We start from the raw sequence: 61,743 nt of genomic DNA, 5'->3' as shown, positions 1-61,743 counted from the left end.
GGAGACTCCACCTCCTGGCTCACCCAAGTGAACTGGCAGGAACTCATGCCTCTGGAGCCTGGAGTATCCAGACCAGGGGAGAGCAGGCCTTTCAACTGACCAGCTCGAAGGCTACAGTATGAGACTCCCAGGAAGGTCCTGGGTGGGAGGATACACATGCTCGAACAAACAGGCTTGCTGCTCCCTTTTGTTGAGCAGCTCCAAAATCTCTACACAGGCAGGGTCCCTGATTCAGATTTAGCAAGTTTGCAGGAAAAATCATACTGAGCTACCAAAATTTTATCGCACAGTCTCTATGTCAGGCATGTGTGTATTAACTCATTCAGTTCTCCCAGCAACCCAGTAAGGTAGGTTCTATTGTATGCCTGTTTTACAGATGAGGAAATGGAGGCAAAAGGGAGTTAAGTAATCTGTTTAAAATCACACATCTAGTAAGTGGTAGAGCCAGAATTTTTTCCTATAAAAAAAAAAACAGAAAAAACAAACCAAACACCAACTTCTGGTAGTTACTGAGAAAGTCCGGCAAAGATACAACACACATTATGTGCCTATGGTGTGAAAGGGCCCACTGTCCCACAAGTGTCAATATAACAGTGATGGGAATGGAATGTCTTCTTAGCAGCCAGCGCAGTTTGTGTGTAGGATTTGTATACAATTGCCTTTTTTCCCCAACCATTTATTATGACAAATTGCAAACATGTAGAAAAGTGATCATTCCTATACCCACATCTATAATCAACTGTTGTTCATTTTATCTATTATCTATCTGTATCTTTCTTCTGAACATTTGAAAATAAGTTGCAAACATCATGTCATGTCACCTCCAAGTATTTCATTCAGCCTTCAGCCCCTAAAAAGAAATATTCACGGGCGCCTGGGTGGCTCAGATGGTTAAGCGTCTGCCTTTGGCTCAGGTCATGATCCCAGGGTCCTGGGATCGAGTCCCACATCGGGCTCCCTGCTCCTTGGGAGCCTGCTTCTCTCTCTCTCTCTGTCTCTCATGAATAAAGAAATAAAATCTTAAAAAAAAAAAAAAAGAAATATTCACTTAATGGCCGAAAATTCCATTATCACACCTAAAAAAACAATAATTCCCAAATATCCTCTAATAATCTATCCAGATTCACATTTCCTCAGTTTCTCAAAAATACCGTTTGTAGCTTTTTTTTCCCAAACCAGAATCTTGTCAAGATTCACAAATTGCAGGGACGCCTGTGTGGCTCGGTCAGTGAAGTGTCTGCCTTTGGCTCAGGTCATGATCCCAGAGTTCTGGGATCGAATCCCTCACTGGACTCCTTGCTCAGTGGGGAGTCTGCTTCTTCCTCTGCCTCCCGCTCCCTCTGCTTGTGCCCCCTCTCTCTCATTCTCTCTCTCTGATAAATAAAATCTTTTTAAAAAAGATTCACAAATTGGGGCACCTGGGTGGCTCAGTTGGTTAAGCAACTGCCTTCGCCTCAGGTCATGATCCTGGAGTCCCTGGATCGAGTCCCTGGATCGAGTCCCGCATCGGGCTCCCTGCTCGGCAGGCAGTCTGCTTCTCCCTCTGACCCTTCCCCCTCTCATGTGCTTTCTCTCTCTCTCATTCTCTCTCTCTCAAATAAATAAATATTTAAAAAAAAAGATTCACAAATTATATCCGGTTATTACATTTCCTTAATCTTTTTTTAAAGATTTTTTTTTTTTTTTGTAATTCTACACCCAACTTGGGGCTCGAACTCACAACCCTGAGATCAAGAGTCCTACGTTCCACTGACTGAGCCAGCTGGTTCCCCTGCATGTCTTTCTTTCTTTTAAGATTAGTTAGGGCGCCTGGATGGCTCAGTTGTTAAACATCTGCCTTCGGCTCGGGTCATGGTCCCAGGGTCCTGGGATCGAGCCCCGCATCAGGCTCCCTGCTCATCGGGAAGCCTGCTTCTTCCTCTCCCACTTGCCGTGCTTATGTTCCCTCTCTCACTGTGTCTCTCTCTGTCAAATAAATAAAATCTTAAAAAAAAAAAAAAAGATTATTTATTTATTTATTTATTTGAGAGAGAGAGCAGAGCGAGCAAGAACATGAGTATGGGGAGAGAGAGAGAGGGAGCACAATTCCAGGACGCTGAGATCATGACCTAAGCGAAGGCAGACGCTTAACCAACTGAGCCACCTAGGCACCCCACCCCTACATTTCTTTAATCTTTTAAAATATAAAACCCTCTCACACACATATCTTTTTCATGGCATTGACCCTTTGATGGTAACAGTCACTGTCTTGCAGACTGTCCCTGGAATTTTTTATTTCCTCATGGTGTCATTTAACTTGTTCTTCTACCCCTCTAATTACTGTAAACTGGAACTTAGGTCTAAAGGTAGATTCAGATTAATGATTTTTTAGAAAAGATATTTCCTGGATGATGCCGAGTATTACACCCCATTAGGAAACATAATGTCAGGTTGTCCCACTGTTGGTGATACTAAAAGTTTGGTCACTTGGTAGTGACAGCAGTAAAGTGCCGTTCCCTCTTTGCCACCAGCAGGGACCCCTGGGATGATACTGCTGTGTGTGGATATCCTGTCGCCCTGCAACATTTCATCTCATGGTTTTGGCATCCATTGGTGGCCCTTGCCTGAACCAGCTATTACACTGTTATAAAAAGGTGATTTTCTAATTCTATATTTTCTTTTATGTTAGTTTTCTTGCATTCTTATGTAAAGAAGAATTTTTCTTTATCAACTGGGATTGAATTATAGTTTCTTCCAAAGAGGCAAGGTGAATTATTCTAATTGATTCTGGAATTGTCGCATATTTGGCTGGCAGGTGCCCATTCGAGTTGGATCCTGGATCCTTCTTCTTTTTTAAAGGAGTTCCATTTTAAAGATTTTATTTATTTAGAGAGAGAGCATGAGCATCAGGGAGGGGCAGAGAGGGAGGGAGAGAGAGAATCTCAAGCAGATTCTGCATTGAGTGTGGAGCCCGACTCAGGGCTCTCTCTATCTTACGACCCTGAGATCATGACCTGAGCTGAAATCAAGAGTCAGACTGTCAACTGACTGAGCCACCCAGTTGCCCCAGATCCTGGATCCTTCTGACAAATCCCAGTAGTCTGAGCATTTCTTTGTTTTCTGGAAAAAAAGATGTCTCCAACACACCTACCTGTACTTTCTTTTCCTCTACCCTGTGATCCAGCTTTTGGAACTTGGGTGTGAATACAGGAAGTCTGCCCCAGAGTTCTTTTGTTTAACTGCAGGGGCTAGTCTCAGCTCTGTGTGACCTTGCTGTGTGACCTTGGGTCAGTTCCTTTCCCCTTCTGAGCCAGACTTTCTCCATCTGAAAAATGGGGAGCTGAATCCTGCCTTAACCCTGTATCCCCCTAAGGATGGGTCACATACCAAGCCTTCCTACTTTCCATCACTTTGTCTCCTTCCCCATGCAAGGAGAGGGGTGGCACAGGACTCCTACACTGGGCAGTGGGGCCTATATGACAACTGACATACTACCCTACAATTAGAAAAGATGGAGGGAGCCCTCTCCCGCCAATCCTGGGGAAAGTCAGTCTTGGGGTATACCCTCCTGGCTGGAATTAGTCTACAGCCTCCTCTGGGCAAGGCCAGGTTGATCTTTGGGGACATCCTCAGCCTTGACCTAAAGTTGCTTCACAAGGGAAAGGGTTTGGGGGCACCTGGGTGGCTCAGTCGGTTAAGCGTCTGCCTTCGGCTCAGGTCGTGATCCCAGGGTCCTGGGATCAAGCCCGGTGATGGGCTCCCTGCTCAGTGGGGAGTCTGCTTCTCCCTCTGCCTGCCGCTCCCCCTGCTTGTGCTCTCTCTCTCTGTGTCAAATAAATAAATAAAACCTTTAAAAAAAAAACAAGGGAAAGGGTTTGCGCTGCCATTTTTATTTTCACAATCAGCCTAGAATCAACTGTTGCATTTTTTCTTTATTTTTAAATTTGGTTTTACTTTGTATCCAAGTTACAAATTTACATATTTAAAGAATCAAATACTCTATAAGGCTTGCTGTGAAAAATAGCATTTCCTCACCTTCCTCTTCATACTACTTTAAACTTTTTTAGCCGATTCTTTTGGTATTTAACTCTGTACCTCTGAATAGCTTCTGGTATTACTTCCTGATTTTTCAATTTTAAACATTATCTGGTTGGTTTTTCACAGTGGAAGATGAAGATTTAGCCCTCTTTCCTCCTCTGTCCCTCTCTGTCACTCCTTCTGTCCTTTCATCCTCCCTTATGCCTCTATTGTATGTTTGGTTATGTATGATCAGCATTTAATGTTCACCATATTATGACAGTGTGTACATCATTCAATTTGAGCTACACAGTATACTAGGATTACTAACATTTCCTAAATAACTTTTGTTTTCCCAAGACTTAATAGTTGTCTTGGTTTTTCATTTATTTAATATTCTTTCTTTTTTTTAATTAAATTTTTTATTTTAATTCCAGTAGAGTTAACATACAGTGTTGTATTAGTTCCAGCAGTACAATAGAGTGATTCAACAATTCTGTACATTACTCAGGGCTCATCATGATAAGTGTACTCTTCAGTCTCCATTACCTCTTTCACCCATCCCCTACCCACCTCCTCTCTCGTAACCATCAGTTTGTTGTCTATAGGTAAGAGTCTGTTTCTTGGGGCGCCTGGGTGGCTCAGTTGTTAAGCGTCTGCCTTCGGCCCAGGTCATGATCCCAGGGTCCTGGGATCGTGCCGCACATCCGGCTCCCTGCCCCACGGGAAGCCTGCTTCTCCCTCTCCTGCTCTCCCTGCTTGTGTTCCCTCTCTCACTGTGTCTCTGTCAAATAAATAAATAAAATCTTAAAAAAAAAAAGTCTGTTTCTTGGTTTGTCTCTCTTTTTTCTTTTCCTTTGCTCATTTTCTTTTGTTTCTTAAATTCTACATAAGAGTGAAATCATATATTTCTCTTTCTCTGACTTAGTTGCTTAGTATACTCTCTAGCTCCCTTCATGTTGTTGCAAATGGCAAGACTTCAATTTTTTATGGCTGAATAATATTCAGTTGTGTTTCATTCCATCTTCTTATCCATCATCTTTTGATGGACACTTGGGCTGCTTCAGTAGTTTGGCTGTTGTAAATAATGGTGCAATAAACATAGGGATGCATGTATCCCTTTGAATTCGTGTTTTTGCATTTTTTGGGTAAATACCTAGTAATGAGATTGCTGGATTGTAGGGTAGTTCTATTTTTAGCTTTTTGAGGAACCTCCATACAGTTTTCCAGGATGGCTGTACCAGTTCACGTTCCCACCAACGGTGCATGAGTGTTCCTCTATTTACTTAATTTTCTATGAAATTATAATTTAATCTCATATACTCCCAAAATTGCATCTCAGTACATCCAGGCGTATCAGATATCTATCAAGTTTGTCATGTTGAGGAGATGTCTTTCAGAGCTCTTGGGCCTGATCCAATGTAGATATTTTGTTTTACTCCTAGAATTTCTGTGTGCCACTCTCCTGGACATCCCCATTCCCTCTCACTAATTGAATTTCAGTTTCCTGTGTCCCAGGTCTTCTCTTATTTTTAGTGAACTTCATTTTGGTAGAGCATAACTTCCTGAAGCTTTCTGAGAAAGGAAAATTTTTGAGATATTGAGTGTCTGAGAATATCTTAATGACACCCTCACATATTTGATAATTTGGCTTAGTAGGGTGGAAATCATTTTCCCATAGACTTTTGAGGGCATTGCTCCAATATCTTCTGGTGTCCAGGGTCGCTGTTAAGAAGTCCAAAGTCATTGTGATTCCTGGGTTTTTATATGTGGGTTTTTTTTTTTTTTCCTTTTTGGAAATTTGGAATTTGTGGACTCTTCTTTGTCTTTATTTTTCTGAAACCTCCACCATGATGTCCCTTCGTTTGAAACTATTTTATGCCTTTTCCTTGGTACTCACTGGGCCCTTTCAGTTTGGAAATGTATGTCCTTGACTTCTGGAAATGGTACTGAGTTATTTCACTGATGGTTTCTTCCCCCTGATTTTCTCTGTTCTCTATTTCTTAAGCTCTGATATTTGGCTGTTGGGTTTCTCAGATTGGCTTTAATTCTCTTTTCTTTCTGATTTTTCTTTTTATCCTTGTGGGAAATTTATCTTTCTGAAACATTAAAAAAACTTCATCTTCCATCTACCAATTATTTAATATCTGCCCTTGTACTTTTAATCTTCAATAGCTGTATTTTTCTTCTAATAGCACCTATATCTTTATAGCATCCTATTCTTGTTTCATGGGTACAGTATCATCTTTTATGTCCCTAAGGCTATTCATGGCCATTTGTTTTCCTCCATGGTGCTTTTTTGGGGTTTGGTTATTTGTTTAGTTCATTCTCTTTTATGTTGGAGCCTTTCTTCAGATGTTCCATGATCCTTGATTGTCTAAAAAACCAAATGGAAGCCGTGATCCATGAGTAGGGCTTATCTGCTGAGGGCTTCCCTATAGCATTACCTGTTCATTGGGGAACCCCCAATGTTAGAATATTTAGATCATTCCTCCTGGTATGGTCATGTTCCCCAAAGAAGGATCTTTCCAAGTATTACTGAAGGGAGAGGCCTGCCTTCTAGCATTCTGGGAACTGGGAGGGGGAGACGGTTGGGACTCTCAGCTTTAGTACTGGCCCATGCTCTTTACTACGCCTGGGGATAAACTTCCAGTCTTCTCTCAGAGAGGGGGAGGGAGAGGAAGTGGGTATCCAACTGTTTCATAAACAGACTTCCAACCAGTCCTCTTCCTCTTAGCCCCACCTTTACTCCCACCCAGTTGCCTAACATCCCAATTCCTGAGCCTGTTCTGCCATGTAAATAGGTAGCTTCTCAGCTTTTCTAGCTGCAGGTTTAAGATTTAGCTTTCTGGAGTCTGCTACGAGATTTACCACTAGTCTATATGCTCTCCAGCTTCCAAAATTCTGCTGCTGTTTTCTCTTCTGTCCTCTTTGTCCTTAGAGTTTACATTAAAAAAAAAAAAAAAAAAAGTCATTTGTGAGAGGAAGCAAAGCTATATATGTGTTCTAGCCATCCTTACCAAGAAATCTTTTTTTAAGTTGAGGTATAATTCACATACCACAATATTCAAGCTTTTAAAATTGTACAACTCAGTGGTTTTCCATATATCCATAAAGTTGTGTAACCATCAACACTATCTAATTCCAGAATATTTTCATCACCCCAAAAGGAAACCCTGTACCCGTTAACAATCATCTTCTATACCCCCCCTCCTGCCCCCTCCCCACCCAGCCCCTGGCAGCCACTAATCTACCTTCTGTCTCTATGGATTTGCCTATTCTAGACATTTCGCAGAAATAGAATCATACAATATGTAGCCTTTTATGTCTGGTTTATTTCCTTTCGCATAATGTTTTCCAAATTCAAACATTTTGTGGCATGAATCAGTACTTCATTGTTTTTTAAAAACAACAATTCTGTTGAGATTTTAACTCCTCTTTATGGCTAAATAATATTCTATTGTGTGGATATGCCATGTTTTATTCACTCACTCATCAGTTGATGGCTATTTGGGTTGTTTTCACTTTTGGACTACTAGGAATAATGGCGCTATGAATATTGGTGTACAATTTTTTGTGGGGGGGGTATGTTTTCATTTCTCTTGTGTAGAGATCTAGGAGCAGAATTACTGGGTCACATGATAACTGTTTAATTTTTTGAGGAATTATCAAATTGTTTTTCAAAGTAGCTGTACCATTTTATTTTATTTTATTTTATTTTTTAAAGATTTTATTTATTTATTTGACAGAGACAGAGACAGCGAGAGCAGGAACACAAGCAGGGGGAGTGGGAGAGGGAGAAGCAGGCTTCCTGCTGAGCCGGGAGCCCGATGTGGGACTTGATCCCAGGACCCTGGGATCATGACCTGAGCCGAAGGCAGTCGCTTAACCAACTGAGCCACCCAGGCGCCCTCCATTTTATTTTTTTAAAGTAAACTCTGTCCCCAACGTGGTGCTCGAACTCACAACCCTGAGATCAAGAGTCACATGCTCTATGGACTGAGCCAGCCAGGCGCTCCAGCTGCACCATTTTACGTTCCCACCAGCAATAATGACAGTTCCACTTTTTCCACATCTTGACAACACTTGTTATCGTCTGTCTTTTTGTTGGTAGCCGTCAGAGTGGGTGTGAAGTGGCACCTTACGGTGGCTTTGATTTTGCATTTCCCCAATGACTAGTGATGGGGAGCATCTTTTCATGTGCTTATTGACCATTTGCACATCTTTGGAGAAAAATCTACTGAAATCCTTTGCCCAGTTGGAATCAGGTTGTCTTGTGACTATTGAGTTCTAATATCTCTTCATATATTCTGGACATTAGATCCTTATCAGATATATAATATGTAAATATTTTCTCCTATTTTATGGGCTGACTTTTCACTTTCTTAATAGTGACCTTTGAAATACACACACTATTTTTCTTTGTCACTTGTCTTTTAAGAAATGTTTTTCAAAAGTCTTATTTTAAAAATAGCTTTATTGAGATATAATTGACACATAATAAACTTTACGAATTTAAAGGGCACAATTTAAGCTTTGCGCAGTGGCAGTATCGTAGCCAATGAGGTTTATCCGAGGCGTGATTATTGCTAATTGAAAACTTTTCCCTAAAGGGCACAATTTGGCAAGCTTTGACAAATGCATACATCATGAAAATAGCTCTACAATCAAGATAATGCCCCCCACAGTTTCTTTGTATCCCTTTGTCATCCCTCCTTTTTGTCCCTTCTTGTACTGCCCCCCACCCCCATCCTCAGGTAACTACTCATCTCTTCTCTATCACTGTAAATTAGTTTGCATTTCCTAGAATTTTATCTAAATGGAATCATACAGTATATACTCTTTTTTTTTTAAAGATTATTTATTTATTTATTCATGAGAGATAGAGAGAGAGGCAGAGGCAGAGGGAGAAGCAGGCTCCCCGCGGAGCAGGGAGCCCCATGCGGGACTCGATCCCAGGACCCTTAACCGACTGAGGCAGACGCTTAACCGACTGAGCCACCCAGGCATCCCAGTATATACTCTTTTGTTCTGGCTTCTTTCATATAGCGTAATTATTTTGAGATTCATCCAGGTTGGTGTGAGTATCAACAGTTCATTCCTTTATATTGCTGAGTAGTATTCCATTGTATGAATGAACCACAGTTTGTTTATCTAGTCACCTGTTGATGGACATTTGGGTTGTTTCCAGTTTGGGGCTATTAGGAACATTTGTGCTCAAGTTTGTATGGATACATAATTTCATTTGCCTTGATTATCCAGAAAATATCTGGTAAATATTTGAGTAACAGTTTCATTTCTTGAGCATCTCCTATGGTACCAGGCTCTGTGCTAAATGCTTACTTAATCTTACATCGCTGCAAGTTTAGTGTTATTGTCCTTCCTTTCCAAAGAAGAAAACCAATTCAGAAAGGTCAGGGGGCTGGCTCAGGTCATGGGGCTAGGGTCTTTCTGACTTGGGATTTGAACTCGGGTCTGGTGCATCGAAGGCCATGTCTGCTTTTTCCCCTCCCCTCAAAATACATATACTATCTCCCTTGATTCTTGAAATCTAAGACTCATTGAATCTTCAAACCACAAAGTTTTTATTTTTATTTATTTATTTATTTTTAAAGATTTTATTTACTCATTCATGAGAGACAGAGAGAGAGGCAGAGGCAGAGGGAGAAGCAGACTCCCCTTGGAGCAGGGAGCCCGATGCGGGACTCAATCCCAGGACCCTGGGATCACCACCCAAACCAAAGGCAGATGCCCAACTGACTGAGCCACCCAGGTGCCAAGACCACAAAGTTTTTAAATTTAAAACTACTAAAATTACCAAAAAAAAATTAATGTAAATTTTGAAATACGCAGAAGACATAAAGATTAATAAAACAAATATGGTAGGTAAGCTACAAAATAGTAAGAAATAAAACCTTGCCAACATAGTTAAATCTCCCTTGGGTACCCTTTCCAGGCCCTCTGCAGAGACCCCCACTGTCCTGAATTTGAACCACATGGTTTGGACATCAGCATAACACAAGAGCAGTGATTAAAACCATGGATTCCCCACTTCTTGGATGCATGATCCTGCGCGAGCACATGGCCTCTCAAAGCCTCAGTGTCCCTACCTATAAAAGGAAATAATAAAATAAAACAGGCCTCAAAGGGTCACTCTAGAGATTCAATGAAACAAAGCATGTAAAACAATTAGCACGGTGCCTGGCACAAAGGAAGGCTTAGTAAGTGGCAGCAAATGTTAGTACCAGAGCCTTAGAACTGTGGACTCAGGCTCATAAAATGTTCAAGTTAGAAGGGAGCATGGGGAACCCTGAGCGGATCATTCCCCACCCCAGCCCCCACCTTCTACACCCACTTTTCAGTGGGGAAGCAGGGGAGACAAAGGTATTTGCTGTTTCAAAGTGATTTTCCATCTAGGGAGTGAATGTTTGCCTGTTTCTTGCAATATCCAAAGTGCCTTATGATTCCAAAGGTCTGCCCAGAAACAAGTGATGACGGCCCTGAGTAGCCAATTGGAAGTATGCTGGCCTTTCTACCTGCCTGGGGAGCCCCCGCCTCCCCATCCTGTCCTGTTAAAGGCAGCTTTGCCCAAGTGGGGTTATTTCCAGCTTTGTGGTTTTCACTTCCACTTTTACCAGGTGGGCGGAGTGGCCTCCGGTGGACAAATCAGATTCCTCCTCAGCTCCAGCTTCAAGAGGTAAGCCAGGGGCTCAGGGTTCTAGACACCCAGGCGGCGGCAGCAGCAGCAGAAGCAGCAAGTGTGGGGAAGACCAGAGGCCAGAACCATGGAAGACCAGCGCGACCTCATCTCCAACCATGAGCAGCTGCCCATGCTCGGCCAGCGCCCCAGCGCCCCAGAGAGGTATGTGGGAGCTGCAGGAGAGAGCACACAAGTCCTGGACCACACAGACGTGCCTGGGTGCCCTGGGAAGAGCACTAGACAGGGAGCCACGGGAGGGATGGCTTCAGGCCCTGCCTCTGGGTGATTTTGAGCAAGTCTCTGGCCTGCTCTGGGCTTCTGTCTTCCCTCCTTTAAAATGAGGGAGCTCCGGGGGCGCCTGGGTGGCTCAGTTGGTTGAGCGACTGCCTTCAGCTCAGGTCATGATCCTGGAGTCCCGGGATCGAGTCCCACATCGGGCTCTCTGCTCGGCAGGGAGTCTGCTTCTCCCTCTGACCCTCCCCCCTCTCATGTGCTCTCTCTCTCTCTCAAGTAAATAAATAAAATCTTAAAAAAACAAAAACAAAAACAAAAAACCTTTAAAATGAGGGAGCTTCTCCAGGGCAGGGGTCTTAAATTTCTTTGCATGATACACTTCCGTCCTCAAAATCATAAGAGAGCCCTGGATTCTCCCCCTAGACTTTCACATAATACCAGGGGATTCCCAGACCCCCTGAAGCTAGACTGTGAATCCTAGGTTAGAAACCTTGGACTAGATTTGGAAAATGTTATGGATCCTAGATGGAGAAACAGAGTTTCTCAGAGAGGATGGTAGAAACTGCTCATCACAGTGGACTTTCTCTCTAATTACCACGGATAGGTGTATGTGTTTGTATTAGGGAAGTGTGAGTAGATGGACGCATCCGCCATTACAGGAGGGATTGAGAGATGCCGGGAGGAGTCAGGAAAAGGCAAGGGTGGGGGCTCTGGCTAAATTTTTAGAAGGGATTGAAGGTTGATGTGGCATGCCCTGCCTGTGTCCCTCTCCCTTGCAGCAAGGGGCCAGCACAGCCATCCAGGAGGACCCCAGGACCTCTTTCCCAGGCCCAGGATTGTCTCATCCAGGTATTTCCCTGGAAAAAAAAGACAAGAAAAGAAACAGGGTTAGAATGCGGCTACCCCATGGCCCCACTCTTCCCAATCTTCAAAAAGTAATTTGCAAATTGGGGCGATTGGCTGGCTCAGTCAGTAGAGCATGAGACTCTTGATCTCAGGGTTGTGGGTTTGAGCCCCATGTTGGTTGTAGAGATGACTTAAAAAAAAAAGTAATTTGCAAATTATAGGGACTCAGAGCAGTGATGTCAGCTGTTGCCAGGCAGAAAGAGGTTTGGGAGAGACACTCAGAGATGTCATGAGGAACTGCATTCTGCAGAACCAGATACAGACCATCAGAGCATTCCTGTGAAAACCCTAAGGAATCCCAGGGCTAGGAGGGCTGACTCTCCTGTGAGGGCTAGATTCTGGTCCAGGTTCTGCTGCTGTCACATGTGACTTGGACAAATTGCTACTTCTCTCTGGGTCTCAGTAATAATAAAAACAATGAAGACACTAGTCGTGATAATAGTTCCCATTCACTGACTACCTGTCACCAGTCCTCAGCCAGGGTTAGTAATTCCTATGATTAGTTATGTGCTAAACCCAACCCTAACTCTCACAGTAGCCCTATAAGTCCGGTATTTTTATCATCCCCGTTTTTACATAAGAGAAAATTGAGGCTTTGTTAGTTAGCAGCTTACTGAAGTTATCACAGCTAGTGAGTATTGGAGTGAGCTAGTGAGAATTTGAATCCAGGACTAGCCTGACTTTGAAATATGAGCCCACTCTACCATCTGGCCTCCTTCTAGAGGCAGGATTTGCAGAGAGGGCAGGGAGGGCCACGCAGTGAGTCGCAGACCTAGCGCGAGCTCAGTGTACAGAGAGGGTGCCCCCTCCTCAAATCCTTGCCTGACTCTCCTTTTAGTTCAGGGACTGCTTCTAAAACTGGGCCTGGTCCTGTGTGCTCAGTCCATTCCAGCCTTGAGCCTGTTTCTCAGACCCCTTTGTGAACACTTCTGCTTCACAACATTTGTATCATGGTTCCTGCTAGTTCTGGTTGGCTCTTGACTTCAGCCAATTATTATTATTATTTTTCATTCAAGAAGGAGGCCATGGAAAGGAGGAAATGAAGAGAGAGAGGTGGCAAGAGTTGGCAGTCATCCAGAACCAGGGGACCCGCATTCAAGGGGCAGGAGGAGGAAGGAAACCAGATGCTAAAGTTAACTATTAACTCCCTTGAGAATAGTACTCAGTGCTAACTGTGTACCTAGGTGTGGAGCCAAGAGCTTTACCCTCATGATCTTATTTTATAAAGCAACCCTTTGAGTAGCTGTTCCTACTTCAAGTTACTCGGAGGGGTTGACTTACCCCAGCTCCCTGACCTAAGGGGGTGGCAGAGCCAGGATTCCACTCCAGGTCTCATCTCCAATACGACTGTAGATTCTTAGGTCTTATGAGAAACTGAGGTTCAGAGAAGGTATAGTGGAAGGTAGAACTGGGACCTGATTGGGGTTGCAGAGGGGTGAGCATGTAGATAATGAGCTGGAGAGCTTGAACCCAGGCAAGACCCAGGCTTGGGTGGATGTTCACAGAAGCCAGGCCACCCCTGTTCCTGGAGAAGGCCAAGAAGTGGTACTTGTTCTCTCCTCCTGTCTGGTCTCCTCCTTTTCCCCATGTGGGGTTTTTGCTTTCTCCTAACAGAACAACAACCTTTTGACCCGGACCTTGGCCCAGAACATGCAGAGGACTGGCAAGCAGAGAGCCAATGAGAATGAGCTATATGTGTGATGTCATGAGTTACTAGGCAGAAGGGTCTCCTAGAGTTTCCTAAACTGTCCTTGTTTGGTTCCTGGAGTAAGCAGAGTGTAGTCTCATGCTGACAGTTTCTAGTGGGGTTCTGGTAGCCCTACCGCTGGGGTGAGGTGGGAGAAAACAGGCCAGGAACTCTCAGGGTCCTGGGGCAGGATCCTTACCTTCCCTAAGCTGTGACATATTCATGTGCCCCCAAAACCATATCCAAGGCCACCCATTCCAAGAACTACCTGAGGTCTGGCCACCCCTCCCTGTGCAGCCAACTCGTTTAGAGAATGTGAGACATTCTCCCAGTCACACAGGCTCAGGCACCATACTCCTACTGAAATCCCCCCCGGGTGGGTAGTGCCATCTGAAATACTTGCGTGGTCACAGTCAGATCTTGCTTCAAAGAAGAAAACCACCAAATCCTAGAGTTGCTGAGGTGAGAGGCACCCACATGACAGGCCCGGAGAATGGCAGAGACTTGCTCAAAGACACGGAGAGTGTGGGGTGAGGATGTGTCCCCAGAGGGAGTGGTGCCCGACTCTGCTCCAGTCTGACATCATCCACTGCCCCCAGCCTGCTCCTAAAATGTCAAGGCCTCACTTCTCGTTTTCAGGTGGGCCACATGCTCTGCTGTGCAGGGCCCACTTCCTTCCCGTTTCTCTGATTTCACTGCAAGGATTGGGGAGGTAGGGAGGTGAAACCTGTTCCCCTTGAGGGCAGTCCTGATGCTCAGGAGACCCCGCTGGCAGAAAGAACCCGGGGAGACCCTCCATGTCAAGCCCTTGGAGCAGAGGTGGGACGAGGCCCAGGAAGGACAAGGCACTCGTCTCTGGCTCTTCCCCACTCACCCTAGGTCCAGGGGCAGCGCTAGGATTTCTGCTCAGGAGGACTGTAGGAGAAGCAGTGGTTAGAGTTGTGGGGCCGGGGGAACGTCTTTGAGCTGTGTGTCCATAGGCACTTGTATGTGTGTGTGTTCGGGGTAGCTGAGGGGGTGGAGGAGCTGACGGAAACGGGGGGCATCCCCCTGCTCTCAGCCCTTGGGGCAGCCACGTCTGTGGACCCTCCTCTGACCTACCTCCTGCCCCCCAACAGCAAGTGCAGCCGAGGAGCTATGTACACAGGCTTTTCTGTCCTGGTGGCTCTGCTCCTGGCTGGCCAGGCCACCACCGCCTACTTCCTGTACCAGCAGCAGGGCCGGCTGGACAAGCTGACGGTCACCTCCCAGAACCTGCAGCTGGAGAACCTGCGCATGAAGCTCCCCAAGTGTGCGTGCCCCACCTCCATCCCGACCTCCCCCACCCCACCATCCTTCCCTCGAGACCCCATCCCTGCACCCAGCTGGGCCCATTCTCTTCTCCCTCGGGTCTGGGATTCCAGCCCCTCCTCACTGGGTTGATCTTGGTCCCCAGTCCAGATGCTCTCTTCCCTGGGCACTGGGGCCACACTCATACTGTACCTCCTGTTCCCACAGCTCCCAAGCCTTTGAACAAGATGAGGGTTGCCACCCCCATGATGATGCAGGCGCTGCCCATGCCAGGCCTGCTCCAGGGGGTAAGGACAACCCGAGGGTGGTGGAACAGGGAGGTGTCATCTAGCCTGGATGGAGGGCAGGTGCTGAAGGCCAGGGGAGGATGGCTGAGCCAGGAAAAGCCCAGCCGGGGGCGGGGGGGGAGCTGTTGGGGGAGGACAGGGCCTGCCTTAGGAAGAAGAGGGCTCCCAGGGGTGGGGGAGGAAAGAGCCTCTTGGGGCCATCCCTGGGATGTTTACAAAATGCTTCTCGTTTCCCAGAGCATCTCACGGCCCCCTCCCTTCTCAAAGCCCTTGATGTCCTATATGGGTAATGTTTCTGTCCTGAAACAATCTGCTGTCCACAAAGCCCTGGGCAGGAAAGCTTATGCAGATTTGACCACTAAGGACGTTGACGCAGTAAGGGCAAGTGACTGGCTTGAGCTCTCCTACTTGGGCTCCTACTCCGAGGTGGCGGAGATGGGCCTGTTCCTGTTGAGCAGCTGAACTCCGGACTCCTACCCAGACCCGGAGCTGCTGGCTCTGTTGCAGGGCCCCTCCTCTGTGGGTTGGTACCGGTAACCCCCATTTCTTTCCTTCCACAGCCCATGCAGAACGCCACCAAGTACGGCAACATGACACAGGACTACGTGATGCACATGCTTCTGGTGAGTTGGGACCCCATGGGTGGCCCTGCCTGCCCACCCATGGTTCCCGCGACACCGCATTCCAAGGCCTGCACGATTCTGGCCTCACCAGATTAGCGAAAGAATGCCAATGTGGCCCTTAGCTGTCATATGTCGTCTAGCCCTGCCGTCCGCTTGAGTGTTTGAGATGGAGAACCTGAGGCCCAAAGCCCGGAAGTGGCTTGCTCAAGATGCCCATTTTCCCTTCCCGAGTTTCTGTGCAAGGCTCTGGGCTCACACTGGGAAGCAGTCAGACTCTGCTTCCAACCCCACAGGGGTCCCAGGCTGATGTGGGAGTTAGACAAGTGACCAGGTGATAAGGGACACGCAGAGGAAAGCAGCAGAGGACCCAGCGGGGGGGTGGGGGGTGGTGCAGGGGTGTTGATGAGGGGCGATCTGGAGGATGAGTAGGAGTCTGCAAGGAATAGAAGACTGGAGGTTATGGATAGAACCAGGCCTGGAACCTGGGTCTCTGAACTCTCAGCCCTAGGATCACATAGCCGTGCAACTGCAAGGCCCTTGCTGCCTCCCCACTCCTTGGCCCCATTATGGCAGAGGTGCAGGGGAACGCAGCTTGCACATTTCACCTTGCCTGCCAGAGAGCTCTTTTTACACCTTCCTTCCTGCCTTGCTACCCCACAGGAGACTGACCCCCTGAAGGTGTACCCGAAGCTCAAGGGGAACTTCCCAGAGAACCTGAAACACCTTAAGACCACCATGGGGCCGCTGGACTGGAAGGTCAGTGGCTTGCCCTGTGCTGCCCCCTCTCATCCCCAACGCCTGGGACCGGCTGGCTCGGGGAAGCTATCCCCAGGGAGCTGGGGGGTGGTGCACCAGCGCCTACAGAGCCACAGACATGAAGGCTCCGAGCTGAGGAACCACCTCGACCAAACCCTATGGGTCTCTAAGAGGGAACTTGGCTGCAGCTGGACTCTGGGGTGTTGGGTCCCTCTTGGACCCTCCATGTCTGTTCCCAGGGGCAAAGTCAGGCAGGGCTGGAGGGGGCTGTGGGGCCTGACCCCTTGCCTCTATCCCATTAGGTCTTCGAGAGCTGGATCTATCAGTGGCTCCTGTTTGAAATGAGCAAGAACTCCCTGGAGAATAAGCCCGAGGTTCCACTAAGAGGTATGGGGAGCAGGAGCCTTGGGATGCCAGGGCTTCTGGAAGCTCCCTCAGGGCTCTCTGGGAGCCGCAGTGGGACTCCCCCAGTCTTTCTCTCACTCCTGTCGCTCCCACCTGTTCCTTCTGGGCTTGGCTGCTCCCCCTCAGCACTCCCTTTAGAGGCTGACCTCCCTCGTGGAGGCTGGCACTGCACACGTGGGACCTGGAGATAAGGACCCGACACATCCCAGGTGTCATCAGTGACCACTCAACCCCACGCAGGTTCTAGTGAGGGGGCTGGGCAGGGCTCATGACCCCACCTGCCGAGGGGCCTCCCCGAGCTCACACAGCCAGTACACGCCAGATGAGAGGACCTTGGGGTTTTTCCGTCTTGGGGACAACGTATGATAGGATTTTCAGCCCTAAAGCCTCAAAGAGGGCCATGTCTTCCTCCTGGCACTAATTTGCCACACAACTTTGGGAAGTGTCTTCCCTCTAGGCTTCAGTTTGGGGAGTGGAAGATCAGGGGCCCAGCCCGTCCCACCAGAGGCCTCCAATTTTCCCAACATGGATTCATAGAAGGCACCTTCGATGCCATGGTGACCAACTGTCAGCTGATGTTTGAATCCCTCTACCACATCCTCAAAGTCCCATTTGTACCTGGATAACTCCAGTAACAGAGGCTCAGACTTACCAGGATGCCCATTGCTTTTCCCTAGAAATAAGAATCACAGGTGCAATTCCAAACTTTAATAGGCATTGAGTGTCCGAAGAAACCGAGTTCTGGGATAAGTCAGCCTCGTGGCTATTCACTTCCACTTCGATCTCACACCTTGTTGGTCCAGGCCTTAGTTTCCCCACCTGTGCCGGGGTAGAGCGAGCACAGCCCGGTGGGCAGAAGGCATTAGGCCCACGGCGGCGGCATGCGGACGTCTGGTTCTGCTGCGGTGCCGGCCCAGGGCTTGCTCGCTCACTGTCTCCACCGTGCCTGTCGCTTCAGTACCGACCAAGTGCCAGGAGGAGGTCAGCCGCATCCCCGCCGTCCACCCTGGCACGTTCAGGCCCCAGTGTGATGAGAACGGCCACTATAAGCCGCTCCAGTGCTATGGGAGCACCGGCTATTGCTGGTGCGTCTTCCCCAACGGCACCGAGGTCCCCCACACCAGGAGCCGCGGGCACCGTCACTGCAGTGGTAAGCAGTGCCTACTGGGCCAGGGAGCGTCAAAGCGGCAGCAGGACCCAGAAGGCCCTGGCACACGGGGGGCAGCCCCTCAGCAGCCCCTTCGTCCACCTACGCATGCAGTCGTCTGTCCGCCGGTCCTCTCTCTCCTTACGTCCACTCATCTGCTCACTCATCTGTCCTTCCCTCCTCCATCTGCGACGCTCACGCCGCTAGGCACCGCCCACGGTGCATCCAGGAGCCCTACAGGCCCACCCATCTCGTGTCATGGCTCCCTCCCTTGGCCTGCCCCGAGCACACCTTAGTGCTGCCATCCAGCCAGTCCTGCCTCCACCAGGCACGAGGCCGGGGCCAGGCTGGGACGAACGACCCCAGCCTCTTGCCAATGGGTGTGGGAGGCTGGACTGCCCAGTGACACATGGCCTTGCTATTCCCTTGCAGAGCCACTGGACATGGAAGACCTGTCATCCGGGCTGGGCGTGACCAAGCAGGACCTGGGCCACGGTAAGGGCCCCTGTAGGGGTCATCTGGGCCCCAGCAGCTTATCCCCTGAGGGGCCAAATCCCTCTCAGGCCCTCCGGTACAGCATGACCCCGGGCCATTCTCCAACCTCCCCGAGACACTCATTTCACAACCGAGGACCGCTACTAGGGGCTGTGGGGGTGGAGAGTCCTCAACTGCCCTGAGATCCCAGGGTGCTGGGAAGGGGCAGGGCCAACAGGTGACCCCCACCCTAACCGGCTGCTTCTCTTCTCTGTAGCGGGCGTATGAGACAAGCAGACGCAGATGCCGGCACGCAGCCTGCCCCGCATGGCCTCTGCCTCCTTGCTCCCCTCCACCCTCAGCCCTAGCCCCCCTCCTTCCCTTACACACAGTCTCCCACTGTCTCCCACTCTGCGCCTCCTTCCACAACACCCTGGCACCTGGCTCTCCATCAGCCTTAGACACAAGTCACGTCAGAGAACACAGATGTAACGATGCAGGAGGGTCCTGCTGCCTGACCCCTCATCCATCAGCAGGAACGCATGGCCCAAGGAGGTAGACCAGGAGCTAGGCTGACCCCCATTTCAGCCTCCAACATGGAGCCCCAAGATCCAGGCCCACAGACAAGATGGAAGGTGCAGGGAGAGGGGACAGTGCTCCCCAACACCCAACATGTTAGCTGTTCCTGCCCTTTTGGCCTTGCCTTTCTAGCCTACCTAGCTGCGGGGAGGAGCCACGCTTCCCCTCCCCAGCAGCACTCCCCCAGAAGAACCAGCCTCTCCACAACCCCCTCCCCCTTCCCTCCATGCGGCCAAGCTTGTCACTGGCCCTCAGGGCCGCAGCTCTGTGAAAATAAAAGGTAGTAAGTAGAACGCTTCTGGCTCCTGACTGTTGTTGGGATCTGGCTCGGGGACCCCAAGGAGGTACCTGAGACCTTGAATCCAGTGGCGTGGGTGGGAGGGCACAGCCCAGCGAGCCCAGCCCCAGATGCCCGTGGGGCCCGGCCGGGCTGCGGGAGTGCACTCGTGGGACGCAGGCATGCCAGCTTGCCGTGGGGACACACAGGCGTACTCTACTTCCAGAAAGAAATAGGCTCTTGCCCAGAATCGTTTAAGTACAAGTTCGTCCCGTCCTCATTTCTCTACTAAGAACAGCGTGAGTGTGAGGACGGACAGCAGTGGTGTAGGCCCCGGTGTCGGGACTGCCAGGAAGGGGGCAGCTGTGGGGAGCCAGGGGCTCACGCCCTATGTAGACCCGTTCGAGACCAACACGCTTAGCAGGAGAGAGAAGCTAATACGGGGCAGGGCCCCGAGTGAAGGGTGCAGCGGATGCCAACCCGGGTCTCCGAGACCTCCAGCCCAGCGCTCTCCTTTTCCACATGGCCTCTTACTCTCGCTGGCAGGAGGCTCAGGGCCCTGGAGAGAAAGCTCGGCGTCCTCTGGGGCTCCACGCAGCTCCGGGCAATGGCATGGCTGCCCTCGCCGCTTGCTGTAGATACGGCACCCAGACAGATCTCTGGAGTTCATATATTTCTTGTCTTCATCATCCTAGAACCTTCGTTATCTGGACACGAAGGCAACTCAATCCTAACTGGTTTCCCTGCTCCTACTCTGCCCGCGGTTACCTATTCTCTACCAGGCACATCAAGAGGGCCTGACTCCAGCTCACACCCCACCTTCAAAAGCTGGCTTGGAAAGTCATCCCCCACCTGCCCTCTTCCACTTTCTGCCTCTGGATGTTTGCCTGGCCCTAACCAACCAGCTGTGACGATGCACGAGGTCCCCCTTAGCGGAGATGCCACTTCCTCCGGGAAGCCTTCCCCACGCTGACTCAGCACCTGGGGCATTTCGCAGAGTCTTGTTCTCTGGCAACCTGTCCGTTCCACTCACCACAGCGTCCCAGAGCTTGATATGTAGCCAAGAACAAATCCTGAGCAGGATTTGGTCACCTCCAAGCATCAGCCAGGCTGTCCCTTCCAAGAATAAGTCAATTGCAAAACATTTGTCCCCGATGCGCTGGGAACTTGAACCTTTCCTTCAAGCCTTTTATTTTCTGAGTTGATACAAAAAACCACAAACAAAACAGGGAAAAACTGACAGAGAACAAAGCCTCAGCATCAGCCAGAGACCAGAGACGTGGAAGGAGCTGCAGGCTGGGCCTTGCTAGGTCTGCAGGGCCAAGAGATGGAAAGTCCCGAGGCCCCTGGGCCTGCTGGGTTTGAAGGGGGAGGGGCAGGTCACTTAAAAAAATATATATATACTGTACACATCTATCTGAAGCATTCTGTGTCAGGACAGAAGTCAGACGCGGAGTCGGTGAGTGCAAGTCACTTCTCCTCCTCCTCGGACCAGCCTGTGCAGGGCTCACTAGCTCGGCCAGCACGGGCTCTGCGGCGGGCTGGCTTCTTCTGGGGAGGGAGGGAAGTTAAAGATTGAATCCCAACCCATGGTGGCCAGAGGGCAGAGGCATGGGGCTGGTCACCACTTGGCTAGGAAATCCCTGGGTGAAGGAAACATATCCAGATATAAGATGTCCCGACCTTTTTCTCCAAAGAGAAGAAAATAAAATCAAAACCCGGTGTCTCTGATGCAGGGGAGGAGCTTTAACCACAGCGGGTGCTTCAGTGCGGACCGTGTCCCAGAATGGGACTGAGCGCTTTAGTGCTCCACACTTCACTTAATCCTCAACGCCAGCCAGGTAGGCTGTGTCCACCCCCCCCCATTTCCAGGGGGCTGGTGGCTGCTGGGGTCCCATCAGCCGCTTCACCACCACCCGGAAAGCACAGCTCCGTCAGAGTGGCTTATCCTGAGGAAACATCATCTTCCCCATGAGGAATGCCCTCAAATGACAAGATCACAAGGAAGAGGAAGTGGACAGTGGCGGGAAGAGACCAAGCCGTACTTGACCTCGAGCCTCATCCTCCTCTACAAAGAGGCACTATCCCAGTGCCCGCACCCAGGGAGTGCTGTGTTGGTCCCGGCCATCATTATTCTAGATCCTTCTGATTCTGCAGCTCTGATTTCTGGCATCGCCTCACTGGCCCCACTGACCTTGAGGGACAGAACCACTTTCTCCAGCCCCCACTCCTTCCCCCTGCTTGGCCCCTGCGACCAGGCCAGATGCTAGAGTTACCCTCCTACCCTCACCAGGGAGGGGAGGTCAGCAGGGATCCCCCGGCCAGGAAGCATACCTGTCGCCGTGTGCCCCTCAGACAGTCTGCTCTGCTGTCTTCTTCTGTGAGGAGAGAAGGAGGAGAAGCTCCTGTACCTGAAGCAGCCCCGCCCCCCCCGCCCCCCCCCCCCGCCCCCGAGCGGACGTGATAACCGGTTCTCTCCTGAGGACTTGCAGCTCCCCCTCCCGGAACAGATATTGGGTATACAGGGATCCCCAAGGGCAGGGCTGGGGCCCTATTTGCCCAGGAAGGAGCCCGGGACACTGAAGCCAGCAGATGCTCAGCTGAACACAGCTGAGGCCCCGCTGGCCATGGTGAGAACTGCACCGTGTAAGGTGCAGAGGCCCCCCTACTCCGGTGATCAGCCTCTGGAACCCATAAAGCAGAGGGGTGTGTTTCTGTGATGGGGATACCCTGCCAGCTGGGGTACATACATCCCAGGGAATGTACCCTCTCACCTCAGTCTTCCTGGCTAGCCTCCCTGCCCCCCACCTCAGGGCTCTCCTTCCTTCACCCATCCCAAGAACATCCTTCACCTCACAGACAAAGACGGGGCCACTCCCACGGCTTCACACACACAGGCCATGTCCCTCCCTCAGGGTGGCCCGTGCCTTCCACCCATCTTCGCCAGCTTGTCACAATTCATGAGGCCCCAACCTCTGGACCCTGAGAATGGATCGGGGGCAGGGAGCAGGTCTGGCCTGCCCCACCCGCACTCTGACACACACAGGATGGGGCTGATCACATTCACCCTGGGGACTGGGTTTGGGTCCTTTTTCTGGCTGGAGACCCCTCAGGAACTCACGCTACCTTTTTCTTCTTTTTTTTCTGGAATAGTGAATCAGGGTCTTTGGTTGAGGCCTTTTTTACTTTCTTCTTCTTTTCCTTTTTTTCCTTGTCTTTTTTTTCTAAGGAAAGAAAGTAAAGCCTCTACATAACAGAAGCATGGTGGGGGCGGGGGGGTCAATGTCAAGAGATAGGGCTGGTCTCAAGGGATCCTAGAACCACTCCTCCCAATGCCAGGTCCCTAGTTCTCCCCACACTCCGGGGACCCATCAAAACACAGGCCCAGGCCTCTGTGACCACCTGCCCTGGCCCAAGAGCCCATCCACGGACCATCTGGACTACTATTTCTAACTCACTTTTTAAAACTTCCACACATTTTAAAAAGTGACATTCTACCTGTAAACGGAAACATCACCTAAGGGACAGACAGGGCTGGACGAAAGGAGGTTCTGCGGCACGCAGAGTCTATCGCAGAGCTTGGGAAGGGCCAGCCGCCATGAGCTCTGAGGGGAAGCTTCTATCTAGGTGCCTGGGCTGCAGAAGCAGGACGCTGAAGCGCGCGTGACAACTGGCCGCCCGCCGGGAGCGAGCACCGCTGGCCCGTGAGTAGGCCGCACCCTGCACCCCGCAGCTGCATCTCCCCGGCTCCCTGGCAGGTCAGCCCAGAGCTCCGGGACCCAGCTCCGGCTCTGCCACCCCCACCCCGGCCCCAGACCAACCAGTTCGCAGCCTGTCCCTTCTGTGCCCGCCGGCGGCCCGCCCCCACGGCATGCTGACTGGAGGCTCTCCGCATGGGCCCCAAAGCCTGTTCCAGGCTGCAGCCGGCCAGCCACTTACTCTTGTCGGATTTCTTCTTCTCCTTCTTGCTCTTTGGGTTGCCTTGGTCTCCACCCTCAACCTTCAGTGTCCCTGGCTCCCCTTCTGGCTTCTCCTTGGCCCCCTGGGAGCCAGGAGACGCTTTCTCCTTCTTCTCCTTGAGGTCACCACTCACTCCGTCTCTCTTGGCTTTCCCCTTGGGAGTCCTGAGGGCCTTTTCTGGCGAGCCGGCACCCTCCCCACCTCCCCCAGCCACCAGCTGCTGCTTCTTCTTGCTCTTGGGGGCTCTGGCGGCCGTCTGGTCCCCCGACAGCTTCCGCTTGCGGCCCACCCGGCCCTTCCTGCTGCTCTCCTTGGCAGCATCCGCGGCCTTCTTCCGCTCCTGCTCCAGCAGCTCCGTCAGGACCTTCACCACCGAGGCCTGGACTCCGGCCTCGTTCAGGGGCCAGGGCTCGCTCAGGAGGCGCCGGCTGAGGTCGCTCTGCAATGCCAGTATGGAGGCCTGGGGACTCTCGGCCTCCTTCCTGGGCTTCCGGGGCTTCTGAGGCGTGGGATTAGCCTCCCTTCTGCCTGTGGAGAGAGAACACGGGGTCACGGATCGGGAGAGTTAGGAAACAGGCTCACCCTGCACGTGCAGGGTGCGGCCCACTCACGTATAAGCCAAGGGGGCGTCTAGGGACACAGCTGACCTCCTCGGACAAGGTACAGACAGGGAAAGGGCGGCCCAGCGGTCACTCTGCCCCACTGCCTGGCTCACACCTTTCCAGCAGTTTCTAACTTAGCTCTTTCGTCTCCTTGCACTCCAGTCAGGTTGGAGATGGAAAAGGACTCCAGAATCTTAAGGATGGGGAGTGAACTCTACCAACAAAATGAAAGGTCAGACAGGAGGGAGACGGTATTGTCCAGTCAGAGGTCCAGAGCTGGGAGGCAAGGGACTTGGATTCCAGGTTTGACTACCACCAGCATGCTGTGGGACTGTGCTCCTCCCTTGGCCTCAGTCTCCCCATTGGTAAAATAAGGGCTCAGATGAACGGTGAGGCCTCTATTCTAAGTCACGGACTCATGATAAGAGCTGGTCAGGGGACAAGGCAGCCTAGCGGGTGACGGGCCTGGTGTATACGCACATGGTGGCTGACGAAGCAGGTTTGCTGCCTGCCAGAGTGACTTCTGGTGCAGCCTTTGTTTAGAATTTTCCACGCCTCTGCTCTCCTTTGATAATTGTGTGCTCACTACACGTGTGAAAAAACCCATCCACAGCCCCCTCTAAAATGTCTCCCCGTCGCCCCCGCCCCTCACAAAGAACACTGGGGCAGACAGTGAGCAACGACCCTTCTGCTGACCCAGCAGCGGTGAGCTGCAGCTAAAGCCAAGGCTGGGGTATCGGGGGGCGGGGGCGGGGGGGGGCAACATTAGCAGTATCCCGCTGCTGCCCCTGACTTCCCGGGTGACTCGGCAGGTTTGCACTCATTCTGGGCCTCACACACACAACCGTGCCTACACGCTGGCTCTGAGAGGCGCCCTGTGGCCCGACCCAGCTCCCCGTCATGGGGCTGGGGCCTGTTGCCCGCAGCATGCGGTGGGCCCAGGGTGGGAGCTCAGGGGAGGCGCAGACGGCAGGCTGAGCAGGGGTCGTGGGGGGCGGCGTCCCAGGACAGACGGAGGCCCAATTCAGTTGTTTGGTGCTTCTTGGCAACGGCAGGGGTTGGCTGGAGGGGGAAGCTGAGGAGGTTTGCGCTGGCAACCTCCTTCCCTGCAGCCCACGTCTCTGCTTCCTGTCTACAAACACCCTAGAACACCACAGCTGGGGAATGCCTAGAGCTGTCCCAGGCGTGCCCATCAGAGCTATCTGTCCCTCAGCACAGGCAATGCCCCAGGCTGGGTGACCTCGGCAACTCCGGTCTGCCCTCCAAACACCGCGTGACAACTGTCTGTGTGTGCCACGCCCTGACACTCACTGGATGGATCTACTCTGCCCTCTGTGGTTAAGACCCAGAGGCCCAGTGTGGCTAGGGTCCTGTCTGAGGCTTTACAAGTCAGCCCATCACCTGGGGTCTCTGCCACGTGCTAGAGACTTCTCCAAAAATGGCTCCTGCCTTCCATCTGAGCTGCCTCAGTTCCCACACCCCACACCATGTGTCCATTTGTTAGGAAGCAGAGGCAACGGGGACAGTTAGAGAAAGCCAAGGCCGCTTGAAGGCACGGATCACCCGACCAGATGCACCAGCATCCCACAGAGCTGGAAAACCCAACTTCCAGGCTGTCCCAGGTCGTAAGAGCCAGACACCCAGATGTGGGGCACCAGGCCTTGCTTGGAGAGGCCCTTGTGACAGACAGGACCATACTGGTAGGACTGTTCGTGAGGGAGGCAAAGAAAGGGCCCACTGCCTTGTCCCTCCGTGTCCCCGTGTCTCTCCTGTGGCCCTTGACTCACTTGTTTTAGGGGATACGGTGCCTGCTACATGTTGGGGCTCCACTTCCTGCTTGCCGTCTGGGGCATCTTTGGTGGCAGAAGTAGAGGACGCCGAGGGGTTGAGGTCTGGCCCAGCAGTGGCCTTTGAAGCCTGGGAATTGGCCAGAGTCGGCCCAGGGGTCACATAACCTGAGAGGAGAGACTGAAGAAACCCAGTGTGAACGTGGCTGGAACCCTGCTCCACCCGTGAGTGCAGGGCCTACTCTGAGGAAGCCGTCCCAGGAGCCCCTAAGGTCGGGCCAGCCCTCTCGGACCTGGCGTGGGGCACATGAGCCCTTCATACGGACCTCCTGCAGTTTTAATTAATACAGATTTCCCTCAGCCACATTTAAAAAGACAATCTCTCACTACTAATGCGAATGGAAAATCACTAGCACTTGCCGTGTACAGAAGATAACCTTAGAAAAATCCCATCTGTTCCAAAATGTCTTTTTTTTCTGGGACTCATCTAAAATCAAGGCAAGCCTTTCCTATAGGCTCTAGGAGTCCACTACTCATGGCTCTATGCTGAAACAGAGCCTCAGGGGGAGAGACGGGGCCCTGCCATGGTGGATGGCCTCAGCCTAACACTGCAGCACGTGGCCTCTAGCGCCCGCCCGAAGGCCCCCAAGGGGCCAGTCCCCTCCCTCACCATTACCTGAGAGGGTGCCACCACCTCGTCCTCACTGGACTCCGCTGTGGTCTCCTCCACCAAGGTCTCCGTCGTGGAGGGGGCCGGACCTGCTGGGGGTGGGGGGGGCAGAGGCCAGCTGTCGGGAGGCCCTGGGATGGCCTGAACCTTCCGCTGGTCCCTCGCCCTCCTGCCCAAGGCTTTACCTGCTCCTACAACTCCCTCCCAGCTCAATGGCTATTCGCAGCCTTCTAAGCAAGACATCTCAATGCCAAAACCTTCCATTCTAATTCCTGAGGCCCGACTTCTGCTTCCCTGCTTTTCTTTCTTTAAAAGTTTTTATTTATTTATCAGAGAGCGCGCACCCGCACAAGCAGAGGGAGTGGCAGGAAGAGGGAGAAGCAGGCTCCCTGCTGAGCAAGGAGCCCGATGAGGTCCTGGAATCACGACCTGAGCCGAAGGCAGATAGATGCTTAACCGCCTGAGCCACCCAGGTGCCCCATTCTGTGCGGGAAGCATGACCCCGGGACTTTGGGGGGTCAGTTATGGGAGCCTGAGAGTAAAAAGCTGGCAGTGGTCAAACAGCAGAGCTAGAAGATCTTTGGTATCATTTGGACCAACCTCCTCGTGGGGTTGTACAGATGGGAAACTGAGGCCCAGCATGGGGTGACTGGGCCCAGGCTGCAGAACAGGTGGAGATACAGAGCCGAGGCCGCCACTCCCCCGCTCGGGGCCCACCTAGCCTTCTCCTGGGACCCTCACCTAGCCTGGGGGCCGAGGGAGCCATCGGGGTCCCGGCAGCACCCTCCTCGCTCCCTGAAGAGCTGCCGCTGCTGTCGTCCCCGTCACTGGAGGTGTCAGAGGCCTTGGCTTTGGCGCGTCCGGCAGGAGGGGCTGTGGCCCGCTGGACCGCAGGAACCTCAGGCTTTCTGAGCTTGTTGGTCCCCTTGGCCTGCACAGGGAGTGTTCCCAGAGCACTGTCAACCTAATTTGGTTTAAAAAAAAAAAGAGAGAGCGAGAGAACAGAAAAAAAAATGAAGGGAAATAAACTTGGTGCCTACCGAACACCCCAGTTACCTCAGGGCTAGGCGCCTGTTAGCTGCTCTGCACCAGGCCTCACTCAGCCCTCCCACAAACGCTGAGCCGGGCAGCGGAGGCTGGGGGCGGGTGGTGTGGGTTACAGACGTGTGCATGCAACAGTCACAGGGCGGTAAATGCTGGCGCTGGGACCTGGGCCCCTCCCTGGCCCCTCCCTTCTATGGTCTGTCATTTTTGCTCACACTGTCCCCTCCAGGGTGGGGCCGCCCCCCCCAGGCTCCCCTGCTCACCCCACTGGAAGACGGGGTCCTGGCAGCAGGAGGCTGGGCCTCACTGGCTTTCTGGGCAAGGACCTTCAGGGCGGCCTGGGTCAGAGGGAGGCGAGCAGGGCTCCTCTTTGTCACCTGTGGACAGCCACAGGCAGCCCTAAGACTCGCAGGTCCTCGGGATGCCATCTGTGCCAGGCCCTGCTCAGATCCCGGCTGGGGTCGGAGGGGACCTGTATCTGCACAAGGAGCCAGGGGGGCTGGAGGAGGGGACTGAGGGACAGTCAAGGGGGTAATACCACCCTCAGGGGCAGAAAACAGGGCCAGGCTGTAGGTTGTCAGCTGATCCTACTGTTCTCAGTGGAGCCAAAGACAGCTTTTAGCCCAGGGGAGGGAAGCAGCTCGGCTCCCACCTGAGGCCCCCCCCAACTCAATCTGAGCTTGCACTTGGGAAAAGCCTCTAGTCTGGTGTCTGCAAAAACCTCCTCAAAGGTCTCCCTGGTGCCACTCCTGCTTCCCACACCTGCCACTAGTCAGGGAGACAGAACTGGAAAGGAGCCGGGCGGGGCTCCCCCTGCAAACCTGGGCGGCCCTCACCACGGCCTGTCGGGCCTGGCTCCTCTTGCCTTGCTGCTTCCCCCAGCTCTCCCACCCAAGTGCTTCCCCAGATGGTCCCAGCCCGGGTTCCCCTGGCTGGAGTCCTCCCTGGCTCGCCCTGGCTTGCCTGCTTCTCTAGCCTCGATGGGGAGGCTGCCCTTTCCTGCCCATCCTTCCTAAAGCAGCTCACCTCATTATTCTCTAGTTTAGACTCAGTTCCTTTCAAAGTACCCACCAACTGGTGAGTACTTGTTGGCTTCCTTGTTTCATGGCCCACGAGCCCCTCCCTGCCGTCTGCCTGGTGCGGACAGATGCTCAGCACCATCTGCTGGCCGAACGGAGGCGGGCTGCCGGGCGCAGTGACCATAGCACAGCTGGCCGGCACCCGTGCTCCCAGGAAGCTTCTCTTGGGCTGTAGCTCGTGGGGAGCCCCTCTGGGCTAGGGGCGCCCAGCTCCCTCCTGCCCTCTTAGAAGAGAGAGGTGGGGTGCAATGGGATGGGAAAACTAGCCCACGTGGCCCAGGAGCGGGGTGGGGAGTGAGGAGACCTGGGTTCTGGCCCTGCCTAATCCTGGACAGGCCTCAACGGTCTTGAGGGACAGCGCTCAGCTCTGTCGTTCGCACAAGGAGCTGCTAACTCTACCCTGCTCAGGCTGTAGATTTAGGCAAAGACCCAACAGAAATGCACTGAAAATGGTGAAGGCCAGGAAGTCACCATTATCCACACTAAGAGAGACAAGGTTTGTTCACAGCATTTCCAAACCGGGACGGAAAAGGCAAACAAACCAAAAGCGCAACCACGTTGGAACGGCTGCCGAGGGGCTCGCGGAGCCACAGCGTGGCTCTGCCTGGGGGCCACGCTCCCAGACTACTCTTCCTCACAGCTCAGAGGTATCTGGGAGCCTGGTCGGGGCTGCAGCCAAGCCAGGGAAGGCGCTTGGCTGCGAGGGGGCGGCTCCTTGGGGGGGGAGGGCGGTGTGTGGAGGAGAGCGACGGCAGCCCCACCCAGCAGCATGTGTGGGGGTGGGGAGGGCGGGGGGGGGTCCCCTCGCCCCTGCCGGCCTGCACGGCCCTCCCTTGCCTGCTGTACCTGAGCGACGGGCGCCTCCTGTTTCTTGCCTTCTGACACCCGACCGGACGCCTCCCTGCTGCCGGCCCCAACAGTGCTGGCCCTGACAGCTGGCCTTGGGTGCACCGTGAGCACGGCTGCTTTGGTTCTACTGGCTGAAATGGAGCAGGATGGGGTGCAAGTCAGGGCACACATGCAGCAATCCCCAATTATCAGCCCTTCCTGGGGACAGGGCCCAGTGCTCACGGCATTTGCAGCAGAAGCCTGTTTAATGTCCTCCCCGAGGGCGCCTGGGTGGCTCAGTCGTTAAGCATCTGCCTTCGGCTCAGGTCGTGATCCCAGGGTCCTGGGATTGAGCCCCGCATCGGGCTCCCTGCTCCGTGGGGAGTCTGCTTCTCCCTCTGTCCCCGAATCCCTGGCTCATGCTCTCTCTCTCACAAAAATAAATAAAATTAAAAAACCAAACACCATCCCTGAGCCTCACAGGCAGGAGCCGTCATTAGCTCTGTGTCACGAGCTCAGGGGAACCACAGGACTGCTGTGACCCCAGGCTTTCTCCCTGGCCCCTCCCCACACTTCAGTCCTCGATGCTGCCGTCCCTCAGCTGGCCAGGCCACCACTTTGAGCACTGGTGGGGAGCACGGCTACCAAATGGGACTCTGTGCATTTAGAAGAGTCTTTTTTTTTTTTTTTTAAAGATTTTATTTATTTACGTGGCAGAACAGAGAGAGAGAGCACAAGTAGGGGAGCGGCCGGCAGACAGAGGGAGAAGCAGACTCCCTGCTGAGCAGGGAGCCCAATGTGGGGCTCGATCCCAGAACCCCGGGATCATGACCTGAGCCGAAGGCAGACGCTTTAATCGATTGAGCCACCCAGGGGTCCCTAGAAGAGTCTTCGTAAGAATGTCATGGTCATTTGCAAAGGCTCAGTCCCGTGCACTCACTGTAGCACTGTTCGTGATAACCCCAAAGCCCCCACACAAAGCCCGTCGCTTCCTCCAGCCTGGCACCGCCCACATAAACTATGCTAAGCCCTCCCAAAGGACAGCTCTGTGACCAGCAGGACTCACACGGTAAATACGTAATGTCACAGTTCGTCAAGTAAAAATTACAGAGCACGTGTGCACACTATGACCTCACTAAAAACACAGATACAGCTGCAGTTCCTGTAGTTTCGGTAAAATTAACAGTTCTAAAACGTCAGTAATTATTCCAGACAGCGTGATTACGGTGACATTTCTTCTTCTGTGCTATTCTGTATTTAATGAGCCCACCAAAATCAGGTCTTATTATTACCCTCACAGAATGTCACAACAACATTAGCCATTTTCCTGATGGCAACGGGAGTACCAGATTCTCAGAAGTCAAAAGAAACCCCAGATAGGGTCCTGTCTCCCACGGATAGAAGGAATCCTTGCCTACGATGTCTGGTTAGGGATTACCTAACCCTCTGTACATGCCACCAGGACCACGAGGCTCACTACCACCTCACAGCCCTCTCCCCGTTCAGGCAGGCAGTTGTTACAAAGCTCTCCCTTAGATTACGTAGGAACCTGCTGTCTGCAGCTTCTAGCCGCTGGCGTGGGTTCCACCCCCTGGAGCTGGCACAGAGAAGTGCTGGCAAATGCTGGCTCCGGAGATGGAGACCAGAGGTAGTTGCTTATCGGGACGAACCAATGCCAGGGGCAGAGACCTGGCTCCAAGCCCCTCCGGACCAACAACCGTGTGCTGGGTGACTCAGCCAGCAGCCTCTCCCCTTGGGCCGCAGTGAGCTGTGTGTGCTGCGTGCGCTGCGTGCGAGCCCGGCGGCCCCTGCCAGGCGAGCCTGGCGGTTGCGGCACGGGACTCAGCCCTGCGTAGCGGGCCCGTGCTCACCAGGAGTGGAGCACTGCGTGGCGGGGATCACATCCTCATCCTCACTCTCAGAGGAGGAGCTCCTGGCTGTGCTCGCCGAGGCCCGGGCCTTCCTCGGGGTGTTTGCCGCCGGGGTTTGTGTGGCGGTAGCAGCCGGGCCAGCTGGACTACGATTAGGGTCGACAAAAATCAGAGGGGGTTTAATCACCTTGAAAAACAAAAACAAAACATACCCCCCCAGTGATTAAAGGTTTGGCCAGGCAAAGGGGAGGTTGGGTGGGGGTCCAGAGCGCGCAGGGCAGCCGGGCAGGCAGAGGCCATTCCGGCCACCCACAGCACTCTCAGTGCGCCACCCGCCCATGCACCTGCTAAGACCCACACAGCACCTCACAGCCCCCAGGAGCCCCTGAGGTCAGCGGTCCTGGCTCCACTGTACAGCTGGGAAAACTAGAAGTGCAGAGAGGGGAGAAGAGTTGCCCAAGGCTGCAAAGCTTACTGACTGTACAGCCAGGGCCAGAAGAGCCAATTCAGCCTGCTTTCCTCTGGCTGACTTCAGGGCCGGACAGATGCCGGCCGAGCCGGGTGCTCCAAGCAGCAGGCCCCTCAGCTGCCCGGCTGTCCCCCACGATTCTCCTGGGGAGCTGTGCATAACCGAGCTGCCCCCACCCCAGCCACGCTGGTGCAGCCTCCTGAGCTGTGGCCCAGGGCACAACAACCTGACTTCACGCTGACCCCATGTCTTCAACAAACAAACCGCACGGGGGAAAAGCCAAGGTGAAGACTCAAGGGACCCAATGCAGTGTGTGCCCTGTGTGAACTCTTATCCGAACACACCAGATGTAGACTATCGTTCATGAGACAATCTGGGAAGTGGGGATGCCGAGTGCGCAGGCCAGTTTCTTAGGAGTGATACTGTATGGTGGCCATCCTCTCATCAGAGAGAGGAAGCCAGGGGTGCTGGGGAAGGAGTGGAGGGCTTGCATGAAGCGAGCCTGGTCACAAGTGCAGACCCGCTGAGGCTGGGGAAGGCACGCGGGGGTTCTGCATGCTGTTCTATCTTTGGGCAGGCTTTGCAGCTTCCAGTGAGGCAGTAAAAGAGAGAGAAAGTGGCCGCTCCCTGGGATCCTGCGGACCAGGCCGGGGTGGCAGCTCTGGTGGACATGTCCACCGTACACAAGGGCACCCTCACACACATGGAGCCTGCACCTTCCATCCCCCGAGGTCAGACTCGGTCTAAGTTCCACACCCTCCCTTGCCCGGGGGGAAACACAAGACAGCAGGAGGAAGCTGCCCGAGGCCAAGGTCTGGGACCCCGTCTCGCCCATCACCCCACCCCGCCCACCTCCGGGGCCCAGGGGGGCCCAGGGCAGCCCAGGGCGCGGTGGGAGAGGCATCCTGAAAAGTCAAGCAGAGAGGTGCCCGCCCGAGGGTGGGAGTTCTGCTGGGCTGGGGCCCTTCCCACCCTTGCCAAACAGCCTCCCCCGCGGCTGCTCTGATCTGCCACTTCCAGAGCCTGCCTTCCCACATGATGAAAGAGAGAAGGATGGGAAGTGGGAGAAGGCTTACAGTTGAGGGGGGGGGGGGGGGATCTATATATATGTGAGAAGACAGAAGAACAGATTGTCGGGGACGAAGAGAGGCACCGAACCCACCGAGGCAAACAATAGCGTCTGGGATGTTAAAAGCAGCTCAGCAGCAAAAGCCTCCTCCTCCCTGTTCCACCTGCCCACACGGCCTCGGCCTCGGCCCCGGGGGCGGTGCAGGGGGCCTGGCACTGGAGGGCAGGGACACGAGGGGCCCAGGGCTGGGCCCTGGACACGACAACAGTGCAGCAGCAGCATCGGATCGTTCAAAAGGTGGGCCGTGCGACCCAGGGATATGGGGAAAGCCGCCTCTGACCCCACTTCTGACAGACCTCACCATGTGGTGAGGCCCCTGAGCTTCGAGGGCCTGTTTCCTACCTGTTGAAAAGGCTATTAGTAATCCCAGCCTGGGCTCGCTCACCAGAGGGGCTCTGATGCGCCTTGAAAACCGCAAAGCACAGCACACACAGAGGTGACAAAGACTCACGGGAAGCTGATGCAGCCTGGACACTTGGCTGGGCCTCCCTGTCGGCCACGAGGGCCCAGAGGGAAGCGGGGACGCCCTTCCTACTGCAGAACCAAACCTGGGGGCCCGCTGTCACAGCTGGGCTCACCAACTCTGCCCTCATTCCAGTCTGGGGCTGAGTGGGGGTGGGGGGCTGGCCAGCCCAGGCTGTTAACTCTGCAGTAAGGGATAGAGCTGAGAAGGCACCCAAAAGCCCCTTGCAGAACTGCCCAGGGCCTAGTTAACAGGTCCTGGGCCAGTCCCACCCAAAAGGGCTGGGAAATCCCCCTCCAGGCTGGGCCTGCAGCCTCGTGGTTCACCAGCCCCCAAGGAATGTCACCCCACGGGTTGAGAAGGCAAGTGGCCTCACCCAGGGTGACTAGCAAACTGTACCAGAGCTGGACTGGAAGTCTGCTCTCCAGGGACCAGACAGGAGCTCCTTCCAGGATCAACCATGCTAGGGTTTCGACTTAACACCCTAATTTAGCTCCTTACGGATCTTCTTCTCTGACTCTACCTGAAACGTTGAGGGCAGGGCTTAGGTCTTTTTAATACGGCACCAACCCCAGCACAGACCCTGGCCTAGGGTTAATAATGCCAGCAACAGGGCGGAGCCACAGACCACCCCCCCCCCGAAGTCCATCTCAGAGAAAGAGGCTGGGGTCCATCCTTGTAGGTGGGGAGACTGAGGCACAGCGAGGGAGCCTGGGAATGGAGCCACGATCGCCCCTGCCCCCCAGCCTGAGGCTCTGCCCACCATTCTGGCATTGATCCCTTTTCTCCATTGATAGGCTAATAATAAAAACAGAGTGAAACTTGTCAGTAAAGAAGTACTTGACAAATGCATAATAGTGATAATGATCATAATTAGTGAGCTGGGGATGAAGGAGCTCAAAATCCCCCAGCAGGGAGGAGAGGCTGCAGCTTCCTCAGGCTGCGCCGTCTTCCCTGAATCCTCTTAGGGAAATGCACAAAATGCCAACTTTTTTCCTGCTTCTTTTTTAATAGGGACTCCAGAATCTTCAGGACTAATGTACCAATTAAATGGTTCAACTTAAGCATGATGTTCATTTTAATTGTGTTAGTCCGCCCCCACAACGCAGGGCGAGGCGGCCCCCTCCCTCCCAGCTGTCCTGATCCTGCTCAGACAAGGCGGCGGCCTCCTAAGGGCGCCTGGACCGCCAGAGGGCAAGGCCCGGGCCGCCCTCCACTTTCCCTGGAGAGAGAACAGTGCAGGCAGTGCCAGCCCGTGGGCACCGTATGCACAGCCTGGGTTCAAATGCCAGGTCTGTCCCCTTGTTTCTGGCCATGGGACGCCGGGGCAGGTCACTCAACTTCTCTGAGCCTCACTGATTCCTCCTTCAAATGGGAATAAAAGAAGGACCTACCCTCAGAGGGCTGTTGTGGGGACTGAGCAGGCTAACGAGGTACGGGGTTTGGCACACGGAAAGTGACCGATAACGTTAGGTGTAGCTGTTCATCAGGACTTTACGGAGCAGAGAACGGCAGTGAGCACCCCACCCCGTCACCGAGGGTGGCACGCAGCGTCTGACCTCACTGGTGGGCCAATCAGCATGTGGTACGGTAGGTATACGAGGGAGGTGGTTAAGCAGAGGGTCTGGTAATTATAGGACTCCAGGGACCCTGAGGGGACCTGGCAGAGGCGTCCACGCACCTGGGGCTACAGGACAAAGGGCACTGCTCTCTGCTGGAAAGGCAGAGGCCTGGACTCAGCAAGCTGGGGAGATAAGGTGGGCCTGGTCCCAACCTTAGGGGGAGTCTGGGGAGGCCGCGGGTGCAGCAGAGCATGTGAACGCGTGCCATGGGCGCCAGAGTGAGGTCCCGGACATGCCTGCTGGATTCTGACAAGCCCCACAGAGAAGGCTCCCGGTCCCAGACAGCAAGCGGGGATGTATCGGGAGCCAGGGGACCAGCATCCGGCCCTGCCTTGTCTTCTTATGGGTCATGAGAATTTGGGGAATGGACTTCAACTCACTGGGCTTTGATTCCTGATGCATCCAATGGGCCACAGCACGTGCCCTCCCGCAGGAACAGGCACTCCCATCAGGCAGCGCGTTGTGCAGGGATGCAGGAAGGAGGACTGCTACCCTGCTTGCTTCCAGGGCAGATACCTGGGCCTCAGGGTGGTCAGGGTGTGCCCGGGGTCACAGAACTGGCAGCTGGGAGAACCAGCACTGACCCTCCACCGTTTGGCTCTGAAGACTGGATGCTTGCTCAGTGATGCCCCGCTGCCTACCTCCCAGGGTTACCGTGAAGATGAATGGCTCAACCAGGAGACCGTGAAGTGCTGTTTAAATGGCAAAGGTCTGCCCTCGCAACCCCTCAGGGGCCCGCTGCCCTGAGTCTGCAGTGTCCCAAAGAGAAGGAAAGGCCTACCTGGCTGGCCGGCAGCTCCTCGTCGCTGCTCTCCGAGGAGCCCTCTGTGTTCTTCTCTGGGGGTGCTGGGGCCAGGGGCTTGCTTCTGGCAGCTTTGGAGTTACCCTCCTTCTGAGGGGACAAGCACATGGGTAGGAGGCAGGGGGTGTTAGCTGAAGGGGAACACGACTGAGAGACTGGGGCAGGGAAACCACGGCCAGCGAGCAAGCATGCCCTTGATGCTGGCTGTCCACGGGAGGCAGCACGGCCCCTTACTACCCGCATGGGAGGACAGCTGCTGGCTCAGCATGCCCCCGGCCACCGGAAACACAGCCTTCCCCTCTGCTAATGCTCCCTCCAGAGCCCACTCTGAACTTGAAAGGGAAGTAGGAGTCAGACCCCACTAAAACCTGAGGGCTGCAGTGCTGGTGGCCCGGCGTCCAGATGAGAGGAGACAGCAGCTTGGGACAAGGCTGCAGGGGTGAGCCAGTGGTAGTGGTCCCAGCGTGCTCACATCTGGCTGCAACACCCCCAGGTAAGAGCAGGAGCCAGCCAGAAGTGTCCCAAGGCTGCCACCCCTCCTGCCGGACCAGGCATAAATGAGGGGGGCTGGCTGGGCAGGAGCTGCGGTCGGGGAGCCAGAGGAGGAGAGCACGGAGTAGCAGGCACTGGTGGTGACCAGCTCAGGGGAGCCCAGGGCAGGGGCAGAGTCCCCCCCTCCTTCACTACTCAGTCCGGCCAAGCAAAGTGGCAGAGCCGCCTATGCTGCCCGAGTCCAATTTCTCAAGAGCAGCTAGGAGATCCTGATTTGTGTCATTTCCTACACCACAACAGCTGTGCCCCCGACTCTGCTCTGCTAGCGCCCCCCCCCCACCCACTCACCAGGTTCTGGGGACGGCGGCCCCCTCTCCTAGCCAATCACAGAACCACAGGCCCCTTATCAGGGAGCGGCCTTTTTTTTGGCGGGGGAAGCACATGCCTTAGATGTGGACAAGGAGGTGAGGGGAAGGGAGGTCTGCTGGGGGACTTCCTAGCTCTTCCGGAGACGCTGCAGCCCTGCCATGGCAGGGAGCAGAAGATGGAAGAAATCTGGGTCACCCATGACGCAGAGCTGAAGGAACCACCTGGAGCAGCTTTACCCCAAAGCTTTGTGCACCATGATGGGACCAATCTCCTTTAAGCTCTTGGAATTAGGTTTTCTCCCGCAGATTGGGATGTCCTGATCCAGGAACCCACTTAAAACTTAAAAAACAAAAACAAACCAAAATACTGCTATGTCTAAACATGGCTGGGACCCTTGTGTCTTAGTCTGGCATTAGGCCCCCATACATGTGACTGGTGACAAGCAACTAGAAGTGACTATTGCCTACAGGGTGGCTGGCCTTTGTGGAACCCACGTGACTTCACATTCCCTCCCCTTCGCAACCCCCCGCCCGCCCCGGAGGGCCTAGCTCCGCTTGTCTGGTGAACCCCTGGTCTTCCTTTAAGCTCTGCTCAATCATCTCTTCTGGCCTCTAGAGACGTGTTCTCCCAGCTCCATCAGACAGAGCACTACCAGAATATTCTCCAATAATCCACTACTTCACCTTGCCCTACTGACTACAGGCCCCATGAGATGAGAGCAGGGCCAACATCTTTCATCCCTTTATCTCCATCCGCGAGATGGAGCGCTCGTAGTTGGTCTGTGCACTGAAGGCAGAGGTCAGTGCTAGGAGCACTTAACAAACTTCTTGGTGCTTGTTTTACTCCTGAAGAAAACAGAAACCTAAGAGGGGATGAAGCTCGGCCTGGCACAGGGACTTCCAGCTTCCCTTAAGAAACAAACATGTGGCCACATGCGGTCATAATCAGCTGCTGGGGCTGACAGGGACCATCTTTCTAGCTGGGACCAGAACTCTCCAGTTTGCCCTAGCTGCCACCACCTTCTACTGCCTCTCCTGACACCAAGGCTCAACGGTGGCTACGAGGCCATCACACACGGGAGCCCTCTATGTCCTGGAGTCTGGCTCCCTGAACTTCTGCAGGCCGAAGCCACTCCTGCTGCCTTCCACACACAGACAGAAGGGAAATCGTCCACGTAGAAGTCGGTCCCTCATTCCCTCCCTCTCCCCACTCCCTAGGCTTCACCCAGCTGAGCTCTCCCTGGGGTCCCAGGCCCAGATGAGGGAGGGGACTTCCTCTAGCTCCCCAGCACCTCCTGGTACCTGTATCGCAGCCCAAGCCTCCTCAAGACTCCCTGTGACATCCTGAGATCCTTGGCCTCACTTACCTTGGCAGGAGTTGCTGGTCTAGCCTTCTGTGGGGCTGGTGTGTCCACTCGTGCTGTGGAGGCCTCGGCAGAAACAGGAGTGCCCGGGACACCTTTCATCAGGGAGGCCTTGGCTGGGGGGAGCTTTACAGCAGGTTTCACCTAAAGAGACACAGAGGACAGCGGCTGGGGTAAGGGTCCAGGAGTCATGGCTTTCATCTGGTCTTCCTTCCTCACCTGGCCCTGAACCCAAGTCCTGCGCGAGGAGTGGGCGGCGACGGCTCAGAGGCCTGGTGTCGTAGCGGCTTCCTCATTAGGCCTCACCTGGGCCGGCGCCTCCTCCTCGCTGTCCGCCGCCTCCTCACTGCTGCTCTCCGAGGCCTCCTCCGGCTTCCCAGCCCGGGGGGCTGTGGCTTCTGTCTTCTCGGGAGGGGCTGCTGCAGCCCCTTTCCTGGAGAACCCCTTGCCGGGGGCTGAGGCAGTTCTGACCTGGGGGGTCTTCCCTGAGGGCTTCACCGGGAGTGAGAGCAACAGAATTAGGGGAGAGAGCCACAGGGACCACAAGAGCTGCTCTCCACTCTCCCCGGGGCCTCACCTGAGTGGGGGCCTCCCCGTCACTGTCCGACTCCTCCTCGCTGCTCTCCGAGTCCTCCGGTGGGCTCTTGACTGGCCCCGGCTGGGCCTGCGCTGCAGTGGCCACGGCCTTCCCCACAGCTGGCACGGCCCCCCGGCCCCTCACCGAGACGGCACTGCTCTGGGGGGCTCTCGCTGGCGGCTTTACCTGAATGTGAGAAGGTAGCAGCATTAGGGAAGGAAGCAGACAGCACGGTTCCATTTAGGTTAAGCCCACCCACGGTGTGACTGTGCGGAAGTCTCTCCTGCCTGTGCAGGGCCCTGGCTAGGCTGAACCAGCTGCGTGCTCCTCCCGAGCTCCACCCCCCTCCGGCTCCTGGGCTTCTGGTCCCACTTGCCTTGGCCGGGGACTCCTGCTTGGCTGGAGCAACGGCAGTGACCACTTTTCCCGGAGCTGATGCTGCCCCTTTGGCTGAAGCTGCTCTGGTGGGAGCTGGGCTGGCTTTGCTCTGAGGAATTTTCACTGAGGCCTTCACCTGGAAGGAGAAACAGGAATTATGGAAGGGAGAAGGTGAGATGCAGCAGAGTGGTTAGCCAAGAACGCCGGTTCTGGAGTCAGCTGCCTGAGTGTGGATTCTTGCTCGTCCATTTAATAGCTGTGTGAACCTGGGCAATTCACTGACCTCTGTGGCCTCAGTTTCCTTCTCTGTAAAATGGGGCTAACAACAAGGCTCACCCACAGGGTTATCACGAGGATTAAATGGGAAAGTCACAGTGTTTAGCATGGTGCCTGGCACATAAACTCATTTATTGTGAGCACTTTTCTTAGTGTTAGCTAAGCAGGAGCCTACCCAAGGCAGAGGTATTTTCCAGGCTCCCTTTTCAGCTAGGCAGCCATGAGTTTAACTTCTGGCTAACAGAATGGAAGTCAAGTATACAATTCAACTTTCTTACACGGGTAGAAAACATGGGTCTTCTTCCTCCCAGCTGGAAGAAATGCTGAGGTAACAGCTGGAGCTCTAGCAGCCATCTTAGCGTATGAGGCAGGAGCCAGGTACTCAGGATGGCAGAATAAGACAGAAAACCATGGCTGTTTGAGGTTTTCTTCAGTTTAATCTAATCTTAACTGATATCCAAGGGATCCCCCAAGCCCTCTCGGGGTATCCAAGCAAACACAGACCTAGATAGATGAGGGCAACAAAGAGTAAAATCTTTGACAGTGAGATTGCTGACAGGAGTGTGAAAGCAAACCGGGCTAATGTGAAGTAGAATGAGGAATCTGGCAGTGTCTCTAGGCCCCTGCCTCATTCAGAGATGCCATCTGATCAGTGACTTCCCCGATCCACACGAGACCAAGTGAAACTAAGAATCAGCATGTCAAGAAAGAAAGCCCTCTAAAGCACAGACTGTGTCTGGCTAAGGTCAAGGTGCTCATCAGCATAGAAAAGTCATCCAGAGGGGAGCAATGTCTTTTACATTCACTTAAGAAAACAGAAGACACCAGCACTAAGTTGACCTCACAAGTCTCAATACAGTATAAAATGTAACTGACTCAAGAAACAAAAAAACCTGAACAGACCAATAATAATTTTCAAAATTGATTTAGTAATTAAAAATCTTCTTCCACACACAAAAAATCCAGGCCCAGGTGTCTTTTTTTGGTGAATTCTATTAAGGAAGAAATAATACCAATCCAACATAAACTCTCAGAAAACAAAGGAGAGAATACTACCAAACCCATTTCAGGAGGCCAGTATCACCCGGATACCAAACCCAGGCCAAGACGTTACACAAAAACTACAGACTAATACTCCTGGTGGATATAGACACAAAGACCTTAGCAAACCAAATCCAGCAACAAAGAAAAGGGAGCATGACCAAGTGGGATTTATTGCAAGAATGAAAGGTTGATTTAATACCTGAAAATCAACTAAGTGCAATATAGTGCATTAACAGAACAGGAAAAAAACAGTAAGATCACTTCAACCGAAAAACGCATTTGACAAAAATTCAACTCCAACTCATAATAAAAACTCAACAACCTAAGAACAGAAAAGAACTTCCTTGGGGTACCCGGCTGGCTCAGTCAGTGGAGCATGTGACTCCTGAACCTATGGTTGTGAGTTCAAGACCCACATTGGGTGTAGAGCTTACTTAAAAATAAAATCTTAACAAAAACAAAAACTTCCTCATACTGATAAAGGGCATCTTTTAAAAACTTAGAGCTAAAATCATACTAAACAGTGAAAGACTGAACACTATACCCTAAATGAGAAAACAAGGCAAGGGTGTCTGTTCTCACCACTGCTACTCAACATTGTACTGGAGGACCTAGCCAGGGCTGTAAAGCAAGAAAAAGAAATAAACGCCATCTAGATTGAAGAGGAAAAAGTAAAACTGTCCTTATTCACAGACAACATGGTTTGTATATAGAAAATCCCAAGGAATCTACAAAAGCCAGGAAAACAGGTAAGCAAATGTAATGTCGTAAGATGTAAGGTCAACAGGGACGCCTGGGTGGCTCAGCTGGTTAAGTGCCTGCCTTCAGCTCAGGTCATGATCCCAGGGTCCTGGGATTGAGTCCCGCATTGGACTCCCTGCTCAGTGGGGAGCCTGCTTCTCCCTCTGCCTGCCTCCCCACTGCTTGTGGTCTCTGACAAATAAATAAAATCTTAAAAAAAAAAAAAAAAAAGTACGGTCAACATACAACACAAGGTCAGGCCCGAAAGGCACCGTACCACTTATTCAGCCAATCGTGACACGCTGACTGACCATCTCTCCCATCCCTCTCACACAAGGGCTCTCTTCCTATGGCATTGCAATGGAGAATCACCTCCTTCTCAGGCTCCGGCACATCTGGTTTTCCAGAACCAGTCCTGTCTTTGTTCCTTTGTTTTGAACCTCAGCTCTCACATGGATGGTTTCCTTTGAGCTGGCTGGGGTCTCTGAGCAGACCAGAGACTATCTGACTCACTTGACCCCAGCAATAATGAGCAGTGTGGGACCCACTGAGTGTGTGCAGACAGCATTTTGAGAGTGAAGCCATACAAGGATTCTCTTATTTCTTCCTCACCAGAACCTCGCAACAGAGGCTTAATTATCCTTATCCTTCAGACAAGACTCCTATCAGAGCCGCCTGTCTCGGTGGAGGCAATTCAGACCTCTTGAAGCTGGGCAAGGCCCCATCTTCTGACAGGGCATCAGGCTATAAAGCTGCTCCCCTAGAGAGGGATTAGCTGCTTTACTTTGCACCTTGGAAGAATGTAAGACCCCAGAGCATAATCATGTCTGTGGTTGGAAAAGTTTGGGCCAAGATATAGCAGAAGGATGTGTGAAAGTCAAGGCTTTTGAGGCAGACACACTGGGGCCCCGGGCCCAGCTCGGACCCTCATTGGCTGGCTGGGCTGAAGCAGGTCAGCAAACAACTCTTCTAAGCTCTAATTTCCTCCTCCAGAAAGCAAAGCAAATGAACACCCGTCTAATGGTACTGGTGGGAGGCTCAGATGGGAAGACAAATACTTAAGCCATAAAGCACAATGAAACTTTTCAGGCCAAAGTCTGGGGTGTGTCTATAGCTTACAAACGGGATAGGAGCTGCTGGGCTGGGACTCCAGCAGGGCCCACACGCAGGTCAAAACCTCACTAGGGGAATCACAGGAACCTGGGTCCCACAACGCAACAGGGAGAGGGGAAAAAAAAAATCCATAGAAAATGTGTGCTTTGGTATAGGGAAAAAAAAGAAATGACTAATTTCTGAGTGGTTATTGGGTGGGTCGGGGGAGAGTGACGATTACAAATAATAAAATTGTGAGTGAGCACAGGGCATGAGCAATCTTCACTTTTTGCAACTTAACTCTTCCAAACGGGGAGGGGACTCCTGATTCTGTTCCCCATTGGCCTGGCCCACCCTCAGGGCGGCAGATGAGCAAGCCTGCAGCGCACAGGCCCCTTGCTGGGCGTGGTAGGTGAGAGCTCGTTACATTCTCAATCCTGTGAAGGTTGATTTCCAATTTATAGAAGAGTAAAACAAAGGCCCTGGATGGAGTCCGTCACTTGCTAGGACACGGAGCTGGGACTTGAATCCAGGCGGTTTGGCTCCAAACCCCTGCCGTCTGCCCCTGCCACACCACCTCCCTCAGTGATCCCACCAAAATGCTCTGCTTGGGGCAGCTCACTCAGGCCAGGCGCTCTCCCACCCTCTGGGCCTTCACACAGGCCAGCTTCTTTGCCTGCAACACTCCACTTCCCCTGGCCGGCTCTCTCAGCCCAGTTCCTGATGCCACTCCCTCCAGGAAACCCCTACACGCTCTCACCAGCCATGCTGTTAGCCCAGCTACGTGCTCTTCTCAGCCTTAGCACACACCATGCTGGAACAACCTGGGCACACATCCATGCCCGCATCTAGACTAGGAACTCCCTGAGGGAGACCGGACAGCGCCTGGCAGATGGGGTGCTCAACAGAGCTTGTGGAAGGCATAAGGAATCCCAATGGGAGCTCAAAAGGCCGCGGGGGAGATCTTGCCGTCTCTGACAGGTGGAGGAGACGGAGTGAAAAGTGGGGAAGGAGGCTGAGTTGAGGCTGCCCTTGAGGTTTCTGCACACCCGGGGGCGGGGGAGGGGGGAGGGGAGGGCAAGAGCAGCCCAGAAAAGCCTCTCCTCAGCCCTGCCCCAGGCTCTGGTGTGGCTGGGATGGGCTGGGCCTTCCTCGGCCTCACCTGGGCTAGAGCTTCAGCCGTCTCCTCACTGTCAGAGTCCTCACTGCTCTCGGAGGAGTCTTCCTGAGCCTCAGCTTTGACCAGGGCCACTGCAGGCCCTGCCTTCCCAGGGGGTGCTGGGGCAGTCCCTTGGCCTGAGGGCCCCTTGGTGGGTGTGGAAGCAGCTTTCAGGGTGACACCTTTCCCTACAGGCTTTGCCTGGAATGACAGGGAAGAGAAGCAGGTCGCAGGTGCCCCAGGGGCCACGTGAGCACTGGCCCTGAGTCAGCTGAATAAACTTGGCCTCACCTGTCCCACGACTGGGGTAGGAGCGGGGTCCTCCTCACTCTCGGACTCCTCGCTGCTTGAAGAGTCCTCTGGCCTCTGGGTGCCCCTGGCCATAGCTGGGGATGAGGTGCAGGCTGGAGAAGTTGCTGCTCCCGCCTTCCAAGGGGCTGGTGTGCCCACTCGAACCGGGGGGACCTTGGCAGGTGCTGGGGTAATGGGAGTGCCCTTCCTTGGGGAGGCCTTGGTGAGGGGTGTTCTCACAGCCGGTTTTGCCTGAGAGGAAGCAGAAGTTAGAAGCTAGAGAAGGAGCCTGAATTCAGAGCCCCCATCTGCTCTGGGGTGGAGCCCTGCTGCCATCCTTCCCCTCTGCTCCCTGGGGAGCTGACTGGTGAGGGTGGTGAGGTCAGGCTGCAGAGCAGCCCCTCCTGGGCCCTACCTGGGCTGGAGCCACGGCTGCAGGCGCCTCCTCTTCACTGTCTGACTCCTCCTCACTGCTCTCTGAGTCATCCTTGGACCCCTCGACCTTGCCCTGGGTGGCCACAGGCCCTGCCTTCCGAGGGGGCCCCTTAGCAGGACCTGAGGCAGCTCTGACCTGGAGGATTTTCCCGGAGGACTTTGCCTGCAGTGAGACACACAGGATCAGGGGAGGGAGTGGAGAGCATGGCTGTGTGCAGAGAGACAAACCGAGAGGGCAAGCAGTCAGTGTGTGTGTGTGGGGAGGGGGGGTGCTCCCGACACTGATGGGGAGAGAAGAGTCTTACAGGCAGGGGCCTCACCTGGGCCGGCGCCTCCCCCTCGTTGTCTGATTCCTCCTCGCTGCTGCTCTCAGAGCCCTCCTCCTGCTTCCCTACTGGGGTGGCTGCTGGCCCCACCTTCTGAGGGGGCCCCTTGACAGGACCCGAGGCAGCTCTGATCTGGGAGTTTTGCCCCACAGGCTTTGCCTGGGAGTAACAAAAGACAGGATCAGGGCAGGGGCCCACAGGGGACTGCGTGTGAGGGGAGACAGGCGGGGAGGAATGCAAATGCAGGGTGCAGGGCCCCAGGTATGGAGGGGGAAGAGAAGCCGACAGATGGGCTCTCCAAGCAGGGGCACCTGCAGCCTCACCTGAGCAGGGCTCTTGGCTGGGGGCACAGCTGCTGGGGCCTCCTCCTGGCTGTCAGACTCCTCAGTGCTCCTCTCTGGGTCTTCTTCCCCCTTCCCCTTCCCTACCTGGGAGGCTGCAGGCCCTGCCTTGCCAGGCGGCACTGGAGGAGCCCCTTTCCTAGGGGACTCCTTGGCAGAAGCTGAGGCAGCTTTGACCTGGGGGGTCTTCCCTGAAGGCTTCACCTGAAGGGAGACAAATGGAATCAGGGAAGGGAGCCCAGAGAGTGGACATGAGGAGGAGACACAAGAGACCGGACAGGGCAAAAGACATCACACATACCCCAGGGGAGAAGGGGCGGGGCTCTGAGCATGTCTAGGGCTCTTGCAGAGGGCAGAACAAGTCCGCAGAAGGCCTTCAGGGGAGGGGCGAGGGCTGCACGGACTCTCCCTCCCCAGGCCTCACCTGAAGTGGCATCTTGGCAGCTGGCGCCTCCTCCTCGCTGTCGGACTCCTCCTCACTGCTGCTCTCCGAGTCCTCCTCTGGCTTCCCTGCCTTGGCCTGGGCAGCTGCAGGCCCTGCCTTCCCAGGAGGTGCTGGGGTGGGCCCTGTCCCAGGGGTCCCCTTGACAGGACCCGAGGCAGCTCTGACCTGGACAATTTTCTCTGAGGCCTTCACCTAGTAAAAGAGAAAGGGTGGTTTGTTCCTCTCCTCACCCTCTGGTAGTACCTTCAGGACAAAGCGGAGGCCTTAGTTGGGGCTCACAAGACGCCCCCGCTTCTCTCCTCACGCTCTACCTTGACTGGTGCTCAGGCCTGGCCTGTCAGCTTCTCTCTCTCACTCCTGGGGCCTTCACAGCCCTGCCCGTCTCCCTAGGTCACCACTGCCTCCTCCTCTGGGTCTGAGACAGACGCCAGTTCCTTTGGCAGTCCTCCCTGAGGCCCCTGCACTGCTCCCAAAGTTGCCCGTACACAGGGGTCAGGGCCTCCCTCGGCCAGGCTCCCCTGCTGGGAGAGCTCTGTGAGCACAGGCACCAAGTCTGGCTTGGCCCACTTCCGCGCCCTCTGTGTGGCAGGTCCTCGATGTCTCTGTAAGGCCTTCCCTGAGGACTCTATGTCAATTGCGATTCCTACAGCCCAGCCCACCTGACCTTCCTCTTTAACACCCAGCAAAGTGAACCTTACTTACTGCCTCTCCCCTGATCATCCAGACCTGGGCCTAACCTGGCCAGCTCAGGGCTGCGGGGCCTTTTCCCACCACTATCTGATGCTTTCCTCCTCCCGGCTCTCCGGCCCCAACAGCCTCCCAGCCCCACTGCTTTCCCTTCAGATGTGCCCAGAGCCCTGGCCACTTGCCCAGGGGAGGGGATCCCAGCAGATGGAAGTTAACAGGATTCCTGTTAGCTAACAAACCATGATTTGGCCCGAGAAGCCAGACAACCAGGCAATTAAAACTTAAGTCCCTTCACAATAGGGCCAGCTGGCCACATCCCATTCACTAGACAAGGAAGCTGAGGTAAAGGGGTGTTACTGACAGAGTGGGGTGCAGGACCATCCTGTAGGAAGCAGCCCTTCTAGGCTGCTGGTTGGGCAGAAAGGGCAATTTCCACAGGTGGCTGACGCAAGCCCAACTGTCCTTGCCCTTCAATTTTCACACCTCCACCTCCTGCTCCCCAAACCCTAAGGTGAGTCTTATCTGGCAGAGGAGGTGCTCATCATGTAGCCATTCGGCCAGCCTCTGCTGGCCATGGAAGACTCCCTGGCTGCTGGGGGATGCGGGACGCTGAGGGGTAGTCCGCCCCCAGGACTCACCTGGTGGGGTGGTTCCGCAGGGGCCCCCTCCTCACTCTCAGACTCCTCTTCACTGCTTTCTGAGTCCTCTTCCGGCTCCTTGGCCTTGCTGGCTGGGGTCAGAGCACCGCCTCTGACTTGGGGTGTCACATCCCCTGCCTTCCCAGAGGTTGGGGCTGCCCCTCTCCCGAGAGAGTCCTTGGCAGGGGCTGGTGAGGCTTTGACCTGGGGCGGTTTTACTGAAGGTTTCATCTGGAACAAGAAAATGCGATTAGGGAAAAACTAATCATCTTTGCCTCTGAGGGGTAGGAGAGGCTTTATGGTTTATAAAGTCCTTTCCTTGTATCTTCTGATTCTCAAATCCCCGAGACAGATGCTATCTTTACACTCATTTTCCAGAAAAGGACAAGAAGTTCAGGGAGGTTAAGTCATTCAAGACCATATGAAGGGCAAAGTCATGACTAGAACCCATGTCTGTGTGGCCTTGGGGGCAGAACCCTCAAACACTATACTCCTCTGCCACCTGGAGGCTCACCCTGTCCGCCCCTTCGACTACAGTATCTGATCGTGGTGGCCATCCCAAGGGCCAGGAGGCCAGGATTAGAACTCCAGTCTCACCACTGGCTTGTTCGGGCACATTCCTCTCCTCTATGGGCTCTTTCTTAGACTTCTAAAACTCTGACATTTCCAAGGCAGGCAGTGCCCTACCTCCACCTCCGTCATCAGATTTCACCTGACCCTGGGTTCCCGGGACAGCCATCTCCTCAATCACAAACTCCTCACTACTGTTAGGGCCCTGTGCTGGCCTCTGGCCCACTGAAGCTGTGTGTCTGACTGCTGGCTTTCCGGGGCGCCCTGATGGCTGTAGCCAGGTGAGGATGGGATGTGGGGAGTGGCCCTCGGCCAGGCCTGGGGTAGACAGGAGGTTACTGGGTGAGGCAGGAAGCAAGGGAGAAGTACTCTGGGCACCAGATCAACCCTCCCGCCCCGACTCCTGCTGGTTCTCCCTCCACAGGCCCTTTCTAGTAGGCGCCCTGGCGCCTGCCACCAGCCTCACTCCGCCAGCTTCAACGGTCTTGCTACTTTCCCTCTGCCCTGTCCTCCAACCCAGGCTACGACCAGCAACCTTTCTCCATCATAAATCAGGCCACCTTACCTCCATGCCGAAAACTTTGAGATGGCTTCTCACAGAGCCTAGAGTACAACCCAAACTCCTGCTGGCCCTCATGGTCTGGCAGCAGAATGGGGCCCCTGCCTACCTCTGACCCTTTTTCTGTAACTTGCACCTCGTCTACGGCGCCACATCCTTGTTGCTGCCCCTCGGGGCTCTCTACATTTCCCCTAGCAACCTTCAGCACTGCAGTCAAACTTCTGAGGACCCCTCCACGTCCCCACGGCAGCAGGAATCATGCACTCCTGCCTACCACTATATTCCCAAGGCCCAGGTGCCCCATAAAGAAAGACTCCCTGGTCACAGCTCAGAGAAGAGCTAAGGCCACAGACTAACACCTGACCATCTGACCATCTCTGATCACGTGCCCAGAGCCCCTCACCCATCTCACCTGACCACACCACGGGACGGCCACCCTCCTGCCCCTGGGCCTTGGCTCGTGCAGCTCTTCCTGCTTAAACACTTTCCCCCACATCCCTTCCTGGGGAGTCCCCTGTGTGTCGAGGCCCTGCTCCAGTGCCACCTCTCCCAGGAAGGCTCCCCTTGTCCTACAGACAGGTTGGCGTCTCTCCCCGCCAACCCGAAACCTCTCTCATGCCCAAGGTGCGATGAGCAGCACCTGGCTCCCCTCCCCAGGCCTCGGCCTTTCCAGCTCCCAGTCCCCCTGAAACACTGGCTGAACTGACTTGGCCCCACTGGTGTGCGAAGCCCCGGCCAGGCTCTGGGAGGGCTAGAGGTTTGCAGAGGGCACCTCCTGAGGATGGTGGCCATTACCTCCACGTAGGTCTCATCGCTCGAGCTGGAGGTCTCCTCGCTGGAGCTGTCGGCCTGGTTGGCTGATGCCATTCCTGAGGGAGGAAGAGGGAGAGGACTGAGGGCCTGCCCTTCCAGACTCCCCTCCCCTCGCCAGCACTCTGCCACGCCAGCCAATGAGAGGCAGGTGCCCTGGGCTCACTTCTCGTGTGCGGAGCTTCTGCACCACCTATCCCGAAACCCCACAGCTGAGGTGCATGCCACTCGTATCCCTGCGCTGCCACACTCCTTTGGCCCTGGGAAGCGTTAGACTAGGTCCTAACACACACAAGCCAGCGTCTGATGGCTCAGAGATCTCCTTCCATCATCATCACACTGAGGCAGGCAGGCAAACGCCTATTTGACATGAGAAACTGAGGCAAACCCAGGCCTCTCACTTTAGCCTCAGCCTTTCCAGTGGGCCCCAGACCCACCTGAGAGCAATAAACCAGAAAATTTTCCCCCACCACCCAGGCTGCTCCAGCTCCCTTGGCAAAGCCTGACGTGTCCCTGCAGCAGACCCTCCCTCATCGAGGTGCAGAGCCCTTACTGCCATGGAGATAAACCTCTAAATTCCAGAATGTCCCAGAGCTGGATAGAGCAGTGCCCGGGGCCTGCCTCCCCAGCCCAAACTCAGGGGGCTTCGCGTCTAGAGGTCAGCACTGCTCACCAGGCTTGGCCGTGGTTCCGAGGGCCGGGACACTGCCCTCCTCCTCAGTTTCTGAGACCAGGATGGTATTTGCTGAGGGCCCTGCTGACTTCCTGGGGGACCTCCCAGACAGAAGGTGGGCCACTGCCTTTCCAGAGGCCGGATGTGGTGTGGAGTTCACCATCTGGCTGGCTTTCTTGGTCTTTGCCTACAAAGGACAGTGGTGACAGACATGCCGGGTGTGGCCTGGTGAATGTCAAGCACAGACCCCTTCCTAGCCGTGAGAGTTTGGGCAAATTCCCTCCCTCGGTCTGTTTCTTCATCTTTAAGGTGGGGCCGACAGTGGTACCTGCCCTCACAGAGGCATGGAGAAAGCCCAATTACAGTTCCTGGGACACAGGAGTTACTTGCTAAGTGGTAACGAGCGGTCAGCTGTGGTTCCTAGCACTTCTTCGCATTGCTGCCAGCGGGCCAGGCAGCTCGGGGATGCAGCTCAGCGTCCTTGTGTGTCCGATGCTGCATTATGGACTACCAGCACATGGTATTCCTCTCTAAGTGGTTTCAGTCTAGAAAATGAGCTTCGCGCTTTCAGAACCATAGGTGTCTTATTCACTGTGGTGGCCCCACTGCCTCCCACGGTGGCTGGAAAGTAACTGGATGGGTCACAAGTTGTTAGCTGAACAGGAGAATGCGGGGATGATGGGCGGAAAGAAGCTGTTACAGGTGCATACTGTGCCCAGGGGCCCAGAGCAGTGGGCACTGTTCCCACCTTACAGAAAAGGAAACTGAGGCCCAGAGAGGTGAAGGGACGTGCTAGGATCACACAGCTGGTGACAAAGGCTGACATTTGAATCCAAGTCAGTCCGTTACCCACAACCCTATCCTCCTCTGACGCAGGGGACTGTCCCCTGTAGGGCACTTCACTCCCATAGACCACAGCTTGGAAGGTGGACCTACTCACCTTGGCTTTTTCTTTTGCGCTTGATGGCAAAACTGGCCCCGCCACTGAGGAGTTGGTAGACGCTAGTCTTGGGGCTGCAAGACAGAAACACCCGCGGGATGAGCCAGATGAGCTTTTTCTCATTAAGAACAGCCAACAGGTCTTGGCTCACCTGACAGTTCAACTGGTATGGCTGTCTGGTGCTGGCGCGAGGACCTGAGGCTGAGCCCAGACTTGTGGAAAAGAGCTCCGCGGTGCAGGAGCCCCAGCCAGAAGGAGCAAGAGGGCAGGGAGACGTGAAAGCCACCGGTCCGAGTCCCCCAGGGAGTCCCGACTCCCTGCTGGCATGAGAAACTGGTGGTCCCAGAGAAAAGGGCTGGCTCACAGGCATGCTGCATACCTTGGTGGCCCGGCCCAACTTCAGGGTGGGCCAGCCTGACAGGTGACCACACTACAGCCCGAGAGTCACGCAGCAGGACGGGGGCAATGGTCAGCCAGCCTGCCCCCAGGGCCACAGAGAAAGCTGCTTGGGATTTCAACGGTTTCTAGCAGAAAGGCAGCTGAACCATGGGCCCGGGAACTGGTCAGATGTTGAGACTCACAGATTCCTGGTGCTCTTACACCAGGAGACTGTCTCCCCAGATCTCAGACAGGACAAGATTTCTAGGGTGTGCTGTGAATTAGAGAGGACACTCTGGAGATGAAAGCATTGGTCTAATTCCCTTCCTGGCATTTAACTCCATCTCCCTCTCTTTTTAATTTTAGATACGTTTGTAAGTGGAGAGGAAGTACAGCGAACCACACAGCCCCAACCATTAGCAACTTGTGGCCAATGTGATGTCACCCAGCCTTTCTGGTATCAAGTATGATTCTGAAGAGAATGCCAGACATTGTACCACACTGCCCACAAATATTTCCATATGCTTCTCTCAATGGGGACTCAATTATGATTCTGTTATCACCGGAAAAATTCATAAAGTATCACTAAATAAAAATCCATTAATATAAAAAAAAAAATCCATTAATATCAAATATCAGTCACTATGAAACTGACCAATTTTTGTGTTACAAAGTATGTAGATATGGATGTGTGCACGTATGGACGGCTGTCTGTAGGACTAGATGCAAAGGGGAGAGCTGTAAAGCTACCCACCAGGATACATTTAGGGGGGAAAACGGAACCAGGATAGGAGAACAGAAAACCTCTCATTTTTCTTCCACATGCTTCTGTATGGTTCAAAGTGAACTTGTTTTGCAACTGTAATTTTAAAAGATTAAGAAAGATATAAGATATATATTCAATATGATCTTGAATATTTTTGAAAACAGGCTCAGGAAAAATAAATGGAAGAATAATTTGCCAAATGGTAGGTGGCAAGAGTATGGGTAATTTTTTTCCTGCCTTTTTAACCAGTCATTTTCATATATCCTATAATGAACAGTCCACAGTGAATCCCAGATTTCTTTGACAATTGGAAAATATACCTAAAATTAAGGAATTAGCTTCTACGTAAGCAAAACCCAATTACCTTGCAGCGAAAAACGACGATTCCTCTGTGGAGTTATAGCTGTATTGGTTAAAGCATGAACTGTCCTGAGGACTTGGGGAGAAGGGGCTGGGCAGGCCTCACGGGGTCACCCCTGCAAGAGCTCTGAAAGCAGAGCGCCCAGGACAGCCTCCCCAAGCCACCTCGTACTCTTCCAGAACAACAGAAAGCACAGCCCCTCTCCCACAGCCCACAGGCCACACAGAAGGGGTGCCCACCAGCTGCCCTCTGAGATCTTTCCAGCAGTTCTTCTACAAGTGTGGGCTTCTTTCCATCTTTATCAGAATCCCTGGGGGCTTGTACCAACGTAGCCACTGTACCCCAAATCAGGCTGTAAGGGCCCAGCTCAGTTTTTGCTCACCACTGGATTCCCAGTCCCCGGCACACAATGTTTGGCACGAGAAAGGCCACAACTAAATATTGCAAGAGGTACGTGAGATGCTTCCAATTTTCTCTCTAAAAGGTCCTGGTCTTCCCAGGACTCACTGGAGGAGAAGCTGGAGGGGGGCTCTCCCCCAGAACAACCCAATATCCAAAAGCCTGCTCCCCAAAGCTGCAGGGCCCTGGGCTGAGCCCCTACAAACACACCGATGGAAGCTCCCCCAGCGTGCAGGACTCTTACTGGCTTTGGTGGCTTCAGCTTCTGCCTCGTCCTCTTCCTCTTCTGAGCTCTCAGAGCTGCTGATGGGGTCTGACACTCGGGTCTTCTTAGCCTGCAGCGCCGCATCCTCCTCTGCCTTCCGCTTCTGACCAACCTCTGAGGTTCTGCAGGACAAGGGTGACTGGCTATACCAACCAGGTGACAAGGACACCTCCAGGAGATTTGAAAAGAAAGACATGCCCCCCGCGCACCCCCTAAGGAAATGTGCATAGAGAGTTTGAGAACATGGTGTAATACACTTGTATTCTGCATCTTCACACATTTCGTAAACTATTAGTCTTCAAAATAGTCAGGAAGGGTCAATAACATTATATAACAATGGCCAACAATCACTGAGTGGGATGAGCCAGCACCTGTAGGCCGTTCATAGAACCATCCAGGCTCCCCCTCCTCCAGAACTTGCAGCACCTGCACTACCCTCTTTCTGGAAGACCCTGCTCAGGTCCTTCCTGTGCTTCAGGACTCAGCGCCAATACAGACTCCTCAAAGGCCCTGCCTGATCGTGCTCCACCCCCGCCAGTCTCTGCCCTGCCATCCTGTTTCATTTTCTTCAGAGCACTTTTCTCTCTTCTGCTATTCTACTTACTTCCTGCCTGACTCCCCAACTACGTAGTCAAACCCCAGGGGGTGGGGGGGGGGCTGGCAGGAACCTCTGCTGGCTCACTAAGTATCTTCAGCATGTAGCTTACATCTCAAAAAATGAACAACTAAGTGACTTGCTTAGGGTCAGAGAGCAGGAGGTTTGGAAGTCTGCGGCACGGGCAGGACAAGAACCCATATGGCTGAGTCCCTGGAATGTGCAAGGACCATCTCCCCTGACCTCACCCTCCCACCCCGACAGAGTCACTGTCTATGCCCCGTGTTCTCCAGCTGGGCTAGACGTGCTCTGCCAGTTTGTGGTCCCTTGTTCCCAGGAAGGCCACTTGTTGGGACTCCCCTGAGGTTTCATTTATTACACTTCTCAATTCATTCTGCCCCTTTCACCCCAACAGAATCTAAGTTTCAAAAGGGCGGGGATTTTTCTCTGGTCGGTTCCAGATATATCAAGAACAGTTCTGGCTCATAGTAGCTGCTGCTCTATAAATATGCGGGGGGGGGTGCCTCCGATGGCCAGGTTTAGCCCCTTATTTATTATTACTATACTTTACAGATGAAGACACAGACTCAAGGAAGCCAAGTTTGCCCAAGGTCATACAGCTCGTTGTGGGGTTTGAACTTTGCTGAGAACCATTAGACTAGGCTGCCTCTGGTGGGTGTGAGGTCCTCGTTGCATTCAGTACCCCTCACCCACAGAAGGGACCAGTGACAAGGAAGGGGCTCACTGAAGCAGCTCTCTAGGGAAGGAAGTGCCAGACCCCTGGGCATGCTGAAGCGGGTGAGGGAGAGGAAGTGCAGGGTGCAGGGTGTGCACTGCACTCTAACCCTACCTTACAGCAGAGGAAAGCTGAGAACTGAGAGCTGACAGGGCCTTCACAGACCTTAGCTCTCCACTGGAAGCTGGGATCTCTTCCACACCATTCTTGCCTTTGCTTACACACCTCCGATGACAGGAAACAGTAGCCTACCTCATTTTGGGTAGCTCTGATGACCAAGCGCTTATATTCAGAAGCTGAAGACTGTCTCCCTATTGCAGTACATCTGGGTCCCACTTTAGTCTCTCAGAGCCCCAGAGAACGGCCCACTCCCTTTGTCCTCAGAGATGTGCAGACATATCACCTGCCCCTTTGCCATCTCTTGTCCAACCTGGACAGTTCAGTAGTTTCTAATCACTCTTCATGGGACATGACTGCAGGTCCTTCACTCCCGTGGATGACTGTGGTCAGGCCAGTTCACGGAGAGAATGATTATCCCCTCCCTCCCTCTCACACCATTCCTCTGTTGATATGCCCTTGGATTATCCCCCCTTTCCTGTTTCTGCATGTTTCACAGACATTTCACACTCAACATGTCCTCCCCTTCCCTCCATCTCTCCCCCCAAACTGGACTTGCTTCTTGCTTCTTGCTCAGGCCCACCTTCCATGCAAGGGCACAAGCCAGGCACCTGGGAGTCAAGGAGCCCACCCCTCCAGACCATCCACAGCTCCCAGTCTCATCCCCTAATATTCCTGGAATTGACTATCTGATGCTCTACCCCCTCTGTTATTCCTGTCTCAAGCCCCATCGGCTCTTGCCTGGATGATGGTGTCCACAGCCCCAACCAGCCATGCCATCCTGCAGAGTGATCTCACCACTCTCTACTGCACCCTTTCATGGCTCCCACTGCCCTTGGGACAAAGACACAACTTCTCACCATGGACGATGAGGCCTTGCATGGGGTGGACCCTGCGAGCCGTCCAGCCTCCTCTGGCCTGTGGCTGCAGCTACGGCCTCAGCACCACAGTTCCTTCTGCCAGGCCCACTCTACCTGCCTCTCCAGACCTATTGCCTAGTTCTCTCCCCCACTCCCTGCAGCCCTTATACCAAAGGTCACCACAGGGAAACCCCTCCTAAACCCCCAAATGAGGCCCAGCTAACCCGTTTATGGGGTTTTGGCACCAGGTCCTTTTTCATAATTGTTACTACCATTTTAATTTTACACTTATTTGTTTCATTCTTTGAGGCATGCTTACCTCCCTGACTCCAATGTCAGCTCCGGGAAAGAAGGAACCATGTCTGTCTCACTCATGACAGTTATCTCCATGCTTAGAATAGGACCTGGCATTTAGCGGGTAGGTACTCAATAAATGTTTGTTGACTGAATGAGTAACAAGCTGCTGAGAAGCTTTCAAGTGGTCCTTGAAAGCACTGATCTCAGCTTTCAGCGTTCTGTCTCACTATCAGACACCCATACCTGTGACCTGGCTTCTCGGGGGCAATGCCAGTGTCCACAGTGGGCTATGCAGACAGATCGCAGATCAGATTAGAATCCTAGCTTATTTCAAGCTGATGGGTTGGGGTGTCCCTACTCCACTCTTTCAGCCCCATCAGACTTACTGTTGCCAGTGAGTATAGATGTCCATAAGGGTTACAGGCTGAGTCAGGAAACTTTTCTGCAGAGAAGTAAAGAGAAAGCAGCAATTAACCCCCCAGCACAATATGGATCCTCCTTGGGCCCAACTCTCCAAGACCTCACAGGAGACTTTTTGCTCTGGAAAATATGTCTGCTTGGCCCTGTCTGTACCACTCAAACCTTCCAGAGACAAGCAGAGCAAGTACTTGCAGCTAAAAACTTTCTTTTTAATTTTTTTTTTTTTAAAGATTTTATTTATTTGCGAGAGAGAATGAGAGACAGAGAGCATGAGAGGGAGGAGGGTCAGAGGGAGAAGCAGACTCCCCGCTGAGCAGGGAGCCCGATGTGGGACTCGATCCCGGGACTCCAGGATCATGACCTGAGCCGAAGGCAGTCACTTAACCAACTGAGCCACCCAGGCGCCCCGCAGCTAAAAACTTTTAAGACAACATGTTAGTGAGAGGTACCTTTGAGATACTGGAGTTAGAATGTTCCAGGCTAGCATTTATCCAGCAGCCCCCAACCTCCCTTGCACTCTCCATGCTTAGAGGCCACAAGACAGAGTTTTTTCCACCCCTGACCTTCCAAAGTCTTTGAAAGGCCAGGTGGGTCAATCTTCTCAGGGCAGTACGAACCACAGCCCAGACACCCAAGGCGTCCAGGTGGCATGACCGCGGTCCACTCATTCGCTGGGAAGAGACTAGAACCAAATGGGCCGGTCCCTTGATAGAAGCAGAGGGAACTGGGTGGAATCCAGCCCTTTGGAGCCAAGGCCAGATGGCCCACTCTGTAAATGTCAAGAACCCAGGGTGTCAAGTGCCCCAGGGAGATCAAGTTAGCAATGTGAGGTGAGGGCAGAATCAGGGATCCGGGCAGAATGGCCAAGAGGCTGCATGTGGAGTCAGGCACAGCTCCTCTGTTAACTGGCTGAGCTAATCTCTTCACCTCTTCAAACTTCAGGCTCTTCTTTATAACACAGGGATAAGAGCAGCACCCACCTAGCAGGATGCTATCAGGCCTGAACAAGATACTCTAGTCAGTGCCCAGCACATGAGCTGATAACACAGACTCCAATTGTCGGTTTCACTCTGCTCTGCCCCAGGCACACTTGCTTCCTCACTGGCCCTCAAAAGTGCTGCTTTTCTTTCTGCCTGGAATGCTCTCTCCTGCTAACTACATAGCTCATTCCCTTACTTCCTTAAGGTCTCTGCCTTCTCAGAGGTGAAATGTCAGGTGAAATGTCACCTTCTCAGTGGGGCTTCCTGATCACCCTATTTATAACTGAACCCTGATATTCTTTATCCTCCTTGCCTGCCTTACTTTTATAGCTAACACCTATGATCACCTAACACACTACATCATTAACCTTTTCTTTTTTTTTTTTTAAATATTTGTCATCTGTCTGCTCCTGCTACACTGTATGCTCCATGAGGCCAAAATACTTTGGCCTAGACAAATGCCCCAGTGAAGATGGGTACTGTCTCTTACCCCACTTACCCGTTAAGTGACCTAAATGGAGTAAGAAGGCAATCAAGGTCCAGAGAGGGTTGAGAAAAACTAGGATAATGTCTTAGGGCCCATCACCCTTCAGGGAGATCCTGGGAGCAAGCATCAGGACCAGAGCCTACACCACAGCCAAAGGGGTGACTAATCAGGTCAATATCCACTTTGCCAGCTTTAAACCCTCCAGTGGCTTACCACTGCTCTTCAAATAAAGCCCAAACTAACTACAGTAGGGCTCTAGCTAGCTCCCTACCTACTGTCACCCTGTACTCCACGCTTCAGCCACAGTGGACTTCCCAGAGGCCAGTACAAATGCAACAAGTTCCCTCCCACCACAGAGCATTTGCACCTCTGCCTGGAATATCCACTTTCCTTCTCTCAGGTCTCAAATCAACATCCACTTCGCGGGGAAAGCAGTCCTGGATATCCCTGACATGGGCAATTTGCCATTCTGTCTTATCACCCTATGTCTCTCATTCTTGGCACCTAATGTGTTAGGTGTACAGTTACTTTTGTGATTCTTTGCTTTATGTCCACTTCCCCTACTAGATTTAGAATGTAAACCCTAGGAGGGCTGGGGGACCGTGCTCAACATTCTATCACCAGCACCCTGAGCGCCAGAGTTGAGTGCTGAAAAAAATGAAGTAAGCAATGACTCCACCACAAGCTCGCAATCCAAAGCTGTCTGACCCACTAGGGGAGGGATGAGGGCCGGAGCTTCACCTCAAGTAAGGGGCCACAAGCCCCTTCCCTCGGCGCTCTTTCGCCTCCTCACGCTTCCCGGGGTCTGGTCGCAATTCACCCCTCAGACTCTCAGCAACCCTCTCGCCCTCCGCGGCCGCGCTGAGCCACGTGGCCCGAGACTTCGGAAAGTTTAAACCGCCACTACCAGGAAGGGGGTGGAGGTAAGGAGCGCGGAAATTACAAAGCCCTGCGCGTCGGATCTCACATCCCGGCCCGCCCACTGCACAGCTGGGGAAACTGAGGCCCAGAAGGACAGGGAGCCGCAGGGGGCAGAGGCTGCGGCTCCTTCACTACCCCTGGCCGCCTCCCGGGGCACCGCAGGGTCCGGCTCCGGGCGCCCGCCAGGCCGCTAAGGGAGGGGGCGCAGGTAGTCGCTCTCCAAATCTTGCACGCGGCCCTAGTACACGGCTCGCGCACGCTTACCTGGCCACTCTGCTCCTTCACTTCCCGCGCCGCGCGCACATAGCCCGCCTTTAACAGATGCTGGTAGATCAAGGGAAGCAACTCCCGGCGCTTCCTGGCCTCGGCCATGCCGGCGAAACCCGGCCCGTCCGCTCACCTGCACGCCCCCCTCAGTCCCCGCCCGCCACTTCCCTCGTGCCCTTAGACCTAGCGCGCCCCACTTCCGGCTCCTCTTTCGCCCCGCGCCGCGCGGTGCGCCGGGAAATGTAGTCTTATTTCCTGGAGTGGCCGGCCCCGCCCCGGCGGGTGAAAGGGGCGGAGGCTTGGAGGATAACGAGGCCTCCCATTGGCGGGGGAGGGCGTGGTCAGGCCTAGACACGCCTCCTGGCCTTGAGCTGAATGACTCCCTCTTAAATCCTCTAGACTTGCTCACTGCAGGCATTTGTGTTCCGTGTTCGCTGTGACGTCTGCGATAGGGTTTTACTCATCTCTGAACATCTTAATCTGCATCTCTCTCTGGTCCCGAACTTCCAGTTACCCACTCATTTATTCACTTCACAGAGTTTTTAGGACCCATGACTATTCGTCATTATTCATTCATTGCCTAAATCGTTTTTGAGCACCATACTTTAGGCTAGTGCTCACCTAGAATGGAGGGATAAAAAGATGGATAAGAAATGGTGGCTGCCCTCAAAGCTCAAGGGAGATTCGGTAACCAAGCAACTATGGTTCAATGCCTTGAGTGCATTGTCAGGGACAGGCACAGCCTATGGGAGCCAGGAGGAGGGGCACCTAACCCCAAAGAGACTTCTAATTTGAGGCTTAAAGTTGGAGCAGGAATTTCTAGGTGCAGAAGAGAGGACTGGCATTCCAGGCGGAGGGCACTGCCTGTATACAGACAGGAGAAACCATCCTGGTATAGGCTGGGAAGCCAAAACATAGAACCCGGTCTGTGCTGGTGGGCTGTAGTTGTGGGGAAGAGGGAATGAGCAAGGACACAGGAGGATGGAGAAGTAAACAGGCCTTACAGCACCCTCTCCTGCTGAGCAGAGCTTGCACTTTGTTCCAAAGGTGATAGATAATCTCTGACTGGTTTTATGTAGGAGGGTGACCCGGGTTTGTGTTTTTAAGAGGTTTCTATCACCAAAATGTGGAGGATGGATTTGTGGAGAACAAAACTAGATGTGAAGCTGTTGTACTTGTTGAGGGGAGGTTGGCAGGGAGGGGATGAGGTAGGCTGGGGAATATTTGAATCAGCTCTTTTTAACTTCATGGACCCATTGAGAAACTGAAGATAGGATGAACCACCTAGACTTTGCTGTAGAAAATTTTGAATGTGTACAGACACATAACGTTTTCAAACCAATTTTAGGATGTGGATAAGCACATAACTGAACCTCCTAGAGTTAGGAACTACTGCTCCAGGAAGCAATAGGGATAGGACCAGGTGACTGAATACAGTGAGTGAGGAAGGAGGAGAGGACTCTGCATTCAGCCATTTAGTAAAATATTTATTGAGTACCTACTATTGGGATGAAGTAGTCTCCACCCCAACAGAGCTTGAAGTCTAAAGGGGGAGACACAGGCTGAACAGTCATATGAACACTTTGTTACAAACAGTGAGTCCATGCAGAGAGGAAAAGAATAGAGTTTTCTTATGGAACAGTAAACACTGTGCGGGAGTCACACAGCTGGGGCTCAAATTCTGGCTTTGCTTCTTGTTAACTAGGGAACCTTGCGTCAGTTACATAACTTCTCTGTGCCTCAGCTTCTTCATCTGTAAAATAGAGATAATTGTAAAATCTACCTTATAGGGTTGTCATGAGGAGTAACTGAGTTCTAAGCAGAAATGCTAAGAAGAGCTTCTAACAACAGAGTTGTGCCTAGATGTATGTTAGCCATTGTTGTGAAAGCATTTAACAGGAAGGAGGGATCTATCCTTTCTTGGGGGTTAGGGAAGGATTTGTTGAGAAAGTGATATTTGTGAGGAAATCTGAATGATGTGTAGGTGATGATGGGGGGGGATTCCTGGGCAGAGGGAAGAACCTGTGCAAAGGGCCTGAGGCAGAAGGTGCAGCTGAGACAAGAGGCGAGAAAAGGCCTTGGTAGGAAGGCTTAGGGGGAGAGCAGGGGGATTGGGGGAATGTGGAAGGTGGGCACAGGCAGATTCCACATTAAGGAATCTTTCTTTTCATCTTAAGCATGATAGGAAGCCACTGACAGTGTAGGCCCAAGAAGGACAGGATGATTTTTCATTTTAATGGGACCTGTGTGAATGCCTGTGGAGAGTGGAGTAGGGTGTGTGTGCGTCCATGCCAGAAGACAAGTTAGGGTTAGGAGGGCAGGCAGGCATCCAGGGAGAATATAATGGGGCAATGTTGGTAGCAGCGGAGGTGGAGAGTGGTGGAAGATTCCAGAGTTGTAAGGAAGTAAAATTGTCATAGAGATGTGTTGGAATGGAGGGCAAGGCAGAGGGAGCGTCAGGATGGACTGTGAGGTTTTGTGCAGCCTGGCAAGCAGCGACTCTCCCTGAGAAAGGGAAGCCTGCAGAGGACAGGGATGGGGGCAGAGTGGGGAGGGGAGGGTGACGAGGGGGCCATGAAAAGCTAAGTTCCACTTTAGGCAGGTGGAGCTTGAAATGCCTTTGAGACATGGAGTGCAGGTGTCGGGTAGGCACTTGGGGGCCTGGGCTTGGACCCACCCGAAGATGGGAAGTTGTCAGAAGAGAGATGATGATTGAGGCTGTGGCTGAGGGCCGGGTTGACCGGGAAGCAGAACGCAGAGGAGAGAAGGTGGCCCAGGAGGGAGCCCTGAGGCATACCCACAGGGTAGGACTGCGCAGAGGAGGATGTGCCTGGCAAGGCTGAGAAGGAGCGAACAGAGAGGTAAGAGAAAACCCAGGAGGGTGGGTGTAGGGAAGGAAGGCAAGGATGAGTTTCAGGGAAGTGGGGCGAGCCCATGGGGAAGGCTCTAAGAAGTCAGATGGGATGAGGATGGGACCATGAGCTTTGGTTTAATGATGGCTGTGGTGACTATTGACGGTTTTAGGGAGCGCTTCTTCTGTGGAGTGATGGAGAAGGTCAGGTGGCAGTGGTCTGATGAGTGAAGGGGGCGATGAAGGAGGCAGTGGGTCTTTGGAGAAGTTTCTGTGCAAAGGCGAGGAGAGAGACAGTGTGACAGGGTCGGTGTGTGTGCTGGGGGAAGTGTGTTATAAGGTGCAAGAGAGCTGGGTTTGTTTAAAGGCAGATCAAGGGAGAGAGCTTAATTAGGGGTATAGGGAACAGGGGAGATAATCAGCAAGTGATGTGGATAAGGAGCATATGCAAGAGGGAATGGGATCAGGCATGTGGGTGGAGGGGTTGGTCTCAGAGAGGAGGAGGGATGACTTCTCTAGAACCAAAAGAAGGAACAAAGAGAGGATGGGTGCAGATGTAGATGTAGGTTTGTAGTGGGATGTTAAGGGAGATTTCATCTTGAGCTTCTATTTTTTCTGCAAAGTGGGAGGCAAGGTCCTCTGCTGAGAGCGAGGAAGAGGTGGTGAAGAGTCTGGAGGAAGGAGGAGAATGAGCATTCAGACTTGGGAAGCAAACTTACCCACAAAATCCCCAATTGCCTGATAGTGTCACCAACCCAGTTGAGGATGGTGATGGTTAATTTACGCGCGTCCTGTCCCGTCCCACTAAGAGGTTTCCCCCTTCGTAGCTCACCTACCCAGGTGCAGGCCGGGGGCAAGTACTTAGTGGGGTTTATCTAGAGGCCTTGGGTTTTGCCAGATGGGTGAGGAAAAGAGGCACAGGGGTCTAAAGTGTTGGCAAGAGAGGTGCTCAGTCTCTGGGCTCTGGGATCTAGAATGGGCAGGGAGGGAAGTGGAGACAGATGGAGTCAATTTTCAGGGAGAGAGTGGAAGCCTCTGGGGAATGGGCCACCATGAGGTTGATAACCAGCAGCTGGAGCTGAAAGACAGTTGGCAAGTCCAGTTGATGGCAATGCCCAAGTTCCTGACTGGGGGGCTGGATGGGCCACTG

At 53.5% G+C, this 61,743-nt stretch overlaps 2 protein-coding genes and 1 pseudogene across 12 annotated transcripts; 2 read left to right on the top strand and 1 right to left on the bottom strand.

The window, feature by feature from the left end:
• The first annotated feature begins 8,528 nt into the window (after positions 1-8,528).
• LOC118006712 lies at positions 8,529-8,644 on the top strand (annotated as a pseudogene).
• A 1,911-nt stretch (positions 8,645-10,555) lies between these two features.
• Positions 10,556-19,377, top strand: LOC118006695 (HLA class II histocompatibility antigen gamma chain-like). Of its 2 annotated transcripts, XM_034999467.1 has the most exons (9): positions 10,556-10,858; positions 14,642-14,814; positions 15,021-15,100; positions 15,661-15,723; positions 16,384-16,479; positions 16,782-16,866; positions 17,843-18,034; positions 18,464-18,526; positions 18,783-19,377. In XM_034999467.1, exons 1-9 carry the CDS (start codon positions 10,782-10,784, stop codon positions 18,791-18,793), a joined length of 840 nt encoding a protein of 279 aa, XP_034855358.1. In that variant the 5' UTR covers positions 10,556-10,781; the 3' UTR covers positions 18,794-19,377. The 2 variants fall into 2 exon arrangements, with proteins under 2 accessions (XP_034855358.1, XP_034855359.1); XM_034999468.1 differs by lacking the exon at positions 17,843-18,034.
• A 1,134-nt stretch (positions 19,378-20,511) lies between these two features.
• Positions 20,512-57,923, bottom strand: LOC118006693 (treacle protein-like). 10 transcript variants are annotated; one of them, XM_034999462.1, is made up of 28 exons: positions 57,740-57,922; positions 55,054-55,109; positions 52,042-52,184; positions 49,894-49,967; positions 48,954-49,140; positions 48,266-48,339; positions 46,342-46,572; positions 44,996-45,208; positions 44,554-44,775; positions 44,225-44,389; positions 43,885-44,067; positions 43,470-43,721; positions 43,182-43,379; positions 38,865-39,002; positions 38,489-38,674; positions 38,218-38,403; positions 37,915-38,055; positions 35,667-35,777; positions 31,203-31,389; positions 29,350-29,483; positions 27,688-27,801; positions 27,122-27,344; positions 26,387-26,469; positions 25,711-25,891; positions 23,301-23,849; positions 22,488-22,585; positions 21,696-21,739; positions 20,512-21,004 (listed from the first exon to the last, which is right to left on the bottom strand). In XM_034999462.1, the coding sequence occupies exons 1-27, from the start codon at positions 57,845-57,847 to the stop codon at positions 21,713-21,715; spliced, it is 4,464 nt and encodes a 1,487-aa protein (XP_034855353.1). In that variant the 5' UTR covers positions 57,848-57,922; the 3' UTR covers positions 20,512-21,004; positions 21,696-21,712. The 10 variants fall into 10 exon arrangements, with proteins under 10 accessions (XP_034855353.1, XP_034855352.1, XP_034855347.1 ...); XM_034999461.1 differs by having other exon boundaries at positions 20,512-20,912; XM_034999456.1 differs by lacking the exons at positions 20,512-21,004; positions 21,696-21,739; positions 22,488-22,585 and having other exon boundaries at positions 22,727-23,849; positions 57,740-57,923.
• Between the last annotated feature and the right edge of the window lie 3,820 nt (positions 57,924-61,743).

Source organism: Mirounga leonina, unplaced genomic scaffold (assembly GCF_011800145.1).
Source record: "Mirounga leonina isolate KUSES-001 unplaced genomic scaffold, KU_Mleo_1.0 Mir_98, whole genome shotgun sequence".
Classification (NCBI taxonomy): domain Eukaryota; kingdom Metazoa; phylum Chordata; class Mammalia; order Carnivora; family Phocidae; genus Mirounga; species Mirounga leonina.
Note: the sequence above shows the minus strand (reverse complement) of the source record. Positions and strands in the feature narration are given on the sequence as shown.

What these genes read in the sequence shown, in the direction of transcription:
- LOC118006695 (XM_034999467.1), top strand. Translation starts at nt 10,782, where the DNA reads ATGGAAGACCAGCGCGACCTCATCTCCAACCATGAGCAGCTGCCCATG. An exon ending in GCGCATGAAGCTCCCCAAGT is followed by an intron (nt 14,815 to 15,020) that starts GTGCGTGCCCCA and finishes CTGTTCCCACAG; the next exon opens with CTCCCAAGCCTTTGAACAAG. An exon ending in ACGTGATGCACATGCTTCTG is followed by an intron (nt 15,724 to 16,383) that starts GTGAGTTGGGAC and finishes GCTACCCCACAG; the next exon opens with GAGACTGACCCCCTGAAGGT.
- LOC118006693 (XM_034999456.1), bottom strand. Translation starts at nt 57,847, where the DNA reads ATGGCCGAGGCCAGGAAGCGCCGGGAGTTGCTTCCCTTGATCTACCAG. An exon ending in CTGCGGAACCACCCCACCAG is followed by an intron (nt 45,209 to 46,341) that starts GTGAGTCCTGGG and finishes CTCTTTTACTAG; the next exon opens with GTGAAGGCCTCAGAGAAAAT. An exon ending in CAGCCGTGGCTCCAGCCCAG is followed by an intron (nt 43,722 to 43,884) that starts GTAGGGCCCAGG and finishes GCTTCCTCTCAG; the next exon opens with GCAAAACCGGCTGTGAGAAC.